We start from the raw sequence: 61,631 nt of genomic DNA, 5'->3' as shown, positions 1-61,631 counted from the left end.
TTTCATGTGTACTTGTATACGTCGGCTTGAGAAGCCTTTTGGTCAAGATGTATTTTGTATCTTATTTCCTTATTGTACTTAAGTTTTAAGACTTTGTAAAAATGTATGTCATTCCATTGGACTTATGCACGGCTCTTATGGACTACTCAGATTTTTGTATATATAATGCTTCCGTACTTGTAAGCCCCATATTTCATACTCTGATCGTGTGTGATTTTTTGTAAGTCGGCCTTCGGTAACCTCGGGTTACTGGCCATCACGGCACCAAACTACTAGGGGCGGTTTGGGGGCGTGACATAATAGGTTACAGAAAGAATCATAACTTTTTTTCAAATATCATAACAATACTACAATGAATCATGACAATGTCATTATATTCACCAAAGTGTCATAACAAAGACACTATAAATCATAACAATATAATGACAACTCATAACAAATAGGGAGCTGTTAAGATGTGCACCTCAATAAGATGTGCACATCATATACACATTTATTCTAAGCCATTAGATTTTTACAAATTAATCTCAACCACTGAATAATTTGATTAGGAATCTTGAGAACCTCTTCAACCGGTTACCTTTTTTTCAAATTTCTTCAGTTTTTTTCCCAAAAGCCCCTCTGTTTTTGAGACAGCACGCAGACAGTCTGCAAGAGTTTTTGTTTTTCAACTAATCAAAAAACCTGCCAAGAATTTCCTCAATCACGGTTGCTAATTGGTGCTAGTTTTAAGTGTGGATGAGGAATGATAATCATTACTCTGTTTTCTCTGTAGTTGTGTTCAATTAATCAGCAGCAGTGCAATATGCAGACAGTTCTTAATTCTTACCAAATGATGTTTATGGCTAAATATTATGAGGAAAGCAATCTAGAATTAGATATGATTTCTCCCATGTTTCAGAAGTGATGTTATTTGGATGGAGGGAGCTGAATTGACCTTCCAATGCAGAGCACGACTTTCTTTCTATATTTCTTTGAAGGGGGCAATCAAAATAAATTAACTATCAGCAAAACTGTTTCATTTTGCTGTAGTTTATCACCATGCAGTTATTTATGTTTGCATTACCATTTTGGTAAATCACATGGGTCTTTCACATATTACTCTTCTATCAATTTATAGCGATCCCGGGTTTACCCTTGTTGTACAGTGATCCGAACATGTGTCCGTGGATGTTGGTAGTTATTTATTATCTTGTTTGCATCCTCTTTACTTTGTATATTGAGTTATAGGATGTGTTGGGCAGGTTTGTTACAGGTTGGTTGTGTTTGGGAGCCTAGTGCTGCTGCCCAGATTTTTGGACCTTCGCTCGAGCGAGGAGTTGATCGCTCGAGCGAGAGTTGAGTTCGTGTCTGGTGGATCGAGCCAGAGTGGCTTCGCTCGAGCGAGCGATTGCGTCTGGTTCTGGACCTGAGAGTTGCATTTCTTGGCTCGAGCGAGTTTTCTTCGCTCGAGCGGTCTGGTTTGTTCTTCGCTCGAGCGAGAAGTCTGTCGCTCGAGCGTGCTTCTGGTTGCAGACCGGAGGGTTTGAGTTGTTAGCTTGAGCGAGCATTCTTTCGCTCAAGCGTACTTCTAAGTTTTCGGCTCGAGCGAGAACTTCTTGGCTCGAGCGAGAGTTTTCTGTGTCTGGTCGCTCGAGCGACAAAGTCTTCGCTCGAGCGAGCGTGTTTTATATCAGCGGACAGTAGCGTTTTTGAACATCAGTTTTTCACTTTCTTTTTCTTTCAAACCCTAGATCCGAGACTCTCTCTCTCTCTAAACCTACACTCTCTCTAAGATTTAATCTCCCTAGAGTGTGAATCTAGCCTAGGGCCTTTGTTAAAAAGATAGAGGGCGTTGAGAGCTTCGACTTAATCTGAAAAAGTTTGGATTTGGAGCACGTTGATCTTCGAGTCTTCATCTCCTTTTTGGCTCAAACTTCGAGGTAGGGATATCCTACTCCTCTCTATGGATTTTGTCTTTAAATTTTAGTATTTTGAGATGTTGGGGTTGGTTTGGTAATTTTGCGAAAGTTTGGGGCTTTTGTGTTATTTTACAAAAGTTGGGGTTTTATTTATAATAAACCTAGATGCATGTTTGGCATAGAGAAATGGAATAAATGTTGAGTCATTGATGAAAAAAGGACCTAAGGGTTGTAATGTTAATTATGGAAAATGACCTAATTACATTGGCTGATTAATTGGGAAATTAATTGTGAGAAATGAGGAAATGAAATGGAATTGTCGAGACTGGGAATGTATGGGGTTAAAGGGTGTAGTTGAATTGTTTATCACACACCGAAATGAAATGTTGATTGAATATCCATTTGTGCATTTATTTACTGTTTAGAAATAACTGCTTTGGGCTATCGGTGGAGGATAGTCGTGATTGTTGTAGACAATGCATGATGATTAGGCAAACGGAAACTAATCAATGGAATGTGTCATGGAATTTGACGATTGATAGAATACATTAACTGTATGTATTGAGTGATTGTATATAGAACCAATGTGTTTGTATACGTTATGTGTAGAGGAGGAGATGGGGGATGTACTCCGCGGTTTAGAGGATATACCTCTAAACTGGATAGTATTGGGAGAAGATAGAGGATGAACTCCGTAGATACAGCTCATATGCTTGTCTAGAGAAGTGAAGATAGAGCTCATATGCTTATCTTTGTGAATGTGGATATTGTTGTTATACATATCTGTTGAGAATGTGGATATAGCTCATATGCTTATCTTTGTGAATGTGGATATTGTTGTTATACATATCTGTTGAGAATGTGGATATAGCTTATATGCTTATCTGTGAATGTGGATATTGTTGTTATACATATCTGTTGAGAATGTGGATATAGCTTATATGCTTATCTGTGAATGTGGGATATAGTTTTTATACATATCTGTTGAGATGATGATAGAGCTAATATGCTTATCTGTTGAAAAAGGGAAAATGAAAAGTAACTTGGACTCATAAGTCGTATGACATAAATATGTGATTTATGTGAATGTATCAGTGTTGGCCATCTATCAATTGCTAATCTTTTAGTCATTGTTCATGGTTGGTTTAGTGTATTTCTACTGGGCTGTGGCTCACCCTATATGGGAATATCATTTTCAGGTACAGGTAGCATGCCACCTCCAAGGACATAGCTTGGGAGGCTAGAGGCGGACATACTTTTGTCGTTTTACTTTTTGATGTATTACATGTAAATTCAAGACAAGGGCTTAATGTGTAATGAGTTAGTACTCTTTTGTTGTAACCAAGTGTTAACTTGGAAAGTTGTAAGCCCATAGGGCATTTGCTTTTGTTGTTAACATGTAATACTTATGTAATGGAATTCTGATAAACGGAAGAATGTGGAACTTTTACATATCAATGCATGTCTTATTTGATGGGTTTAATGTTGTTATTTTGAGGGCGTTACACAATTGAACAATTAAATTATGGAAATTTTCAACCATGCATGTTATCATGAAATTACCTGAGCTGCCAATGGTTCATGAGCATTTTTATGTCTCAAATCCTGAGCCCCGCTACTGAGATGTTTGAAGTTTCAATGTGGTTGTATACTTGGAATATAGGAAACTTATAAAAATAATGATTTCCAGAGGATGTTAAAGTCTACATGAAATCTTGGTACCAATGTCCCAAAAAACGATAAAAGAATGAAACTGTATATTGAAATCCTTAATGATATTACTTAGGTTGACATAAGATATATACCGGTTAACGCCATGAAAAGAATAAAAGAAATGCATTTAGTTGTCAAAACAAAATGAAATTATTATTTTCCAATGTTGTTTCCTTAAACCTCCAAGGTGTTATTAGCATGCATATTTTAAACTTATATGCAATGCATATTTCATGTGCTTTGGTTTTCTTTTCATGCATATGCTGTTGTTTGTATCTTCTAATTCTCATTTAACTATGCTTATGTAGGCAGATTGAAATTGACAGTAAATTTTTAGAAACACAACACATTATGGATTACAGCCTTCTGTTGGGTGTTCATTATCGAGCCCCTCAACACCTGCGATCTCTTATGTCTTACAGTTGAAGTTTAAGAGCAGATGGGTTGGGAATTGTTACAGAAGAAGGTGAACTTCATTCATATCTAGCAACTGATTTTCTTCAGTACTCCAACATGATGCTGTTTGAACTTCTTGATTGTTGGTCAAATAACAAAATAACTTCATGAATGTGAAACTGTAATAAGCATGAAAGACAATAAAATTGTGAGTGTGGTACTCCAATAAGCTTGTATAATTTGCAAGGAAGTTTGCCTTTATATTGTTGCTTGTCACAAGGAGTAAAAAGAAAAAAGATAGGTGTGGAAACCTCAAGGAAATTAACACATACAAAACTTGATTGATATGTTATCCACTGTGTTATTGTGCTGTGAAGTAAACAAAAACTGAGGGCGATCAATGGTATGCTGCTAATCTATGAGGGAAATAGCTGCAAATTTCTATCGCTCAAATTTTTTATAGGTTTATAGCTTGTAGTGGAAATGCAATTATTCAAGTTTTCGGAGTTTTCCTCTGTTTTTTTTTTTTTTGTTTTTCCATTTATTATTTGTTTGTTTTTTGTGATCATGTATAGGTCACAAAAGGCCTCTAGATGACACTGGGCCAACATTTAACTGCTTGTTATTAGTATTTCGAAAGACTGAAGCCTTTCCTTGACTTTTTCTTAGTCTGTTTTTGGATCTTGGATTTGTGGAGCAATTTGTGTAGGAAAAAAGAAATGAGAAGGGAAAAGTGAATGAAGTAGACGCTATTTATGTGTTTGATTTTTTTTTTTTTTTTTACATCTCTCTTTTCATTTCCCTTCACAAATCCAAGATTCAAACACGATTCCTGATCTTGATAGCTGGTTCTTAAAGGATTTGGATCTTTCATACAATATGCTAGGTTTGATTTATGCATAAATGTTGAACGCAAATATTTTATTCTTCTTTGGATACCCAAAGCCATAATAATTGGATTGTTTCATCCAATCTGAAATCACCATTCCCCTCTTTATACAGATATAACTGCATCATCTATTGGGACATGAAACTCTTAACTAAATTTTGTTGATATGATCCAATCATAATCTATGGAGGATGAAATCTCCAACTACCCACAAGGCCTTGTTCTGGTCCCCCGTGGAGGTGGTGATAATAGCAGTGTTGTAGGCCCTCATATCAGAGGTAGCCAATTGAGGGTTGCATCTGCTACTGGTGATGACGAAGTGGATGTGGATCTCCTTCTTCCTAGTACAGCAAGGTATGATCATTAAACCAGAATTCTTTTTAACTTTTGCAAAAGCATCCGAAGAAAGCATGCATGATTGATTCTTGAATGCGAAATCCTGTTTAGATTTAGTGTGTAGGTGAATTCAAATGGAAGACTGAAATAATTTTAGTCGCCAATTACCTTTACCGACAATTCTTTGACGACGACTATTGCGACCAAATAATTTAGTTGCTAAAACCCTTCGGCGACTAAAAATTAACTTTTGGTGACTAAAAATTTAGTCGCCAAAAGTGAAAATTCTTGTAGTGTATGATTCATTAGTAAAAGTTATGACATTTTGTTAATCTTATTATGATTGTAGAGAAAAAAGTTGTGGTTATGATTCATTAATAAAAGTTATGACATTTTGTTAATCTTATCATGATTGTGGAGAAAAAAGTTGTGGTTATGATTCATTTTAGTAAAAGTTATGATTTTACTATAAAAAGTTATGATTTGTCATGGTGAATCATAATAAAAAATGTTACGATTCAAATGTTATGATAATTGATTAGAAATAACTATATTTGTTATGAGTTGTCATTATTTTGTTATGATTTATAGTGTCTTTGTTATGACACTTTGGTGAATATTATGACATTGTTATGATTCATTGTAGTATTGTTATGATATTTGAAAAAAAGTTATGATTCTTTCTGTAACCTATTACATGACCGGTTTAGCAGGTCATTTTTTATGATGTGGCACGATATGGACCATACAATAAGTGCATATCATATGCCCTTTTATAAGGTGCACACTGTAGACTTTCCCTTAAACTTGACTTATTTATATGATGAGTAAATCTCGAATAAGTTTTTTAATGAGCCAAACTTGAATAATTTGATTTTTATAATGCATATATGTTTATCGAGTTAAATATTAATTTATTTAAGCTTGGTTTTAAAAATTAAACATATTTTAAAAAGTGTTTAAGTTTGACTCATTCATATAAAAATTTGATCTCGAATAAATTTTTAATAAGTCAAACATGGATTGAATTTGAATAATTTATTTTGTTTTGCAATCCCATCTACATGTGAAATGGACAAATATTGAGTGGTGTTTTGGAAACTTGGTAAAAAGTTAGTTTTTTATGTGAATTTTTTAACTTTTTATATTAAAAAAGCTGGCTTTTATGATTTTTTTTGTGAATTTTTTTTATGTAAAAAGGTTAAAAAGTAAAAAAAAAAAATTGAGGCTCTGTTCAATAAGACTTTCTAACTACGATTTGAGAATATGAATTGTATTTTGAGTTTGTGTGTTTTGAAATTATGATTTGAGTGTAGAAAATTTGTTTGATTATGATTTTTGAATAGAGTGTTGAATTGAGTTTTAAATTGAGTGTGAAATTGAGTTTTGTTTATTTGAATTGATATGTAAAGTAAGAAAATTTGTTTGGTTATCAGTTTTGGAAAGAGTTTTCAAAACTTAATTCAAATGTTATAACTCATAACAAAACACACTGCTTTCCAAACATTACAAACAAAAGCTATTCATATCATATTTTTCTAAATTTAGAATCCAACCACTGCAAGTGAGTTCACAAACGTGAAAGGGACATTTTGAAGAATGGAAAACAAGAATCGATACAGGAAATAGGGGTTAACAAAAGGGGATTTCGAAGAAAAGAATCAAAACAACTACCAAAGCAAACAAACATAAAAAAACCTAAACCTAATATTTTCCTAATTTTACAAACCAACCTAGTGAGTTCACAAACGTGAAAGAGGCAGTTTCAAAGAAAGGGATTGCGGTCTAGGGTTTCATAGAATGGAGATGGAGAAAGGGGGAGAGAAAAAAGTTGCACACAGAGAGAAAAAGAGACATACCTTGAGGCGAAGTCGAGGGCAAGTCGTGTTCGCGGGATGGTCTTCGAGGGCGAAGAAGAGTGTCGGAGTGGGGTCTCAAAAACAAAGGGGGCTTTGGGAAAACAACGTGAAGAGCTCAGCTGAAAGAAAACAATCAGTGAAGAAATTTGTAAAAATCGTAACCGGTTGAAAAGGTACTCAAGATTTCTAATCAAATTATTCGGTGGTTGAAATTAATTTGTAAAAATCTAATGGCTTAAAATAAATATGTATATGATGTGCACATCTTATTGATAAATAAATAAATTTTGTTCCCACTGTTAGGGTATAAGGAGAAGGAAATCTCAATTTATAGGGGTTCAAAATAAAATAAGGGAGAATTGTCCGAGTTGGATCCGAGTGGAGAACAAGCAGTGGTGACTCATCAATTGCAGTCAAGTAAGTGAGTGAGTAAAGTAAAATTTGAAAAAGGAGGGAAGTGATAGAGAGAGAGAGAGAGGCCATGGCAAACCTCTCAAGCCTAGTTCACGAGCTTCGCGAACGCATAGTAGCTTCATCATTAACACCTCCCAACATACTAAATCATAACAAATTATGCTTAAATCTAAGTTTGTCCATTGGGAGTGGTTCATATAAAAGAAACTCAATGTTTTATTCAAATTTGAGTAAGGACTGCAGATGGCCTAAGGTATACACTTTTAAGTTATGGATTTTGTATATTTTGTAGAGTGACAGCACATTATGCCCCAACTAAGAAAAGAAATTCTTACAGTATATTTATATATAAACTACATAAACACTCCCCGAGTTGTTTCCAACCTTATATGTTTCCTATGTGCCCTCGCCTTGCAATTAAGGTTTCAACCTCCTCAATAAGAAAAAAGAATGAACAGATGATGCATTACACCTGAGATAGTTTTGATATCTTCCGAGCAACATTTATTACATTTTTGGCACTGTGGTTGGGTGTGTTGGCCTCTGTACATATTCTCAACAAGGAGTATTGTCATCGATTGCAGTCAAGCCAGTCTTCTCTGAAGAACTGGGTGGTAAGAACTTGGCAATAGATGGTGCATTTATTTGTGTAAAATTTTTTTCTTCTTTATTTATAGTTTTACTGTTGTGATTAATTAATTGTGTAAAAGTGTTTCATCTATTTATTTTAACAAGGAGTATTGTCATCAGTTTACATATTGTTTGCTTTTAAAACTATCATGCAAATATGATAATGTGTTATGCCTGATTCTTTTAGGTTAATGCTTTTAGAGAACGAAGAGCGCTTGCCTTGACACTCAATGATACAAAAACCGCTGTCAACAAACTTCATCATATGGTGAATGTACTAGTTGTCATCATTATAGCGGTTGTTTCTCTCTTCATACTAGGAATTGCAACCAGCAGATTTCTATTCCTCATAAGCTCTCAGATCGTCGTTGTGGCATTCATATTTGGAAACTCTTGCAAGACTGTATTTGAAGCCAGTCTTTTTGTTTGTGATGCACCCATATGATGTAGGTGATCAGTGCGAGATTGATGGAGTTCATGTATGATAATCATATTTTGTTTGAAATCGTGCTTATGCCCCTTCTTTTACATTTCCCTTTATTCAATTTCGACTTTTGATATGTACTATGCCTGGACTTTCAGATGGTAGTTGAAGAGATGAATATCTTGACTACCATTTTTCTGAGATTAGACAACCAAAAGATTATATATCCGAATAGCATTCTTTCTACAAAGCCTATCAGTAACTACTATCGTAGTTTAGACATGGGCGATTCAATTGATTTCTGTGTCCATATTGCAACTCCAATAGAGAAGATTGCTATCATTAGGCAAAGAATAATAAGGTATAGAAAGGCAATCTCCCCCCTCTCTTTCAGCATGCTCTCTTTTTCTTCTTCCTTTTAGTATTATTCTTTTTGCTAGTGCAAGTGTGGTTTTGATCACATAATATGAATAGTAAGAGTAAGATCTCTTTTGGTTGCAGCTTATAAATTTTGTATTTTTAGGCTGATTTTGATCTTTAGCAAAGTTTTTTCAATGCAACAGTTTTAGCCTAAAAGTCAAAAAGTCACTAAAAAATCAAAAAGTCTATAACTTATACCAAAAAGTCAAAGATTTCTTTTTCTCTTTACTTTTTGCACATCTTTTCATAAAAAATCAAAAATTTATTCCAAACATACTAATTTTTTTTACCTCATATTTTAGCCAAAAAGCTAAAAAGTTACTAAAATAGCCTGCTCCCAAACGAAGTTGTCCAACTATTTTACTTTTTCTCTCCGTCTAGACTAAACTTAGGCCTCGTTTGACATGCAATATTTTTAGCTTAAAAGTCAAAAAATTACTAAAAAAATCAAACAATAATGCTTGAAACCACTAATTAGAGTTACCACTAATGATGTGGCAGTCACCCACTGCCACAGTGTGTGTTGTGCCTTGTTTTTGTTTTTTGTTTTTTTCATTTCCATCTCACTAGTGGTGGATTTAGACCTCATTATTTAGAGCTCTAAATCATTACTGAAAATCAAAAAGCCTATAACCTATATAAAAAAGTCAATGATTCCCTTTTCTCTCTAATTTTTGCACATCTTTTGGTAAAAAATCAAAAAGTCATTCTAAACATACTAATTTTTTTACCTCATATTTTAGCCAAAAAATCAAAAAATTACTAAAATAGTATGTTCCCAAACGAGGCCTTAGTTTAGATGGATCTAAAAGGTAAAAATTTTGCCCCGTTGGTTTCTCAAGCTTAAAGTCAGAGTCAGGTCACTTCAATGAATTCCTGAGCCAAAATAAAATAAAGACCAAAAACTTTTGGAAATGAAGAGCAATTACTGATATTTTGAGTTTCATGAACATTTCTTCGATTGACAGCGCCATAGTCTTGGCAACTGTTAGAACGTTAATGAAATTGCAGTGACAATGCATTGAGATTGAGAATGTAATAATTATGATAAATATGAATTTGATTGATTAATCCTCGTGGCTGCTTATGCAGTTATGTTGAAAGCAAGAAGGACCACTGGTATCCTTCGCCGTTGGTGGTACCGATGGACCTGGTGGGGTTAAATGATCTGAAACTATCAATGTGGTTGAGGCATCGTATGAACCACCAAGACATGGGTGAGAAGTGGTTAAGGAGAGCCTTCGTGATAGAAGAGATGATTAAAATTTTCAAAGAACTTAATATGGAATACCGCTTGCTTCCCCTTGACATCAACATCCGCAACATGCCCCCTATAAGCTCCACTTGTTGTCCCAATCATCATGACCATTATGAAGTTGAGCATGATAGAATTTGATGATCTTGAACAAGTTTCTTCTAACTGGACAGCCTCTAATAAGTGAGCAATCACATTATGCGGGTGGGAGAGAGAATTTTCATTACCTCGCCTTATTCTTGTGTAGTTTTTTGTTTTTTTTCTCTTATCCTATCTTTATATGGCTTGTATTTTTCTTTTTGTGTTTACCATGCTCAATTTATATTTAGTACACCATGTACATGCATGAACCAGCTGTACAGCCTCCAGGAGTTTCACCTTCTCTCTGGAAGGGCTGGGCAAAATTTACTAAGGCATTGGTAATCTTTGTACAAATCTTGTGACATGAGATTGTATATTCCTTTTATGAAGTTGGCATTGAGGTCTTTTGATTTTTGTATTTGCTGATTCTTGTTCAATTTTTGAGTCCATGATAGCAAGTGGAAGGTTGTGTCGTGAAACTTTGGCATGACCATGCATAAGATAAAAGAGAATTTTGCTATGAAACTTTCTTTTTGTTTTTGTTTTAATTCATATTTGAACTAACATTTTAAGAGTGATATTTTACTAATGATGTATATATCTCATTAATTATGTTTAACAAAGTGTCACCATCATAATATTAAACAAGAACATTCTTTAACATTTGTCTTTGAATATTATAATCAGCAATGTTACAAATCCCAAAAAAACATAATTTCACAATCCCCACTTACTTGTGATTGGTTCAGTATAAAAAAATATACGAAAAACAAAAACACATGATTGGTTCACATCATTTTGGGAGTCATGGGGTCCCAAGCATTTTTGTATTGTAATAGTAGTGAATGATTGTTTTAATAGTTGGGAATTGTGTCTAAAATATGATATTTTAGGTTCATCTAAAAGCATAAATTCAAATATTAATACTCTTTTCGTCCCAAAATATTAGTTACTTATTTTATTTTTTATTATTCTAAAATATTAGTTCCTTTTCAAAAATCAAGAGCTAAAATAATATAAATTTCCTATTTTGACAATTGATATTCTTAAAAAAATATACTATCAAAGAGTAATTTTGAAAAATTAATATTTTTAAAGTGCAATAATTATAGCATCAAAAAAGTTAGATTTTTTGAGACTATTATTTTGGAATGAAGAGAGTATATTATTTTAATTGACATTATTATTCAGATTCAAAAATTAAATTTACTTTATAAACTTAGTGATATGTCAAAAATATAATTGGTTGATAATTAAATATTTTCTAAATATCAACTAATAATTTTCTTGACACATCTATAAACTGAATCTAAAATATATATATATATATATATATTTGATTTCACTACCTTTTTTAGTGCTCCAGAATGAATTTTGATTTGACTGTAACCTCTCATTTCTTCTCGGTAAAAACACGTGATTATACTCATAGAACCCTCATTTATAGAGAATTCAGGAATTGGAGCTCGGTTTCATTTGATTTAATTTTAGAATCATAATTTGATTATATAGTTATGTTTTGAATTTTAAGTTATATTTTGAGTTTTAAAAAGAAAAAATTTGTTTGATTATGAATTTTGAAAAGAATTTTGAGTTTTAAAAAAAGTTTTAAATTGTATTTTAACTTTTGAGTTGTATTTTGAAATTTTTTAGATTTATTTTTTTTTAAATATTTTAAAATGTTTGAGAAAATTTTATTTTTACTTTAAATATATAATTTTTATTTTTTATTTTATTTTTTAACTATTTTAATTTTTTAAATATTTTTATTTTTTAAAAAAATATATATTTTTTAAATTTATAAATTTTTTGAACCGCCCATATATATCTAAATCATAACAAATTATTTGGTCAATAACAAAATATTTTTTTTGAAAAACTAAAAAATAAAAAATATTTGTCTTCAAAAACAAAAATAAACAAAATATTTGTTCAAAAAAACATAAAATAAAAAATAATTTTAAAGAACAAAATTTAAAAAAAAAAGATTTTTTTTTATAAATAGAATTTTAAAGAGTTTTGAAAACTATTTATTTATGAGTTTTGAAAATAATTTTGAATTGAATTTTAAATTGTGTGTTTAATTATGAATTTTAAAAAAAAAAATTAAATTAACTTTTGAATTGCATATTTAATTATAAGTTTTTAAATTTTTTAATTAAACTCACGGTTCCAAAGTAAACCAAACACACAAAATTTGGGGTTTTGACTTTAGGGTGCCCGTTTTTCTCCATGCTCAATTTCTTTCATAACTGTTAAGACAGTTTTGTGGTCTCATCAGAATGATTTGAATACTTTATTTTATAAGTTTTAAATATATATATATATATATATATATATAAATGCTTGGTGGCCTGAAAAGGAGCGGCTCAAATAGCCCAAATGGGTGTTGGCTGGTGGTCCGCTCGAACGACTGGATGAAAGCTTGTCTACTGTGGTTGTCGCCTTCGTCAACTGCAGCTGTCAGCTTCCTCGTCGGACGATCGGTAAGATAAAATTCAAGCCATTTGAGCCAACCTCCTTTTCGGGCCACCTAACATTGCTCATATATATAAAAGAATAGTTTAATCGGACAACAATAAATTTATTAATTTATTGTATTTTATTTTATAAAATGAATTGTTTGGCATCTACAATATAAGTGCACTTATTCACGTAAGTGTACTTATTTGAATTACATCACCTCTCTATTTTTCTACACACCTTTTCATAAAAAATTAAAAAGTATACTTATTTAGATCACCCTAAATAAAATTATATTTACTATCAATTTTATAAAACAAAACAAGATTTAATTAGTGTGTCAATTGATTTTCGATCAAATTGATTTTTTTTGCACATATGTTTTTCTCTTCAAAACCTACCATATAAACCATTCAAATCACCATCATAAGGTCCCACAAGACTTACAAAATATAGTCTTGAAAATTAGGAGAAGAGGTGACTACTGTGTGGGAGGCACAACAATAACTGTTGTGGAGATATATGGACCCATTTCAGGACCCGTTTTGATAATCCAAACCGTTCATTTTTTTAAATATATTGACTAGAACATATTTGCAAACAATCATATTGATTGGATATCGTTAACTATTTCATCGAATTGCATTTGCATCTAAACAATAAATGACAAATGTGATTTGAATTATAAAACTTAATACAAATGTGAGTGGATGAAAGAGTTAATAATATCCAATTAACTTAATTTTTTACAAATATATTCTATTATTTGTATTTAAAAAAAATGATTCAAATTATTAAAACGAGTCTATAGCGACCCCGGTCTTTTCCCATTTGATTATTGTATCCGGACTTAGGTTCCGTAGATTCTGTCATTGTATAATTGTTGTTGTTGTCCCTTATTTTCTTATTTGGAGTTATAGTGTGTTGGGCAGGTTTGTTTCAGGTTGGTTGGGTTTAGAAACCAAGTGTTGCTGTCCAGAATTTTGGTTCTTCGCTCGAGCGAGGAGTTGGTCGCTCGAGCTAGCTGTTGTTTTTGGTTATTCACTCTAGCCGGGGTTTGGTCGCTCGAGCGAGAGTTTGCGTCTAGTTTAGACCTGTAGTATTGCATTCTTGGCTCGAGCGAGATTTTCTTTGCTCGAGCGAGTACTTCTTGTGTCTGGTCGCTCGAGCGACCAATTCTTCGCTCGAGCGAGCCTTTCCAGTTTTAATAAGCAGCAGCGGGTATTTGATCAGTTTTTCATCCACTTCTAGTATCCAAACCCTAGGTCCGACTTCTCTCTCTCAAAACTCATCTTTTCTCTAGGTGTTCATCTACTTCTAGTGTGAATCCATCCTTAGTTCTTTGTAAGAAAGATAGAGGGCGGCTTGGGCTTCATTCTAATCTGAACATTTGGAGATTTAGAGCACATTGGTATTTGGGTATTCATCTCTGTCTTCTCCATTTGGGTTATTTTCTTTGAGGTAGGGATTTCCTACTCTATTTTATAAGTTTTGTTCTAAGTTTTGGTATTTTGATATGTTGGGGATGTACTCCACGGTTTAGGGGAAGATAGGGGATGGACCTCTAAACCGGATTTTGTTTGGGAGGAGATAGGGGATGGACTCCATTAGCATCACTTTTATGTGTGCTTATCTATATTGAAGTGTTTTATTGATACAGCACTAAAATGTGTATCAAACTGGAAGTATGAAGTGTTTTGATTTGAGCCTGAGTCTCATTTGTTTGTTGACATTGGAAGAATGTGAATTTGATATATATAGTTCACTGTTGTAAGTCTGGCCAGGTTCTGAGCCATATTGATAATGTTGGAAAGTAATACGTATCTTAGACATTAATATCATGAAACGGAATAATGATGTAATTGATTATCTTGGTTAACCATCTATTGAATGCCATTGCTTTATTCAATGCTTATATTTGGTTTAGTATATTTCTACTGGGCTGTGGCTCACCCTTTATGGGAACATCATTTTCAGGTTCAGGTGAAAAGCTACCTCCAAGGACTTAGCTTGGGAGGGCTTGGCTTCTGGATTTTGAAGAAGACTATCTTAGTTAATTGTCTTTATTTATTAGTACATGTAAACATTCAAGCCTAGGGCTTTCCTTGTATTGAGTTAGAACTCATATTTTTGTATCCAAGTGTTGGCTTGGAAAGATGTAAGCCTGTAGGGCATTTAATTTGATGTTATATGTTATGTTTTCGTTTAGTAATACTCTGATGAATGAATTAATAAATTGTTTTCTTTGAATAATGCATGTCAATGAAATATATATAATGGGTTTATTTTGAGGACGTTACAGAGTCACAAAATAAGTTCTTATAGCTGTATAATAGTCACAAAGCATGATAGTTACTTAAGGGTGTAAATTTGGCCCGGCCCGGCCCATGTCGAGCCTCGAGGGCTCCTGCCAAAATTTGGGCCGGATCGGGCCGGGCCATGAGCCAAAAAATAAGCTCAGGCCCAGGGGTATTCGGGCCTTGGACGGGCCAATGGGGCGAGCCTCGAGCAATGTTAGGTGGCTCGAAAAGGAGGTTAGGCGGGCCTGGTCTTTTTTTTTTTTAATTTTAAATTTTTTTTTACCAAACGCTTATTATTTTCTACTAAAAAATACACTGGACCTTGGGCGGGCCGGGCTTCGGGCCAGGCCTTAAGTGGGCTGATGGGCTGGGCCACGGGCGGGGCCGGGCTTCAAAATGATGGTCCAGGCCCTAGCCTAAGGGCTCGGGGTGGGCTCAGGCCTGGTCCCAAGAGGGCCTAAACGGGCCGGGCCCATCTCGAGCCGTGGGTGGGCTTCGGGCCACCGACAGGCCACAGACCATTTTTACACCCCTATAGTCCCTATTGTAAGGAGGCACAACAGTCAATTTTTAAAAAATTATGGTGGAGACGGAGTTTTGAGGGGAATTACTCTCTTGATTTTGTGCTTTTTCTAAATAAAATAATTTATTTTGTCAAAAAAAAAAGGGAAAAAAATCATGGTAGCGTTTGATAGAATTTTCTAAATATGATTTGAGAATAGAGTTGTATTTTGAGTTTGTGAGTTTTGGAATTATAATTTGAGTGAAAAATTTATTTGGTTATGAGTTTTGAAAAGAATTTTGAACTGAGTTTGAAATGAATAATGTGATATGTGATATTTAATTGGGATTTTTGGTGAAAAGCCCCTCCCATTGGGCCTATTTTGTGTGAAGCCCACGGAATTAAACAATGACACCAAAAGCCCCTCAATTAAAAAAATGTCATGAATTAACTGAAATGTCCTTCCATATAAGTGGGGAAATATGAAACAATTAACAGTAAACATTTACTATCAATCAAAATAAAATTTTACTGACACCACAAGTCCAAAAGTCAATTTGTGTTGATAAAATTTTACTGTGGTTTAGTATAACATTGTACTATATTTTAGAGTTAATTTTTAATATTAGGTTTGCCAAAGATTGACAACTCATACAGTGTGTCACTAACACAACTTGAGACATGAATGTAAAAGTAAAATTTTACTTTGCATAAAACTAAATAAAAGTAAAATTTTACTGTGAAATAAAAATAAAATGTTACACTCTGAATCCAAGAGTAAAATGTTACACCCTGAATTTGAAAGTAAAATTTTACTCTGAATAAGAGTAAAATGTTACACTCTAAAACTAAAAGTAAAATTTTACTTTGTATAAAAGTAAAATTTTACTCTGAAAAACTAGTAAAATGATTGACTCTGCACAAAAGTAAAATTTTACTCTGTATAAAAGTAAAATTTTATTCTGAAAAACGAGTAAAATGTTAGATTCTGAATCTAAAAATAAAATGTTACTCTAAACAAAAGTAAAAAAGTGGAGGCAGTGTTTGTGGCGGCTGAAGTGTTTGGCAATGACCACCTCTTGACAGTAAAATTTTACTGTCATTTTAACACCAAAGTAAAATTTTACTCTAATTCTCTCAAACAAAAAACAGAGCAATAGAATCAGAGTAAAATTTTACTCTCATTATCTGAAACAAAAAACAGAGCAATAGAACCAGAGTAAAATTTTACTCTGGTTCTGTCAAATGAAATCAGATAAAAAACAACAAAAATAAATCCAAAAACAAAAACAAAAACAAAAACAAAAACAAAACAAATTAATCAACAAATCAACATATCTAATTGAGAAGAAAAACTTCTAAAACTCGATCAACAATCACAAATTTCAATGAAACTCTCGTTTAATTGAGAGTGTTGATCGTCGGCGGCGAGATCTATTGTTGATCAAGTGAGAGATCTTTGGCTGCGAGATCTTTAGATTTGGAGATCGTCTTCATTGATTTCGTTCATGCGAGATCTTCAGCTCAGATTTCAAATATTTCAAATGTATAATACGTATATATAGAAGGGCAATATTGTGATAAAAAAAATAGAAATTATAAAATGTCCTTATTAAGATAGGCATTTCCTACTCAGGGACTTTTTGAAAGAAAATTGATTGGGTTATCCTTTATCCTAATAAAAAGGCCCAAAAGGGGGGTTACACCAAAAATCCCATAATTAAAGTCTTTTTATTTTATTATGTTTGTCTCTAAAAAAATAGATAATTTATCTTCAAAAACATACTTGTTGTCAATTTTTTTAAAACAAATGTGATAAAATAAAAATATTAAAATTATCAAATCGACTTAACTTTTTCATACAATATTAAAAATTCAAAGATAATCTATATAATTAAAATTATAAAAACTAGACTAATACCCAAAAAAATAAAAAATAAATACATGTACTACAAGTGTAATTTGCTTAATAATGTATGTATATGGGGGTTTTCCTACCTCATGCATGACGAATTACTCGTATGTAGCAATAGTCTTCAAATTCCAAGAACATATATAATATATGGTTCCATTTTTATGTGAAAATTTTTATATATATGTAGAATTTTTTTTTTGTACATGTAACATTGCTTAAGATAGAAATTTTAAAAAATTATTATGAAAAAAGTGATGAATGATTCAAATTTAAAAACAATGAATAAAAACAATAATTTTTAAAAGGAAAAGAATGAATAAAAACAATAATTTTTAAAAGGAAAAGAATCAAGTCCACGACGTTGCTGCCGCCAATCACGATCAAGTCCGCGACGTATGAGGCTTCCTTCCATCTCAGCTTCCCGTCGTCTGGTATAGTTGAGCCATATGAAGGGAATTTTGAATATTATTTTTTTTTTTTTTATTTTCTGAGTTTTATTTCCATCTCAGCTTCCCGCATATATATATAGGGGAGGGGAGGGGAGGGAAGGCAGCAATTGAAAGCTTTTATAATAGAGGGGAGGGGGAGGGAGCTTTGATAACAGAGGGAGGGGGGAGCTTTGATAACAGAGGGGAGGGAATGGGAGGGGGAGGGAGCTTTCATAATGCCACTGCCACCACCAATACCTCCTCCAACACCACCACCAACGCCTCCTCCAACACCACCACCACCACCAACACCTCCTTCAACACCACCAACACCTCCCCCTATTCCACCACCATCACCACCACCACCACTCAGTGAGGGGAGTGGAGTGAGGGGAGGGGAGTGACGTGAGTGACGGGAGTGATGGAAGGGGAGTGACGTGAGGGAAGTGACGTGAGTGAGGGGAGTGAGGGGAGGGGAATGACGGGAGTGATGTGAGGGAAGGGGAGTGAGGGAAGTGACGTGAGTGACGTGAGGGGAGTGACGAAAGGGGAGTGACGTGAGTGACGTGAGGGGAGTGACGGGAGTGACGTGAGGGGAGCGAGGGGAGGGGAGTGACAGGTGTGACGTGAGGGGAGGGGAGTGACGTGAGTGACGGGAGTGACGTGAGCGACGGGAGGGGAGGGGGTTGTGTAACCACCCTCACTTTACTCTAGTCATGCTTGCATGTATTTACATGATCTTGTCTTGTTAAGTTGCATTTACAAACCTTGATTTGTTTCGCATAAGTGTTGCTTGCATGTTTTGTTACTTGCTTGGTGTGAGTTTAGCCGAGGTCATCTTAAGCCTAGGTTACACCTTTGAACTTCTTACACCTAGGACCATCTTGGAACCACCTTGGTTGACCTCCACCCTCACCCTGACATGTTAGCCGAGATGTCATTATCTAGGCCGTGGTGTTCATCACCAAGGCCAAGATGTGTATTATCTAGGCCGAGATGTTATACCCAAGTGATCTTATCCCTGGACTGGTACGACCGAGACCGAGGTGTGGCACATCTAGGCCAAGGTGTGGCACAGCTAGGCCAAGTGTTGTCCTTCCTAGCTGAGATCATTGAGACCTTACTTGTCGAAGCTTTGTTCTAGCCGAGATCATTACCTGTCGAAGTACCCATGTCACCTTACTTGTTGCTTACACTTTGCCATAGCCTTGTCTTTTCACTCAGTCACCTTTTTGAGGTGATCCAATCAGCCGTTGCCACGTGTCCCAGCAAAGGGTTAAGTTAGCCGGGAAAGTTAGAAATGTATCATTTTGTGTCTTATCTCTTGCATGGTAGAGAGAGAAGCTCTAGGAAGAGGAGAGGAAGTTGGAGTAAGAGATCTAGATCCCAAGCTTGATCTTTAGAGTTTGAGCCGTTTAATCCATGTTTTGAGGTTAGAGTCTTGATTTACTCTTGTTATCTTTATGTTGATCCGATTGCATTGCATGATCTAGCATGATTCATAAGCCATGCATTGATTTAAAGTTTGTTTTAAAAAGAGAAATTGATGTTCTTGTGTTCTTGAGACAAAACCATGTTTTGATCCGAAAGCTTATAATAAGATCCATGTTTTGCGTTTGTTTTCATAAGATCTTCAAGTATGGGTACCCAAGTCCATGTTTTCAAACTCATCTCATGAAAACTCAGATTTCGAATAAAGAAGTTATGATTTTAGCATTTCATGTTCTTATTCTTCATGTTCTTCAAGAGGGAAACCCAGATTTTCCCAGACTTCATTCCTTGAATGTGGTCGTCGGGAACACACCTCGGCTAAGGGGTGTGGGACTTCGGCCTAGACCTAGTTGGTACCTAGTATGTTTTTCCGAGATGAAAAGGCAGCGTTGTAACTCCCAGCATGTTTTGCTTTGTTTTGACTTGATTTTAAAAGAAATGCCGAAATCCTTTCCTATCATGTAAAGCTTGTTTTAAGGATGCATTTCATATCCATCTTTGAGCATCTCTTCTTGTCTTTTTGAAACCCATCCAATAGGATTTATTATGTGCTTATAGGCCTTGGATCCTTGCTTGTAATTCCTACACCCGAAGAACTATGTGAGTGGTATTTTTAATAAAGTTATGTTATAAAGTTTTGATAAAGTTTTGCTTTGCTTTGTTTTGGAAAAAGTATTTGTTAAGCATGAATGAATACCCCTATTTTGTGTATCAAGTATTAGTCTTGTTTTGGATGACATTCTTGGAAAGTCCGTACGTGCTGGGGACTCTAAACCTTTGTAGCACAAGTCCGTACGTACGAGGGGACTCTAAACCTTTGTAGCACAAGTCCGTACGTGCTAGGGGACTCTAAACCTTTGTAGCACAAGTCTTTACGTGCTAGAGGACTCTAAGCTTTTGTAGCACCTTTGTTTAATGTCATCCCTTGTATTATATTGATGCTAGTAAGCATCCCTTGAAGATTTGAAAGACTTGATTGATGGACTTGGTTCATCCCTTGATTTTGTATAGTATGCTATGTATTGTTTAGAAAAGAGATCTTGAATATCATTCATGCAAAACCTTTATTACTGGTATTATTCACTGAGTATCCAAGCTCACCCTCTCTTATATATATGTAGGTGATGAGTAGGAAGGCGACGACGCCTAGATGATTATTTGCAACTTGTTTTGGATCCACATTTTTGTAACATCTTGAAGATTATGCTTCTTGGCTTGTAGTTATTTCTTTTGTATATGTCGGCTTGAGAAGCCTTTTGATAAAGATGTATTTTGTACTTTATTTTATTGTATCCAAGTTGTAAGCTATATTAAGATGTATGTCATTTCATTTTTTTATATGCACAGCTCTTGTGGACTATTTAGTTTTAAATTTATTGCTTCCGCACATGTAAGCCCCATATGTATACTCTGATTGTGTGTGAACCCTTGCAAGTTGGCCTTTGGTAATCTCGGATTACTGGCCATCACGACACCATTCTACTAGGGACGGAATGGGGTCGTGACAGGTTGGGGGAGCGGGGGGGTTGAGGGAGGTGGGGGCGGGGCGGGGCGGGGGGGGGCTAGGGGGTTGGGGGGTTGAGGGGTTGGGAGGATACAATTAGCAAGGGCAATCTATGGTGATTCAGATGTTTATTTCCTTGATGATCCTTTCAGTGCTGTTGATGCACATACCGGGGCACACTTATTCAAAGGCAAGCAACACCTCTTCATAATAATTATTTTTAAATTATGTGTGATTTTATATTTTTTGCTTATACATTTAGATCAATTTAAACTTAATTTGCAGACTTGTCTACTGCATCTCTTGTCTGAGAAGACAGTTCTTTTTATAACACATCAGTTGGAATTCTTAGACGCTGCAAATCTTGCCCTAGTAAGTTACTAAGTTGTCGCAACAATTGTGGCCTGCTTCTCTTTTGTTTTTTCTTTTTCTAATCTCTTTTCTTTGCTGATAGGTAATGAAAGATGGTAGGATTGCTCAGTCAGGAAAATATGAAGATTTGATTGCAGATCCTAATGGTGACCTTGTTAGACAAATGGCTGCTTATGGTAAATCTCTAAACCAAGTGAACCCTCCTCCTGATCACAAATCTTTAACGGACAAAACCCATCAGAAAAATCAAATTGAAGTCACAGAAGAGAAATTTCAAGAACACACTAGAAATATCAATCTTTTGGAGAGAACGCACGAAGAAGAAACAGAAATTGGTCGAGTGAAATGCCATGTCTACTCAACATTTATCACTTCTGCATATAAAGGAGCTCTCGTTCCTATTATCCTTCTCTGCCAAGTTCTCTTCCAGATATTACAGATGGCAAGCAATTACTGGATTGCTTGGGCAACTGATGAAAAAACCACGGTAAGCAGAGAGAAGATGCTTAGGATATATGCTTTGATGTCTGGTGGAAGCGCCATTTTCATATTGGGGAGGGCGGTTTTTCTGTCAACCATTGCCATTGAGACTTCTCAGTGCCTTTTCCTTCGAATGATCACATCCATTTTCAGGGCACCGCTATTGTTCTCTGATACCACACCTTCAAGCCGAATTCTCAACCAGGTCGGTATTTAGTTGTATCCTACTTCATTAGCTTTTGTTTGTTATACATTTGATTTCATCGAAATTTATCGACTTGGTTGTTCTTTTAACAGTCTTCAACGGATCAAAGCGTCATGGACACTGACATTCCTTACAGATTGGCTGGATTAGCATTTGCGCTTATTCAGTTGTTGAGTATAATCATCCTTGTTTCCCAGATTGCGTGGCCGGTCTTTTTTCTTTTTCTTACCATCCTGGCTATCTCAGTGTGGTACCAGGCAAGATCCGACTTCAATTTAAATTTTATTTATTTATTTTATTTTGTGTTTTGTGTTTTCTTTTTGTTCTTATAAGTTCTGAAGAATCAAAACTTTTTGCAGTATTACTACATCACAACTGCCAGAGAATTAGCGAGGATGGTTGGGATTCGGAAAGCTCCAATCCTCCACCACTTTTCAAAATCTCTGACCAGGGCTGCAACGATTCGTTGCTTCAATCAGGAAGATTGTTTTCTCAGGAAAAATTTAGGACTGGTTGATGATTACTCTCGCGTTGCCTTCCACAATTCTACCATAATGGAGTGGCTCTGTGTCCGGATCAACTTTCTCTTCAACGTTGTCTTCTTCCTTGTTCTTGTCATCTTGGTGAACCTGCCAAGGTCAGCCATAGAACCCAGTAAACTGCTCTTCTAATTCTCTATTGACCTAGTCTTCTAGTAGGAACTATAAGTTACATTTTGGTCACGAGAGATTCCTAAAGATGCTAGTGAAAATTGTTTTTGGAGAGTGGACATAAGAGGTTTTTTGAATATAAAAGGTTTTGAAAACCTGAAAGTACACGCTTGGGCTATGTTTTCGATGGCAGGAATCCTGAGGGGAAATGGGAATGTGATTCCAAATCCTCATGATTCCAATGTTTTTGGAACATAATAGAATAGGAATGTGATTCCTCATTATCTACACCACGAGGAATCACATTCTCAAACTGAACAAGAATTCCTAACAAAACCAAACCAAACATGTGAATAGCATTGACTCTGGAGTTTTATTTCTAGCTATGTGATTCTTGCTCCCTCCGTTTGATTGTTGCCATCCAAAATAGCCTTAAAAGACTACTCTCTTCACCTCCACCATATTTGACATTAGATAGGGAATTTACTACAAAAAATAAATATATTTGTGGAGACATTAGATATGGATTCTAAACTAATAGACGACTCGTCTGATCACAGGCTTAGCAGGACTGGTGGCTACTTATGGTTTAAATCTAAATGTTCCCCAAGCTTAGGTTATATGGAACCTATGCAACGTCAAGAACAAAATGATATCAGTGGAGCGAATTCTTCAATTCACCAATATACCGAGTGAAGCTCCAGTGGTGATTGAAAATTGTAGACCAGACCAAGAATGGCCAATCAATGGAAGAATTGATCTGGAAAACCTTCATGTCCAATATAGCCCTGCTCTCCCAAGAGTTCTCAAAGGAATCAATTGCACCTTCCCGGGAAATAAGAAAATCGGTGTTGTTGGAAGAACGGGTAGTGGAAAGTCTAATCTAAGCAACAAGGTACTAAATGGATCTCATAGCATAGATGTTTTAACTTATTGTGCAAAGTACTAACTTTGTCTTTTTGATGATCTGGTTCAATTTCCTCGAAAATCGCATTAGAAAGCATGCAACAGCACTTGTTGTTTCTGGTCTGTTTGAGGAACCAATTGACCCTACAGTTGCTTCACAGGTAATATAGTTGCTCCATTTCTACCTCTCTCTTATCCGCACACACTTGCAATCTTAAAAAATGGAGAATTTACACTGTTTGGTGTGAGGAGTGGGAGAGAGCCTTGAAATGAGGGTAGTTTTGAAAGAAAATAAAAAATGGAAATTCAGGTACAACTTCTAGCACTTCCCGAATTGTTATGGCATTTTTTTAATATGGTTTAGTTTTGATTTGAGTTTGTATGCTAATCAAACAACATATCTATGCTTCTCATGGAACCTATTATTTTAGAAAAGTGTATTTGCAGTTGGCATGATCTGCTGTGAAGAAGAAGGCCGTTTGAAGAAGAAGCTTGTCTTGCTGCAAAGCAGGTAAAGACTATTGGTCTTGTCCTTTAGTTTCCCCCTAGGCGTTCATCAGGAATGTTGTGTTGCCTCCTGCATTAATTGTGTAAGCTTTACAATTTTGATTCTCATCCCACATGAGGCCAAACATGGTACTATACGTGAAGTTAACTTCTGAAATTTCATATCATGAAAAAATAACCTTAACTTCCCACTTTGAGCATGCAACCCATGTTGGGATTTGGGCAGATAGCCTCATTGCTGTATTTATTACTTGAAATCCAAAGTCATTAGTTGGAATATGCTACGTCTAATATTAGGTTAAGTTTGGTAATCTTTTTAAGCTCTTTATACTAATATTGCATTCGTCCATGTCTTTGGAATCTTAAACAGATTATTGCAGCAGGTCCTTTTACCACAACTGACAACTTGTTCTTTGAACCTCTAACTGAGCTGCTAGCATATGCACGAAGAAAGCAGCCTCAGTTGCTTTTATTGGTAAGGCCCACCATTTTTCATATCAATAATCTTGTAAATTGTAATCTGCATTGATAAATGACTCGAGAAGTTGGATTTTTTATGTTTGGCAACTGGGACCATTTATTGATTCTGAACATCCAAAGATTAAGAAAGGAGCAGTAAACAGGACCTTTGATGAAATATTTCATCTTGAAATCCTTGGAAGGGTATCTATCTATCTACACTAGATAATTTTGCCTGTTTGAGAAGATTTTATCTTTCTTTTTTTTTAAATTTTTTTCCCCCCCCAATGGTTTGCAGCTTCAAGATTATGTGGAATATATGGGTTCTGCTGCACGTGTGATTCTCGTGCCATCTATACGGGACGCAAATCATGACTTTGTCTTCCCTCAGGTAATTTTATTGCTAAATTAATTTATATAGTATCTCTATTTTCCCAGGTAGTTAACAAAAAATTGAGATCATGATTAAGTGTTAATTTCTAGATTAATGTTGTTTGGCTTTGATTCTGCAGCCTGCTTTTGATATTCAGCAAACCGATCTCAAACATCAGGTATGCATGATTCTACTAGACTAGGGGAAGCCCACCTTTGAACTGGTTGCTAGATCCAGATCATTTTTCAGTTTGCAGTCTCACAAGTCACAATTTTAAAGAAATTACATTGTCTTACCAGATAACCAATCTTACAAATCCAGGGATTTTCAGTGCAAATGAGGTAATCACTAATTGCCTTTATTCTTAAATTATGATTGTCCGTACTTCTAGACATTAATTTCATGTTTGTGTGTGCTCCTCCGAATTCTTGAAAATGCATTGCTGAGATGAAATTTTTTTGCATTATATTAATCTCATGCACCACAAAAAAGCTTGAAACCGTACTTTTGGAGTAAAAACACACTAATTAGCAGAATGCCCTAAACTTGAGGTGAATACAATTTGGAAGAGCAACATATAATTAGAAAGAATCTAGTTAAGGTTCTCCCAAGGGAATATGTTTAATCTTATTATTTTAAATTCTAAAACAATGGTTTGAAGCATTTTGAGTTAAAACACATTGTACAAGTCTCTAATTAGTTTTCAATCACATTTTGGGTTTTCAGATCAAGGTAGGTTGCTGCATTGTGGATATTCTCAAACAACTTAGCGGAGAGGAGATCTCACGAAATCCATCTGGGGGATCCAAGCAGCGCATGAATAGACTTGCAAATCATCTACTTAGCCAGCACAGGCATGTTTTTATTATTCTCTTAATGGAAATTTCTGTACTTGATATTAAAGAAGTTTAAACAATTGAAAAGACGGTAACTTTTTGAAAACAGCTTCTATCCTCTATTCCCACCAATGGAAGATACTTCCGTGGATTTTTCTCTCACTCCAAAGGCTCTTCAGATCCCTTGTAATCTAGATATCCTAATCCTATCCTCTGACTTGGCTCATTTCGTGAAGGTAAATGATAGTTCTAGTTATATCAAAGTAATGATGGATATACGAAACAGAATAGTTATATAGAATGATGTGTCAAAATGATATTCATTCATTTTAAATCAAAAGACTCATGAAAGTGACTTGTTATTTCAAAACTGCCATTGACACGCCATTCTAGTGGACTTTTTTGTACATAAATTCTGTTTGTAAATCAATTTTTTTTTCTTATCTAGTTTAGAGCTGATTGGATTGTATGAATGAAATTTAACTCTTCATCTCCTATGCGGACAGGTGTTGTCAATTGGGGATGAAAATAACGGAGAAGAGCAAGCGAAGTGCATTTGTGTTAATCCGGGAAGACTGGCTAGGACCGAAGGAGCGGGTTTCTTCGTGGAGCTTAACTACGGGGGAAGCCCTGATTCAACCAGTGCTTCAGTTATAAGCATATGGACCTTAAACTACAGCGTGTAGTGATTCAACAAGTGCTTCAAAAAAAAAGTAAACCCTAAACTTATAGAGCTTGCAGTTGCAGATGATATCAGTTTGTTTGGAAACAAACTAGAGACCTATCATAGTGGACACCAAATTCTAATGGAGGAGCTTAGCACAATGAAGACTGTTTAGGGAGTGCTGTCATGTAGTACTAGTTTCACATCACAATTAAGGTGATGTTACTAACATGATGTTCTATTAATGCATTATTATTGTCTTTTCAAGGTGGCAATGATTTCGCTCTTTACCAACCAAAAAAAGAAGGGAAAAGGAAAAGAAAAGAAAAGTCGTTTTTGGTTGTGTTTTTGTTTTCTTTTATTTTTGCTTTTCATGTTTTAAGAAATACAAGCAATGAAAAGTTTGACAATCATTTTTATTTTGCACGAAAATAATTGTTATTTTTGAAAAGGCAAATGCTAATGAATGTCTTTGTGGCAAATTGTCTTGGAAATAGTTAAAAAATGTTTAAAAAATAATATTTTGAATTCAGCTAAATAAAAAAAGTGTTTTGATTTCAATAAGCCTCTTATTTCTTGTGTCTCATTAACACTTGTTTAGAATTCTTTTTTCAAAAAATAGGTGTTTACAGAAAAAAATAATAATAATAAATAAATAAATAAATTCCTTAAAAGTAATTTTCAGGAATAGTTTGCCTAACAAATTTTTTTGTTTTTGTTTTTGTTTTTTTCTAAACTAATTATAAATAAAAACATGAAATCATAATCAAATTTGGCAGTTGTAATCTAGGTCATTATTGAGGAAGGGGTGTTTTATTTTAATTTAATTGGTGGTTAAATTTGTGGTTAGTTTAGTTGCTCCACCATCCGCCTTCCAATCCAAAAATAGGGAATATGCTGAAGAATATGATTTGTATTACAAAGCTCTTACGAAAAAACATCTCTGTAGAAATTATCCTATCGTTTAAAAAATTTATATTAATTGTGTGCTTAATGAATAGTAAAAATTAAATGAATATATGACCTTAAAAATAAAAAATAATAATGAATAAATTATAAAAGATCATTGGATAGACAATAGACACATAAATATTCCTGATTTATTAGATAATTTCTACTACATAGTGGGTCTACCAATTGAATCCTCTCTGCATATTCCAAAGCTGTCATCCTTCATACACAACCACTAGCCTTTTGTCAATTTTATTTTTTTAATAAATTGAATGCTTTTAACACTGTTATCTTTCTTTTCTTTTCCTTATTTCTTTTTTTCACAATTAATTAGTGCCGTATCATTATTTATGATGAACATTAATTATTTTCAGTCATTTTATGAAAAAAAAAATTATAATGTGAGAAAACATCTATATTATCTTTCCAAAGAGGAAGAGATAGGAACTTAAAAATCTATTATGCCTTCGCTTGGCAACTTGGGTTGGGTTGGGTTGGGTTGGGGATTATTTTAGTCACTAAAAGATAAAATATGTTTTTTAATCTGATAAAACAAAACATCACATCCAATCCATAATCATTATATTATTTCTTTCATAAAAATTAAAAAAATCAAAAAGTCTATATCCAATGAGGTTTTTTAGCCCCAGACTAAAATAATCAAGAAGTTAAAAAGTCAAAAAATCAACCCACTTCCCAAACAAACCCTTTAAGTAATTATTTGATAGTCTTGGAGTACTATTACATACTATTCATCACTTAAAACTTGTTAAATTGTTTTCCAAAATTCAAACAAAAAGTATTGGGTTTCGCTACTTTAACCAATAACAATCAAGTAGAGGCACCAAGTAAATTTGCTCTATAGCGATCCCGGGTTTACCCTTGTTGTACAGTGATCCGGACATGTGTCCGTGGATGTTGGTAGTTGTTTATTATCTTGTTTGCATCCTTTTTACTTTGTATATTGAGTTTGGGATGTGTTGGGCAGGTTTGTTACAGGTTGGTTGTGTTTGGGAGCCTAGTGTTGCTGCCCAGATTTTTGGACCTTCGCTCGAGCGAGGAGTTGGTCGCTCGAGCGAGAGTGAGGTTCGTGTCTGGTGGGTCGAGCCAGGGTGGCTTCGCTCGAGCGAGTGTTGCGTCTGGTTCTGGACCTGAGAGTTGCCTTTCTTGGCTCGAGCGAGCTTCCTTCGCTCGAGCGGTCTGGGTTTTTCTTCGCTCGATCGAGAACTTATTGGCTCGAGCGAGAGTTTTCTGTGTCTGGTCGCTCGAGCGACAAAGGCTTCGCTCGAGCGAGCGTGTTTTATATCAGCGGACAGTAGCGTTTTTGAACATCACTTTTTCACTCCCTTTTTCTTTCAAAACCTAAATCCGACACTCTCTCTCTCTAAACTTACACTCTCTCTAAGATTTGATCTCCCTAGAGTGTGAATCTAGCCTAGGGCCTTTGTTAAAAAGATAGAGGGCATTGAGAGCTTTGTTTTAATCTGAAAAAGTTTGGATTTGGAGCACATTGATCTTCGAGTCTTCATCTCCTTTTTGGCTTAAACTTCGAGGTAGGGATATCCTACTCCTCTCTATGGATTTTGTCTTTAAATTTTGGTATTTTGAGATGTTGGGCTTGGCTTGGTAATTTTGTGAAAGTTTGGGGCTTTTGTGCAATTTTACAAAAGTTGGGGTTTTATTCATAATAAACCTAGATGCATGTTTGGCATGGAAAAATGGAATAATTGTTGAATCATTGATGAAAATGGGACCTAAGGGTTGAAATGGTAATTATGGAAAATGGCCTAATTACATTGTTTGATTAATTGGGATAATTAATGGTGAGAAATGAGGAAAAGAAATGTTGACTGAATATCCATTTGTGCATTTATTTTCTGTTTAGAAATAACTGCTTTGGGCTATCGGTGGAGGATAGTCGTGATTGTTGTAGACAATGCATGATGATTAGGCAAACTGAAACTAATCAATGAAATGTGTCATGGAACTTGACGGTTGATAGAATACATTAACTGTATGTATTGGGTGATTGTATATAGAACCAATGTGTTTATATACGTTATGTGTAGAGGAGGAGATGGGGGATGTACTCCGCGGTTTAGGGGAAGATAGGGGATGTACCTCTAAACCGGATAGTGTTGGGAGAAGATAGGGGATGAACTCCGTAGACACAGCTCATATGCTTGTCTAGAGAAGTGAAGATAGAGCTTATATGCTTATCTTAGTAAAGTGTGGATACAGCTTATATGCTTATCTGTGAATGTGGGATATTGTTGTTATACATATCTGTTGAGAATGTGGATATAGCTTTTATGCTTATCTGAATGTGGGATATAGTTTTTATACATATCTGTGGAAATGATGATAGAGCTAGCATGCTTATCTGTTGAAAAAGGGAAAAATGAAAGGTAACTTAGACTCATAAGTTGTATGACATAAATGTGTAATTTATGTGAATGTATCTGTGTTAGCCATCTATCAATTGCTAATCTTTTAGTCATTGTTCATGGTTGGTTTAGTATATTTCTACTGGGCTGTGGCTCACCCTATATGGGAATATCATTTTCAGGTACAGGTAGCATGCCACCTCCAAGGACATAGCTGGGAGGCTAGAGGCGGACATACTTTTGTCGCTTAACTTTTGATGTATTACATGTAACTTCAAGCCAAGGGCTTAATGTGTAAACGAGTTAGTACTCTTTTGTTGTAACCAAGTGTTAACTTGGAAAGCTGTAAGCCCGTAGGGCATTTTGTTTTGTTGTTAACATGTAATACTTATGTAATGGAACTCTAATGAATATATGAATGTGGTTAGTTTATATATGAATGCATGTCTTATCTGATGGGTTTAATGTTGTTATTTTGAGGGCGTTACATGCTCCAAGTCCACCATATAATTTTGAGATTTTTACCAGCTAATCCCAATAATTGAATCTATTAAAAATTAGCAATACTTTGCCATGCTCTCATGTCCTTGAACATGGGAATTAGACAAATATGAAGCTTAAGCACATGCTCAAAAGCCAACAACTGTACCTGAGTTCTTGTAATATAGCATTTTGAGTACCTTTAATACTAATAGTGTGATCAAAACAAGTCAATCAGTATCGTACTGAGCATGTTAGATACCGCATTTCTATTTCTCGTATCAGAACAATTCATGTTCCTAGTACCGTAGGATTAGAGATATTCAGTTATAAGCACATATTAGGACTTGAAGTGTATCCAGAGAAATGGCGGAACCATCTTGCAATGTTAATGATTGGATGGTGCGAATCATCTGATTGGTTTGATCACACTTCACAGTATGTTCTTTGTAAGCAAATCACAGATGATGTTGCAATGATCCCAACAAAACTATGTCGGGAGTTGCAGTGCTCCATATATCCCATCTAGAAGATCTATCATTCAGTACTAGAAGTAGACATACCTTATGCAGTTTCGTCTCCATTGAAGCAGAGATAACATTTCCCCCAGTCACTGTGGTGGAGGTCCGAGAGGAATCATGGACCATTCTTTTCTTCAGTATCTTTTTCATGAGACGTATAGCAGATTTATTTGTTTCCTTGTCTGCTTTCTTTTCTCCGCTCTCGCATTTAGCGATAGAATTTTCCTCTGTCATTTTTGTCCTCTGAAACAGCTCCCCAAGTGATGTTCTATGTTCCTTCTTTGTTTCTGGCAACTCAATTGCTGACCCAAGCAGATAGCCCTGGAGTGGACACATTGTTGTTCTGTTCCCACTGGTCTCTGTGCCTTCCAATGTCTTGCCACTCAGTGTAATGGTGCTAACATGACTGTTTCTCCCCAGATGAGTCATTGCAACCATCTTCTTTACCTTCAACTCCTAGCACCTTCTCCAACTCATCATTAATCAGCTTCAAATCATGCTCTGTTACTTCTGTTTCTTTTTCAGTTATGTTCTCAACAGAGATGGAGAATGTTGGTGTTGATGATGGGTCAGCGATGACTGTGTCTGAACCAAGAGTACCAATGGTAAGGAAGCCATGGAAGAGCTGAGAAATCGCAGCTGATGAATCTTCTTCAAAGTCATCTTCTTCTATGGCAAATGATTTTCGAAGATGGTTGTATCTCTGTGATTTGCCTAAGGTCTTAGTACCATAGTTTGCCTTCATGTCGTACTGCTGCTCATCCACTGATGGCTTCTCTGAAAAGACAATTAGAAGAATTCCATGACTGAAGAAATGTTAAATAATTGGGATAAAGGTGAAGATGACTACCATTGGCATAAATATGATTAGGCGTGCACATGGGTTGCTTTGGTTCTAGTTAGCCTTAAACTCAGAACCAAACCAATCATGATCAGTCCCAGGTTTTTGGGTGCAGGACAGAACCAATCATGCACTGGAACCAAAACCAAACCAAGCCAACCCGATTTAGCATCGGGTTTGTTTGGGTTGGAACCGTAGTTCCACTATACTAAAATAAGTGAATCAATCAGCAATAAATGATTAGAATAAACAAATCTTAAACATTTTAACGTAACACAGACATAGAGCAACAAAGTACTGTTTTAAAATTTAATACTGTTTACAAAATATTGTTCGGAGACGATTGCCAAGAATAGAGAAATCACCCACAGCGGCTCAGCTTGTAGTAGTGTAGTGGATGAAGGTAGGAAATGAAAGATTAGATTAGACATTACTTTTCTCTTATTTATGAAATGATCAGGTGCAATCAAGTCCGCCTTAGTATTTGCAATAGACCAATTACATAAAGACATGTCAACAACATTAGAATTTTATGCAATATATATAGATTCGGATCTTGGATTGCTTCAGTTTAAGCGTGGCTTAAACAGCGCCCCAACCCATTCATGTCGGGTTGATGATTTTAAGACCTAAAGCCGAACCAATATATTGAAAAAGCCGAACCAACTCAACTCATAGAGGTCAGATTAGAAACATGACTTACCCCAATGGCAAAATCCTTGAGTCCTTCACTAGGCCTTAACTTGCGATGCATCCAACCAAGTAACTGCAATCAAGATATGCAAATATGAAGTCATAAAATACTGGAAACAGTTTTTGTCTTCCAAAGTTCAACAGAAATTGGGGTTACCTTCATTTTTGTGATCTTTCTTCAAAGAACTTGATTTAGATTACTCTGGCAGTGAGGAGGAAGTGAGAGAAGGTGCTCTTTTCAGAATGTGTGGTGTGACTATTTGATATGTCTTGGAAGCCTGTAGAAGTGCCTAAGATTGAGGCAGGTAGAGAGAAACATAGAGAAAATTACAAGATTTGGGTTGGCTATTTTGTGTAGACCAAATCATGTGGCCAATGGGAAGTGGGTTCAAGACCCCACAAGCTGAAGATTCTATCTGCCAGTGCACTTGCATTAATTCTTATAGTTATGCCATTGGCCTTCCCAATGTGAGATGTTTATGCACATGCATTTCTGCATGGCATTACAATGGAATTTCCATTCTCAGTATTCTAATCAGAACTACTCACATGAGCAGATGGAGTCTAGAGAATATTTTGTTGGACCCTAATCAATTCAAAGATAATATGACAAAGAAGAAGATCTTTTTTCCATTAGGGACCCAAAAAGTTCAATCCTAGTGCTTTATGGTAGGTCCACCTTTCAGAGGAAAGTTCTAACTAAAAGGAACCTCATCTCTTTTTCTTTTTTCTTTTATTTTTTTCCCTTTAATTTTTAGTGTTAAAAAGTACTGTTAGCTAACACAGTGTTGCATTTGTGTTAGTCTTTAGTTCTTCTCACAGATTTCTTTATCTTTGCAGCTAAACTATGACAGCAACAATAGTTTTGCACGTGTTTCTATTTGCAGCCAACTTATGTATTATTGGGTTTTTCACAGACCATGCTCTGATTGGATTTGGTGATATTTCAGGTTTGACCAACTCTGACATCTTAACTGAACACTTTAAGCTGTGTTGCATTCTGTGGTGCTGTCATTACAATATATTAGCTGCACGTAGCAACCCAATTCCAATAAGCAATAACCTCGTTTTCTGCTCATGATTGGTGAAAATATGTTATTAGGCATTACCATCAATATATGTTTAGTATTGCCACTTAACTGCCATATGTTTTCTTTTGGCTTGGATCGATGACCTTGCCACATGTGATCAGGTCATCTTCTTTCATTGCCTGTCAGTCATATTGTCATGAATGTAAGCTTTTTCATAAAAGAGGCCCCTTCAGGTACAGGTTTATTGCATTTTAAGGAATTGGGTGCACCCCACAAACAACTTTATTGTTGTGGGTGTGTCTCGAATTCGAACCGGATGATGCTTATAACCAGTTGATGACTTGCATGGATTATTAATGATAGGCCCGACCCAATATTTGTATTTGGATCTATTTTGACTTGGTTTGCTATTTTCAAATCCTTGTATATATTAGGTTATTTCAGGGTACTAGGATTTGTGATGATCTTGTGAGTTTTCAATAGAGGGCTGTGAGAGAGAGAGAGAGAGAGCTGGCTCATTGTAATCTCCACAGTCATACTTAAATTCTGCCATCATTCTACGCCCTTGGACGTAGGCTTATTACTGAACCCTGTAAATCCTCATGTGCTTGTGTATTTGGTTTGCTTTAGTTTTTCTCATCTTCGCCTTTGCCATAACATCTACATGTAAGAGTAGCTGAGGAAATATGCATTCACATTTTTTTGCTTAAATCTATTTTGTAAGCTCTCTAAAATCCAAACCCAGTACTTTTCAGTGTTCTGAATTTTTTGATATTGAGGCCCCATTTGGAGACCATCGTTTTTAGCCAAAAAACTACTACAAGTTGTTACATCAGTCTCTTTACTTTTCTGTACATATTTTCGTAAAAGCCAAAAATTCAACTAAAATAGCAAATTCCCAAACGGGGCCTGAATAGCTCCCAAATCCAAAATTTGACCTGTGGATGTGAATGAGCTGTTACTTGCCTCTTGACCTATAAAGACAACTCTTTCATGCTTTGACATCGTAAAAAAAGCGAGACCTAGTGCACGAGGCTCCCGCTAAAGCGGGGTCTGGGAAGGGCAAAATATACACAACTTTACTCCCATTTCTAGAGAGCTTGTTTCCATGATTTGAACCTGCACTACCTAACAGCAAGCCATGCCATTGTACCAAGCTGCCTTTTAAAAGTTACACTAGTATAGCCTCCATTAGATGAAGGTCTTGGAGAGAAAGATTGGGTACAGACCTAATCTTGTGGTATTATTTGCATAAAGTGGTTTTTCTTAGGTTCGGACTCACAACCTTTGGTTCCACTAAATAATGTCCGTTTACAATCTCGACTATCTTATTGCAAGTAGGGCCACGTTTGTTTGCTGGGATAAGGAGGTGGATTAGGGTGTGGGGCTCAGCTGCTTCCTCGTCTTCTCCTCTTGTTCCCCAATCCCTTGTTTGGTTGGCTTGGCCAAAGTAGGGTGAATTAGTAGTCATACTGGATTAATTTTCCTCCAAAATGAGGGATAACTAATCCCGCTTCAGCTTGGGATAAATGATCCCTACTACCTATGGAATATCTGCCAACCTCCATCTAATAGCCAAAAAAATATACTTGCCCAAAAAAAAAAAAGCCAAAAAAAATTTCAAACCTTACTTCCTCCTTTATCCTACCCTAATCAGTATAGTACAGTAATCCCATGATATATATTAATCCCATGGTGTATTCATTTGCCATCATCCCCTCTAATCCCATGCCATGAAACGAACATGGCCTAAAATTAACAAACATAATTGATGATGCCATGACAAGGACAATAATTAGTGCCAATAATTGATTGGTCATTGGATATGGTTAATTTTATCTCCACCAGTAGGAAATTTTATTTTTCTGGTTGATTAGGTAACCGTAAACATCATCTTTTTTAAAATTGTTTCTATTGATTAATGTCCCTTTAACAATCTATTTTATGGAATAAAGACACAAATTTCTTTCATTGATGCTATAATTGGTATCATGTTCACTATCTCTACACCACTAGGAAATCTCATGTTCCTTGTTCATTAAAAATAATCCCATAATAACAATAGGTAGATCTAAACAAGTTGACACATCCTTTGATACTCCATACATACTAACGATAATAACAGGTATTGTTTCTCTTAGGAGAACATATTAAATCAGGCTTTGGAAAAAGCCTAGATTAAGTGTTCGTACTAATGTCATTATGAATATTTATCTAGTAGGATTGAAGGCGAACTAGTGGTTGGTGGACTTAGGAGAGAAGACAAAAGAAAATAGTTAAAAGAAGATTTGAGGAAAGCATGCATAGGTGTCTTTGAGGAAGCATAGCATATTAATTTATGAATCAAAAGGTTCGCATAAATGGGTTAGATTGGAATGGGTGTTGATTAAGCCTTTCCAAAGCTAATGGACCAAGTTACTGTTAACTGAGTTGGAAAAAATCTTGATAGTTATCCTACTAGGCAATTTGTATGTAGTTCCAAATGTTACACGGTCTTGAATAGAACTCAACCTCCAAAGCTAGCTTTAGAGGTGAGGGTGCCCTCTAACAGATAGCAGATATTTTGCAGAGAGTAACAATATTTGTTTTTATTATACAGAAGGAATCAATTACAATTTACAGAAATGAGGATATTTATAACCTACACAAACTAACTCTAGTTCAAGCTAACTAATGCATAACAAACCAATTAACTCTAGTTTATGCTGTAACTACCTGACTACTCTGTTAACTATCTAACTGATCTGTAACTGTCTAACAAGATCTGTAACTATCTAACTGAAGCAATGATGTAGCTGTGATGTAGCTGTAGTCACAGCTGTTGCAGGTGCTGATGAGGAGCTGGAGCAGCTTGAGTACTAGAAGCTTCTTGATCATGGCTAGACTCTTTAACAGGCCCCCTCAAGCTGAGAGGGATGAAAGATCCCAGAAGCTTGTTCTGCAGATACAAAAACCGAGAAGAGGGAAGAGGTTTGGTGAATAAATCAGCAAGCTGATCCATGGAAGAAACATGATGAATAAGAAGTTTCTTGGCTGCAACCCTTTCGCGAACATAATGATAATCAACTTCAATATGTTTAGATCTGGCATGAAACACAGGATTGCTGGATAAGGAAATTGCAGATAGATTATCACACCAAAGCATGGGAGCTGGAACTGTGATATGAAGATCTGACAGTAGCATGCCAAGCCAGCTTAATTCAGCAGCAGTTTGAGCAAGGGCTCTATACTCAGCCTCAGTGGAAGATCTTGACACGGTAGGTTGCTTCTTAGCGGACCAAGAAATCAAATTAGGACCTAAAAACACACAATAACCAGTGGTTGAGCGGCGGTCAAGGGAACAACCTGCCCAATCTGAGTCAGAAAAGGCATGTAAGGTAAGTGGACCAGGAGTAAAATGGAGACCTTGATGCAGAGTGCCTTTTAGATATCGGAGAATTCTTTTTACCAAAGCAAAATGACTGGTAAGAGGGGATTGAAGAAATTGACATGCATGATTAACAGCAAAAGTGAGGTCAGGACGCGTAATAGTAAGATATTGTAATGCACCAACAAGACTACGATAGAGAGAAGGCTGAGAAAAGGGTAAATCATCAACTGAATCAGTATAAGTTTTGAGAGGCAAAGGGGAAGGAGAAGATTTGCAGTTTGTCATACCAGCTTTAACCAAAATGTCAGTAGCATACTTCCTTTGAGATAAAAAATATCCTGAGGAAGAAGTAGTAACTGAGATTCCTAAAAAATAATTGATCAGCCCCAATTCTTTCATAGAAAAAGTAGAATGCATCTGAGTAATGAGAGTGGAAATATAGGAAGAATCACTTCCTGTAAGTAAAATGTCATCAACATAGATTAAAAGAATAGTGATAGAGTGAGAAGTCTTTTTAACAAATAGAGAGGAATCACAATGACTAGCCTTAAAACCTTGAGTAAGAAGAAAAGAGGAAAAAGTAGAGAACCAGGCCCTAGGTGCTTGCTTGAGGCCATACAAGGCTTTATTGAGTTTGCAAACTAGGGAAGGTTTGTTTGGATCAACAAAACCAACAGGTTGATGCATATACACTTCCTCCTCTAAAATACCATGAAGAAAGGCATTGGAAATGTCCAGCTGTTTAATAGACCATTGAAAATGAAGAGCCAAACAGAGGAGAATTCTGATAGTAGGTTGTTTGGCAACGGGACTAAATGTTTCAAAGTAATCAATACCCTCAGTTTGAAGAAACCCTTTTGCAACCAATCGGGCTTTATGCCGAGCAATAGTCCCATCAGAATTTTTCTTAAGGCGAAATACCCATTTACAACCAATAGCCTTTTTGTTGGGAGGAAGATGGACCAAAGTCCAAGTACCTTGTTTGATCAAGGCAGTGTATTCCTCCTTCAATGGCAGTAGTCCATGCCATCTCTGAATCTGTCCTCCTCTGCTGTATCTTCTTCTTCATCTTCTATACCTTCAAATCTTGCACTACTCATTACAAATCTGAATGCCTTTGTCACTGTCAAACTTGATGCCACAAATTTTATTATCTGGAAGAATCAAGTGCACAATATTCTGAAAGCTACTCAGCTTCTCAGTTTTGTTGATGGTACACAGGAATGTCCATCATCCACTATTGTTGATGCACACAATCATGAGGTTCAGAATCCAGATTATACAAATTGGATTTTGATAGACTCTCATCTTCTCAGTTGCTTAACTGCAACTCTCTCACCATCTATCTTCACATCTGTGTTACATTGTTCCACAAGCCATGAAGTATGGAGTGTTCTTCTCAAACGGTTCACCTCTTTGTCACGATCACATATTCACCAGTTGAAGAATAAACTTAGTCAAATTGTAAAAAAAGGCCACACAATGGATACTTACCTGACTCAGATCAAGTCTGTTGCTGATCAATTGGCTTTAGCTGCATCACCTGTTGATGATGAGGATCTGGTTCTCCTCATTCTTAATGGATTGCCTGATGAATATAATGCATTCAAAACAGCAATCAGAACTAGAGTTGAAACTATATCCATTGGAGAGCTCTGTTCCCTATTAAATTCTGAATCCATTCATGTTGAAGCTGCATCTAAGCAAGCTCTTGCTTCAGAACTACCTTTTGCTTATCATGTTTCCAGCACTTCTTCTAGAGGTGGCTTTAGAGGTGGTTCTTACAGAGGTCGAGGAGGAGGAAGACCTGGTAGCAGATTCTTCAAAGGAAATTCTAGTCCTAGCAATGCTATATTTCGAGGAAAAGGCAGATCTTCTACTTCAGGTCATACAGGTCAAGGTCACACAGGACCTCAGTTCTATCATTCAAGTTCTACTGGTTCTACTGCACACTCTGCTACTTCTCATCCTCATTCTCATTCTTCTCAAGTGATTTGTCAGATCTGTGGAAAATTGAATCACTCAGCATTAGAGTGTTGGTACAGATTGGACACATCTTCTTTCCACTCTTCCAGGCCCCAAACTCATCAAGCCTATATTACCAATACAAATCAGGTTGCTACTAGTTCTCCTGCTAACAGTGCTTCTACCAACTGGTTTCTTGATTCTGCAGCTACTAGTCATATCACAAATGACTTGAACAATCTATCTTCCTATCAACCATATCATGGACATGATCAGGTTACTGTTGGTGATGGAACTGCCTTACCTATTCATCACACTGGTCAAGGTCTTCTCCCCACTCCTTCTTTTCCTTTCCATCTCTCAAACATGCTTCATGTACCTTCCATATCTTCCAACTTAATTTCTGTTCATCAGCTTATTTCTGATAATCATTGCACTATTACTTTTGACAAAGATATGTTCATTATACAGGACAAGAGTACCAAGAAGGTGCTATATAAAGGTCTTCATTCCCATGGTCTTTATCATCTCCCTAGTGCTGCTCCATCTTCTGCATCTGTATCACCAGCTTGTTTCCAGTCTACTGTTAACTCTTCTCATTGGCATTTTAGATTAGGCCATCCTTCTTCAAGGAAACTTCAGCACATTATTACACATCATTTGTTACCTTCTTCATCTGTAAATGTTACATCTGGTATTGATAATAAAATGTGCTCTCATTGTTGTGTTTCCAAAAGTCATAGACTTCCTTTTAGCTTGTCCAATTCTACAGTTAATAAGCCATTAGCTCTTATTCACTCTGATGTATGGGGACCATTTACTTCCTCTGTTTCTTCCTACAAGTATTATGTGTTGTTCATTGATGACTATAGCAAGTTTACATGGTTGTTCCCTCTCCATTATAAAAGTGAAGTTTTTCATAAGTTTGTGGAATTTAAAGCATTTGTTGAAACACAATTCTCTACTCAATTACAAGTGTTAAGAAGTGACAATGGTGGTGAATATCTTAGCACCAAGTTTCATGATTTCTTAAAGCATCATGGTATCCACCATCAGTTAAGTTGTCCTCACACACCTGCTCAAAATGGAGTCGCAGAGAGGAAACATAGACATCTCATAGAGACTACTATTGCTCTTATGCATCACTCTGCCTTGCCTCTTGCTTATTGGTTTGATGCCCTTGCCACATCTGTTTATCTCATTAATAGACTTCCTACAGCTAAGATCAATTTTCTTACTCCTTTTGAAATATTGTACCACCATGCTCCTGATTATACATTGCTCAGAACTTTTGGTTGCAGATGTTATCCATGGCTTAAACCTTATGTTTCCAATAAACTTCAACCTAGGTCTGTGCCTTGTGTGTTTCTTGGTTACATTCCATCTACCAAGGGCTATAGGTGTCTTGATCCTACTACTGGACAAATTCATGTTTCCAGACATGTTGTTTTTGATGAAGATGTCTTTCCTTTTGCTTCTTCTCCATCAGTTAAGCCTGCTTCTCCATCTTTGCCCCAGCTGACCTCATTTTTCTGGTCTGCTCCATCTGCAGATTTTCCTGTTTCAGCTCAGTCACAGTCCCACACTTCTGCACAGTCACAAACACCAAGTCCTGCTTCAACTCAATCCCCACTGTCACCAAATTTACCACAGTCTCAGATCTCACCACATTCACCAAGTCCAATTGTTTTTGGTCACTTTGATTCTGTTCCAGCCACTGCTGCTCCTCTTGGCAGTCTGCCTGCTGTTTCTGCTCCAACTACTGGTTTGTCTAAGTCTGCTGCTACTCTGTCTCAATCTGCTGATTTGCTTCCTTCTTCTTCTATCTCTAAGCCTACTTCTCAGCCTCAAATTCCCATCTCTTCCTTATCTGTTCTTTTACCTCCTATTCCTTCCTCTCATTCTATCCACTCCAATTCTCCTCCTAACATTCATCCCATGATCACTAGGTCTAAATCTTTGCACCAGTGTTTTCTCACCTCTTCTGAGTTTACTGTAGTTTGTGTAGGTTATAAATATCCTCATTTCTGTAAATTGTAATTGATTCCTTCTGTATAATAAAAACAAATATTGTTACTCTCTGCAAAATATCTGCTATCTGTTACCCTCACGCTTATATGCTTAACATTATTTTAGTACTCGGGCGATGTGGGACTTTACTTCACACCTAAAAGCCTTGATGGTGATCCTACCAGTTAATTTCTTTTCATATATCGGCAAAGGCAATGCATTATAGTTAAATTGATCAGGAGGTTACCCTAATAAAAATAAATAAGCTATATATTTAATTAATCATATTTCAAGCAAACAAATGGTCGTCTGATGGGAAGCATTGGCTAGTTTATAGTAGACTCAGCTCACTATTAATAGAGCGGCATGCATTTTATTTCAATGATATAGAAATGTTGTTTCAGAATTTGAACTGATTTAAATAGGCATTGTATCTCCTTGATGCGCATCTGCATTGCTACCTGTAAGAAGATTTGTATCCCATTTTACAACTCTAGGTGATTCATTGTAGGAATACGGTGAAGGTATTTGATATTAGATCCTAAAACCTGGGATTTGGCACCATTGGTACAGATTACTGATAAAACTGCCATGATGTTTGCAGGTGACTACAGTTTTTCCTTCTGATTCTGTTGTGTTGTGCATGTGCTTTATCTTTTCGTGAAATTAGAACCCTGTCAATTTTTTTGCTCATTTTTATTATTGTGCTATGCAACACCCCATGTTAATCTAGCCTTTTGTATGGTTGCACTTGTATTCCTATCTTATTCTAGCCTCTCTCTCTTTTTTGTTTGTATTTTTTTTCATGGCCATATGCCACAATGTCATTGCATGGCTAATACAAACGAGCTTTGGAACATCAACTACATTATGGAAACTATGAGAATTCGTTTGCGAAGTTACCAAATTATGAATTGGATGGAAATGATTAATGACAAACATGGGCAGTTGAAAACTACAAAGGCCCCTGGATGCGTATGCCATCTTTTTTTTCAGAAGGCAACAATGAACTAAAGTTCAAATTGAGGACAACATCCTACTAATAACATGAGTAGACCATTCCACGATGTGCTATGCTCCCTTTATTCTCTTTGAAGTCCAAAAGGGCATCTCTCAAGGCACTAGAAATGAATTTAAAAGAGTAATTTGACAAAAGGGTTCACACCACACCATAAGTGAGAATTATCTAAAAGTTATGTACTAAAAAATTAGCTTTAGAGTAATCCTAAGATCTATCTTTTTCTTTAAATGTTCTAACATATTTAATGCTTGGTTGGTGGTATAAAGTCATGCTTTGGAGTTTGGATCTCTGTTATCAGAATCTTATGATTCGTAATTTTTTCAAAATCAATACGAATCTATTTTGGAAGTGAATCTCTAGTGAATCGCACGATTCACAATCGATTCACGATTCAATTCACTTTTTACAATTCATGTAATTTTTGAAATTATTGTGTCCGGTATATTTTTGGATTTTTTTTCATCATCTTTTTAGTAAAAATGACATAACACAACTTTTAATAGCATTTAATACCAAAATAATCAACATATATACATGATTTGTTATTATTTTGATGATCATGGAGTTTTTAATAGAATCCAATCAGATTCAGGGGTTGTTTGGGATGATCTAAATAAGTGTACTTTTTGACTTTTTATGGGTTTGAAATGATGTGATAGAGAGGTGATGTGACTTAAATAAGATGATGTGACTTAAATAGGATAGTAACTTTTTGACTTTTTAGCTTTTTAGGTTATGACAAACAAGACCTCAGTCAGACCCAACATATTTTTAACCTTTCTTCTCATTTTTTTTCCCTTTAAAAAATCAATATCTTCTAAAGATGTTTAAGATTAAAGTTACACTATGAATTATCTACTGCTATTTTATTAAATTGAATATTATATGTGTGAGATCAGTTATAACTTTTAAAATATTTTAGGCTTTAAAATAAAAGATTATAAATAATTCTTTCTTATTATTTGCTCACTGTTACTTAGAAAAGTATGTATGCTTATTGTCCAAATATCAATATCATTGTTAATTATTGTTACTTTAGAAATTAATAGTTTGTCTATTTGGTTATTATCTTTGAAAGAAAATATGCGGGTAATTATATTACTTGAAGCGGAAACGGTTTGGATCGGATGCTTGAATTACGAGTCTCGTCTGAAAAAGCCTCCCGTCAATTGAGAAGCTACCAGAGTTTCTCAATGTTGTATCCACACTCCAAATCGCTAGGTTTTACAATGGTGACCTAAGAGGGAAGAACAGAGAGAAAAATTCTGTTGAGATTTTTCGGGTAAAATCTCACAATAATAATACGTATATCTTCTCTATATCAGATATATGATATATCTCTCTGCAGATAGGAGTGGAGTTGTAGGCTCCCACAACAACTCGAATACTTCATTAGATAATTCCTTAATTATCTTATTTATTAAATAGTGTGAATTATCTACAACTCATGTGGACGCTCCATGGGTTATGGGTCGGGTCAAATCTGACTCAATTTTCAATAATCTTTATTAAGAATGGTTGATAAGAAATATCTAAAAAAGAAAAAGGTAAGATGGTGATTTTACATAAGAATCTTTGTTAACTTCTTACCTATTAAACTACGTGATTATCATTTAAAATAACATTTTTAGAGATTTAAGTCTAAATATTTTATATTCATAAGATATATTTAACATCTAAATGTGTAGATATATATTTTTAAGTAATTTAAAAAAAGTGACCGAATCTTTACGATTCACGATTTGATTCGATTCGATTCGGTGTGAGGCCATTTCAATTCACGATACGAATTTAGATTTGACAATTGTGGTTTGGACATAGAATTTTGTTGAACTAAGATGATATCCACTTCTTATAAATAAAGACCTTTGTTGAAATGTCATTGTTGTATAACATATATATAGATACTGCAAAAGGGTCTTACAATTGGTGGATGGGTCAACAACGATTATTTGACACATGGAGTGGCCATTATGGGTCATTTGTTAGTAAGTGATTGACTCAAATGCCATCTCAGCTTAAAAGTGCAGTGGTGTGAGGTTGGCCTACATGCTTCTCTTTAAGTATCACAATAAAATGATCTCTTAGAAGGCATATCAGGTGTTATCAAAAAGAGGCATATAGATGGTGTCAAACATACTCTTCATTTATTAATTTAGAATCACTTGGTTGGATTTTTGGCGATGGTGTTGATTGATTCTTGACCATTCTATATAAGGTCAACCTTGACTTACCTGCTTCTCTAGTGGATGCCAGTTAGTGATGGCTTGGCACCTCAAGATTTTATGGTGTGTAGAGATGGTGTTGACATATGGTTTAGACAGTTTACCAAATTAGACAATGACCATGGTCTATCCACTTGCTCCTGTAGGTAGGACAGAACTAGGAGAAGATTATGGGGCCATGACCCCCTTATTTCTATGAACATTATTGTTTGTTATAGAACTTTAAATATATATATATATATATATATATCATTTTATATATAAAATGCTCCCAGTATAAAAAAAATGTCATTCTTCTTCCATTTTGAATTCTCTTTCTATTTTACATAAAAAAAAAAAAACTTATTCATCTTAATAGAAATTACTTCTATGGTATTTAATTATATATATATATATATATAATTTATCTATCATATATACATACATGTGTGCTCTGTATATATGGTGAAAAAAATTATTTCTCTTTTGGTCCCTCCAGTAATAAAATTTTGGTTCCGTCTCTGCTTGTAGGCAAACTTGCTCATTAGATGATCCATGTCAAATTAGGCAATGATAGTAACTTCTGATTTGTATTTCCAGACCCGAGGCTTTGATGATCTGAACAGTTGATTCTTCCTTAGGGGAAAAAAGAACTTACATACTTCAGATTGTTTTAGAAGAGAAATGAACAAAATGAGCCATGACCAATGTCGGACAAGTTTTCTATTCTTCTTCTTCCTTTTCACAGTTCTATTTTTGTAGAAATAGAACTTTTTTTTTATTTATTTTAAAACTCAAGACAACCCCTTACAAGTTATAGATTAGACACCTATGGGATCCCCACCTAGTTAGATTAGATACCCAAACTTGGGGGTAATGAGATGCACCGCTTCTCATTACTGAGCAAAAAGAAAGAGCCTTTGTTTTGCTTAGAGACCTAGAGGTTACAACCCCAAATGTTACCAACTAAACTACACCCTTGGGTTTAGAACTTGTTTGTGTTTGTGCATTATCCAAAAGTATTCAGGATCAATTTTCGTCAGTGCAAAATGTAACTTACCTTACTGGGCTCTTTCTCTTTGTCTATTTTCTATGGAGTGTTATAATTTCACATGATCTAGGGGCCTAACCCTATGCCTGGTAGGGTTATTATACCAGGATCCTCTAGATTGTTTGCCCGGACAGTTCCAAAACCAGCCATGTGAATGCTACTGAATGGAATAAGAAAAATATCACTGTCCCGTTGTATTAGAGGGTCTAGTTGAACTACCTGGTCTAACATTGCATAATGCCCAGAGACAGGCGGAGCGAGGATTCCTCCGTTGTGGGAGCCGGAATGAAGTTATGGGAAATTTGTCGGACAAATAGTGAGTTGAGTCTGGTTTTAATAGATTAAATAATCATTGAAGTATTATTTAATATAGGCTAATTAATGTAAAAAATATATATATAGGAGATTAGAAATTTGATCTAATAATAGATTATTTAAACTTTGGCTTCAAAATTTAACAAGTTTTAAAATGTGTTCAAATTTTGTTTGTTTGAGCTAAGTATTAAATTGTTCAAGCTTGATTGCATCAAATTTGGATTAAAAAAAAAAGGGTTGACCACTAGATTGATATGAAATACAAGGCTGTTTTAGCTTTAGTTTGTTGTTTTGTCAAGCACTAAGAACTTATCATACAACCTAAGATAGCTTGCTTGATAGTCAATCTAGTAGTTGGTCCCTATTAGGACTCAGTACACTACAAGAATTTGCACATTTGGCGACCACTTTTGGCAACTAAACAAAATTTAGTCGCCAAAAAGTTGACTTTGGGCGACTAAAATATGTCTTAGTCGGCGTTGGTACAGTTTTTAGCTACTAAAATTTTTTAGTAGGGAAATATTATTTATTGGCGACTAAATTACCTTTTTGTCGGCAAAAGTGACCCTTTTAGCAACTAAAAAATTTATTAGTCGCCGTTAGTCTCAATTTTAGGCTACTAATTTTTTTTTAGTCGTTATATATGAATTTTTGCCTACAAAATAATTGGTAGTAGCCAAAAATAGGTATATTTTTTTGGTTAATCTTTAGCGACTAAAAAATTTAGTGGGCAAATACAAATTTTTTCCGACCAAATGGAGATTTAGTCGCCAAATATACATTTGGTGACTAATAAAATAGTCGTTGTTTCTTTTCCTATGGCTACCAAATAGGATAGTCGCCCATAATAACACTTTTGCCGACAAAACTTTCTTTTAGTCGCTAAATCTTCAAAAATTTTAGGGCGCGCGCGGGGACTCTTTTAATGATGCCTGCCCCTTTCTCTGTTATACACAGCAACATTCAAACCTCAGAACCAAACACCAAACCGAAGACAAACACCTCACCGTAGCCCAATGTACGGAAGACATTGCCATAACCACGACCATCACCACCACTGTAAAGCACCATCGGCACAACCACAGATCTCAGGTTCCCTTTCTCTCACTCTCCCTCGCTCGCTCTCTCGATCTTGGTGTGTTTGTCTGTCCATTTCTCTCTCCCTCGCTCGCTCTCTCGCTGTTTGTGTGTCTGTCTATTATCTCTCTCTCGCTCACAGTCTCTCTGTCCCTCTCTCTCTCTCTCTCCATCTGTTTCCCCCTTTTTTGATTGTGGCTTTAGGATTTTATATGCTTAATTTATACTTGATTCACTTGGTTTATATGCTTGATTCAGTTGGTTTATTCTCTTAATCTCGCTCTCAGTCGAACCCATTTCAATGCATCATTGTCTTGGTTTATATGCTTGATTCAGGTGCATTTACTGCTCTTTTTTGAAATGGGTTTGTCCATATGATGACTGTCCCCCAAACCAGAGTTAAGAATGTAATCTCGGTAGTGATTTTTTCATTGTAGAGGAATTAACTTAGGACCTAAACCAGAGTTCTGAAATGGGTTTGTGCATTTACTGTTCATTTTTGAAATGGGTTTGCTATTATTGTTATTATTATTATTATTATTATTATTATTATTATTATTATTATTATTATTATTATTATTATTATTATTATACACTTTCAAAGAAACACCTGATATGGCCGAAAAAAATCAAGGATCAGCATTATTACCCTACATTACCCCTGTTTACCCTGTCTAACATTTCTTTTTCTTTTTTTGTTAGTGTACACAAGCATATGTAAGGAAGAAAGAAAGAAAAGAAAAAAAAAACAAATAAAACAAACCTATGGGAAAATCAATCTCAATTTCAATTTCAAGAGTTTTCAAATTAATTCTATCTAAATACAAAATTTCAAGAGTTTTCAAATTTCAATTTCAAGAGTTTGAAAGATGAGGATCGGAATACAAAATATTTTCACCATATGGCGAATGCTCATCGCTGGGTCAATCAAATTGGGAAGTTATGGGTTAATGGTGTGTTGTTATCGTCAGAGGAGGAGGTGAGAAAGGGCATAGTGAGCTTCTATCAGCATTTGTTTCGGGGAGAGGATGAGACTTGGAGGCCAGGGTTGGATGGGGTTCAGTTTGATGCTATTTTAGAGGCGAACAGGCAGATGTTGGAACGGCCATTTTTCAAAAAGGAGGTTTTCGGGGCTCTTCAGAAAATGTCTGTATAGCGACCCCGGTCTTTTCCCATTTGATTATTGTATCTGGACTTAGGTTCCGTAGATTCCGTCATTGTATAATTGTTGTTGTCATTCATTATTTTCTTATTTGAGTCTTGGGTTGTGTTGGGAAGATTTGGAGCAGGTTGGTTGAGCTTAGGAACCAAGTCTAGTTGCCCAGATTTTGGCTTGTCCGCTCGAGCGGGGGTTTGGACGCTCGAGCGGGGAATACACCCATCTAGTATGTCCTGTGTAGTGTTGGCCGCTCAAGCGGGGGATTGGACGCTCGAGCGGGAAGTCGTGAGTGACGCTCGAGCGGGAGTTTGGCCGCTCGAGCGGGAGTCTGTGAGTGGCGCTCGAGCGGGGGTTTCCACGCTCGAGCGGGGCGACTGGTATAAAAATCCGAGATCCGACTTTCTGGATCATTTTTCATCTCCTTTTTGATTTTAAAACCCTAGAACCGTCTTCTCCCTCTCCCTACACACCTTCTCCCTTAGGTTTGATCTACTTAGAGTGTATTTCTACCCTAAGTCCTTTGTTAAAAAGATAGAGTGGGTCGAGGGCTTCCATTTAATCTGAACAATCTTGGGTTTGGAGCACTTTGGTTTTCGTCATCTTCTCCATTCGAATTCTTCGCTTCAAGGTAGGGATTTCCTACTCCATCCTATAAGTTTTGTCCTAAGTTTTGATATTTTGATATGTTGGGAGTATTTTGGTAATTTTGGGGAAAAAACCCTAGTTGTATTAATAAATTAATTTGTATAATTAATTTAAGGAAATTTGAGAAATTGGTTTATGCATGAAATTGAGGAATTCATTGATTAAATGGTGTAGTTGGATAATTAAAATCACTAGCCTATTGAATTGTTGATATATTTATTTCCAGTCTAGAAATAACTGTTTTGGGCTATCGGTAGAGGATAGTCGTGTTTGTTGTAGACATTGCATGTGGATTAGGAATAACTGAAACTAATCACATTGGTTAAGTCATTAATGTTGACTATTGCATTAATATAGAAAATACGTGTATTGATTGAGCATTGCATTTGCATATATTGTTTTGTGTGGGAGGAGATAGGGGATGTACTCCACGGTTTAGGGGAAGATAGGGGATGGACCTCTAAACCGGATTTTGTTTGGGAGGAGATAGGGGATGGACTCCATTAGCATCACTTTTATGTGTGCTTATTTATATTGAAGTGTTTTATTTGATACAGCACTAAAATGTGTATCAAACTGGAAGTATGAAGTGTTTGATTTGAGCCTGAGTCTCATCTGTTTGTTGACATTGGAAGAATGTGAATATAATATATATAGTTCACTGTTGTAAGTTTGGCCAGGTTCTGAGCCATATTGATAAAGTTGGAAAGTAAAAAGTGTCTTAGACAATATTGTCATGAGACTGTAAAATGATGTAATTGATTATCTTGGTTAACCATCTATTGAATGCTAATGCTTTATTCAATGCTTATATTTGGTTTAGTATTTTTCTACTGGGCTGTGGCTCACCCTTTATGGGAACATCATTTTCAGGTTCAGGTGATAAGCTACCACCAAGGACTTAGCTTGGAAGGATTTAGCTTTTGGATTCTGAAGACCATCTTTAGTTATTTGTTTTTATTTGATTTATAATCAAGCCTAGGGCTTTATTTGTATTTGAGTTAGAACTCATAATTTGTGTCCAAGTGTTGGCTTGGAAAAATGTAAGCCCGTAGGGCATTTAATTTGGTATTACATGTAATGTTTTTATTTAATAATACTCTGATGAATGGGATAATGAATCGTTTCCTTTTAAACATTGCATGTTGATAGTATATATATTTAATGGGTTTAATTTTGAGGGCGTTACAGTCTGGGGACAAGGCGCCAGGCCCCGATGGTTTTACTATGCTTTTCTTCCAGCGATGTTAGGAAGTGGTCAAGACAAATGTGTTAGCCTTGTTTGCATAGTTTTATCAGTCAGGATAGTTTGAAAGAAGTCTTGATGCAACTTTGTAGCGTTAATTCCTAAGAAATGAGGGGCGTAGGATATAAGGGATTTTCGACCCATCAGCCTGTTGGGGAGTGTTTACAAGCTTCTGGCGAAAGTTTTGGCTAATAGATTGCGAGATGTCTTGGAGGGGCTAGTGTCTGAGTCCCAGAATGCCTTTGTGGGTGGGCGTCAAATTTTGGATGCTGTGTTGGTGGCAAATGAGTGTGTTGACTCATGATTTCGACAGGGGGGAGATGGTCTTATTTGTAAGTTAGATATTGAGAAGGCGTATGATAATGTGAGCTGGCAGTTTTTGATGTATATGTTAAAGAGAATGGGATTTGGGGAACGGTGGAGGCAGTGGATTCAGTTTTGTATATCGACGATTAAGATGTTTGTCCTAGTGAACGGAATGCTAGCAAGATTTTTCCCAACTCATAGGGGTTTGCGGCAGGGAGACCCATTGTCTCTATAGCGATCCCGATTTTCCCCTTCATGTATTGTATTCCGAACTTGGGTTCCAGGGTTGAGTATTGTTGTATATGCCCCTTTCGTCCTTTGATTCTTTGTATTTGAGTCTTGGGGTGAGTTGGGCAAGTTTGGAACAGGTTGGTTGGGTGTTGGAACATATGGCTACTGTCCAGATTTTTGTTCCTTCGCTCGAGCGAGGCTTTTGTCGCTCGAGCGAGCCTTGGTTTTGTGTCTCTTCGCTCGAGTGAGCTCTCTTGCGCTCGAACGTGCGTCTGCGTCCAGTTTGGACCTGAAGGTTGTCATTCTTGGCTCGAGCGAGCTTTTCTTCACTCGAGCAAGCGAGCCCTATGTTTTGAGTTTCTTCGCTCGAGCGAGCGGTCCTACGCTCGAGCGTGCTTCTGGGTTGCAGACCTGAAGCTTCGTGTTGTTCCCTCGAGCGAGGCTTTGTACGCTCGAGCGAGGTTTGTCTGTTTCTGGTCGGTCGAGCGACCACTCCTTTGCTCGAACAAGCCTCTAGTATATCAGTTGCAGCAGCGTGTTTCTTCTTCACTTTTCCATCTCTTTTTACTTCCAAACCCTAGATCCGACTCCCTCTCTCTCTACACTCCCCTTCTCTCTACAAATACACTTGGTTTAGAGTGTCTCTACCCTACTCCCTTTGGTAAAAAGCTTGAGCTTTGCACGGGCTACGTTTTGATCCGAAAAAAGTGTTGATTTGGAGCATCTTGAGTTTCATCCTTCTTCTCCTTTGAGCTCCTAACTTCGAGGTAGGGATGATCTACTCCTTCTTATGATTTTTGACATAAATATTAATCATTTAGTATACATGTTGGGATTTGGTGACTTGGGAAGCTAGGGTTTGAGGTTTGTGGTATATAAGAGAGGGGTTTTGTATTTTCTTTTTAAGCTCCATATGTATATGAGGTCTTGAAATGAGGATTTGCGGGTTTGATAGGTAAGATTTGGTCTTAGGATCAATATTTGAGGAAAGGAGGAAAACGCCCTAATTGAGTTTAAATAATTAATTTGTATAATTAATTTGGTAATTGTGACGAATATGAAATTGATTTGAACATCATGAAATTGGATGGAATTGGGACTAGTTAGCGTAGTCGGTTTGATAAATCACTCACCTATGGAAAATGTGATAATTTATCTATTTGATAAATTCATTTATCTATTTAGAAATAACTGTTTTGGACTATCGGTGGAGGATAGTCTTGATTGTTGTAGAACTGCATGATGATTAGGTAAATTGAAACTAATCAATTGAAATATATTATTGAACATGATAGTGGGAAGAACACATTGAATATGTGCCTTAATTGATCATGGTATAAGATAAAGAGTTTAATGCATTGTATATGTATCTTGTTTGGGAGGAGATAGGGGATGTACTCCATATGTGCTTAGTTGCTTCAATACATTGTATATGTATCTTGCTTGGGAGGAGATAGGGGATGTACTCCGTTTGTGCTTAGTTGCTTTAATACATTGTATATGTACCTTGTTTGGGAGGAGATAGGGGATGTACTCCATACGTGTGATTATATGCCTTATTACATTGTATATGTATCTTTGTTTGGGAGGAGATAGGGGATGGACTCCATAGATAATTAAGTTGGCCAGAGTGTCCGGGGTGAAAGTCCCGAAACCTTATAAATTGAAATGCATGAATGAAGTTGGCAATTGGAGTATTAATTACAAGAGTTGTGGTCTCATTACAAATTAAGGATAACGGAAGTGTTAATAAGTCGAGTTGCAGTCTCACTTAAAATGTTTGGTTAGATAATGAACCATATTTAGGAATTGAATTGGATAAATAAGGGAAGTGGATTGAAACATGGATGTAATTGTTGTTGGGCTATGAGAAGGGTGTGAGTCAGTCTACTCGTGTTAATCATTTGTCGAATGATAATGTTTTAGTTAATTCTCATATTGGGTTTAGTATATCTCTATTGGGCTTTGGCTCACTCTACTTGGGACACCATTTTCAGGTACATGAGACGTGCCGAGTTCAAGATCTTTGCTTGGGAGGTTTTAGGAGTTGAAGACTCTGCTTTGTTATTTGTTTTGTTGATTACATGTAAATGCAAGCCGAGAGCTTTTCTTGTATAGGAGTTAGAACTCTTCTCTTGTGTAACCAAGTAACAACTTGGAAAGATGTAAGCCCGTAGGGCATTCTATTACCTTTGTAAACATTTTCGACTTATATGAAATACTTTGTAATATTAACTCTGATGTATACATGGAAATATGATTTATATATCTTGTATATAGAACTGTTAGATGTTGAGATTATATAATATTTTGAGGGCGTTACAGTCTCCATTATTGTTTATTTTGATTATGGAGGCTTTGGAGCGGCTGTTATCTAATGCAGTTCGGAAGGGTGTTTTGACGGGTTTCAAGGTGGGTATGGATCGGAATACTAGCTTAGTGATGTCTTAAGTGGTCAGTGCTGCGAGAATGGTCTGACCCTCCTCGGCGCAAGCTACGGACCAGGGCATCTGGATGACTTTTGAGGCTTGAAGACCTACATTTCTGGTTCCCCTGATTCAAAGCTTGGGATCTTTATTGTCTCCGAAGTTTTTCGTACTTTACATTTTGCAATGTCTGTGTTTTTTTCTTCGATATTTGATCTGACGACTTGTTCATTTTGTCTACAATTGAGTGTTCTTCCTTAATTTCATTGCAATCGGTATTATGTCATAAATTTTTGATACATAGCTCATGTTTATCTGTATGTAACTGTACTTGAACTGGGTATTTTTTTGTTATCATTTTTTATTGTTGTTTTTTCATTTTAGTCAAAAAAATGATATAATATTTAAGGTTAGTTTCGGAAGAACGTTTGTAGTTTAATTTTTTGGCCTTCTGTCTAAATTAGCTCTGCTCGAGAATGGTTTTTATGTTTTTTATTTTTCCCAATTTGTTTTTCCATTTTTTCAATTTTTCCACGTATACCAAAATTGTTGTTGCATTGTAGTACGCAAATGGAGCATTCCCAAATGCATTCGACGCCTTCCAAAACTTTGCACAAGCGCGGTAGTAAACAGACGCAGCAGCAGTCCGCAAACGTGCATAAAGCAGCTTAGGACTCCGACACGGTGCGGATTTTCTTGGAACTTGTTATCAAAGAGTTGGACACTAGTTTCAAGGAGAGCTTCCATACAATGACAATGCATGGATATAGAGCTGTCTGCAAGGGCTTCCAGGAGCGTACAAATAAGGTGCATGACGTCAAGCAACTGAAAAACAAGTACGCGTTGCTAAAAAAGGATTGGCAGTCGTGGTCTAAACTGATGGACAACAGGCATGGGCCAATCGGCATAAGTTACAATGAAGCGACGGGTTTGATACAAACATCTGACGACTGGTGGGCGCATAACGAAAAGGTAACATTTCCAATGACTTTTACTTACATTCAACATGATACTGATGCATATATCAGAACGGCAGTGCTAGAGGCCTTGAGTTCTAGGCCTCGAATTTGGCTTGCCCCTGCTTTTATTTTTATTTTTTTAGAAATTGTGGCTGTGTTAATTAATTTTTCTTTTTTTTTGTAGTTTTTTTTAATTTTTTTAAGAGTGGTTACGTGTTGTGCCAAAAAATTCGACATTTCGCACCAACTCATCGTACAAAATTATATGAAATTAAGAAAACGAAAACCAACAATCTAACTGATCAGTCAATTTCATCGCTCAACTTGTAACGCCCTCAAAATAATAACAATAAACCCATCAGATAAGACATGCATTTTCATTTAAACTAACCGCATTCCTTTCATTCATTAGAATTCCAAGACATAAGTATTACATGTTAACCTCATAACAAAATGCCCTACGGGCTTACAGCTTTCCAAGTTAACACTTGGTTACAACAAAGAGTTCTAACTCGTTTACACATTAAGCCCTTGGCTTGAAATTACATGTAATACATCAAAAGTAAAACGACGAAACTATGCCCGCCACTAGCCTCCCAGCTATGTCCTTGGAGGTGGCATGCTTCCTGCACCTGAAAATGATATTCCCATATAGGGTGAGCCACAGCCCAGTAGAAATACACTAAACCAACCATGGACAATGACTAAAACATTAGCAATTGATAGTTGGTCAACACTGATACAATCACATAAATTACATATTTATGTCAACGACTTACAAGTCCCAATTACTTTTCATTTTCCCTTTTCAACAGATAAGCATGCTAGCTCTATCATCATTTCCACAGATATGTATAAAAACTATATCTCACATTCAGATAAGCATAAAAGCTATATCCACATTCTCAACAGATATGTATATCAACAATATCCACAGATAAGCATACAAGCTGTATCCACACTCTACAACAGATATGTATATCAACAATATCCACAGATAAGTATACAAGCTGTATCCACACTTCACAAAGATAAGCATATGAGCTCTATCTTCACTTCTCTAGACAAGCATATGAGCTCTGTCTACGGAGTTCATCCCCTATCTCCTCCCAATACCTATCCGGTTTAGAGGTACATCCCCTATCTTCCCCTAAACCGCGGAGTACATCCCCTATCTCCTCCTCTACACATAACGTATATAAACACATTGGTTCTATATACAATCACACAATACACACAATTAATGTATTCTATCAACCGTCAAGTTCCATGACACATTACATTGATTAGTTTCCGTTTACCTAATCATCATGCATTGTCTACAACAATCTCGACTATCCTCCACCGATAGCCCAAAGCAGTTATTTCTAAAACAGAAAATAAATGCACAAATGGATATTCAATCAACATTTCATTTCCTCATTTCTCACCAATTAATTATCCCAATTAATTAAACAATGTAATTAGGCCATTTTCCATAATTACCATTGCAACCCTTAGGTTCCATTTTCATCAATGATTCAACAATCATTCCATTTTTCTATGCCAAACATGCATCTAGGTTTATTATGAATAAAACCCCAACTTTTGTATAATTGCACAAAAGCCCCAAACTTTCACAAAATTACCAAACCAAGCCCAACATCTCAAAATACCAAAATTTAAAGACAAAACCCATAGAGAGGAGTAGGTTATCCCTACCTCAAATTCGGAGTCCCAAAGGAGAAGACGACAAAACCCAACGTGCTCCAAAACCCGAGATTTTCAGATTAAAATGAAGCCCTCGACGATCAACAACTTTTTTGTAAAGGCCAAAGGTGAGTAAATCACTCCTACTAGATCAAAACCTAGAGAGAAGGTAGAGTCTAGAGTGAGAGGCTCAACAATGGTGATTTAGGAAAAGTAAGAGAGAGAAGAGAAAGTGAAAAAGTGATTTGAAAAGTCACAATTTCGGGACTTTAACCCAGGTCTCCGCTCGAGCGTAAAACACCCCGCTCGAGCGGCCACTCACAGACTTCCGCTCGAGCGGCCAACCTCCCGCTCGAGCGCAGAATGCACTCGCTCAGCACTTTTGCAGAACCAGACCTCCGCTCGAGCTCCCAACCCTACGCTCGAGCTCACAACACTGCACAACAAGATACTGGATGGATGTAATCTACGCTCGAGCGCCAACACCTCCGCTCGAGCGTACAGGCCAAAAATCTGGGCAACTAGTTTTGGTTTCTAAACTCAACCAACCTGTAACAAACCCGTTCAACACATCCTATAACTCAAATACAAAGTAAGAAAGGATGTAAACAAGATAATAAACAACTACCAACATCCACGGACACATGTCCGGATCACTATACAACAAGGGTAAACCCGGGATCGCTATACAACTAGTCCAACCTAATTGACTGATCAGTTAGGCTGCTGGTTAAAATTTGTTAATTTCATCTAATTTTATGCAATGAGTTGGTGCGAGATGTCTAATTATTTGGCACACCCCTACACATAACCACCTTAAAAAAAACAACCAAACCAACACAGGCCAACAAATAAAATTTAATTACATTAAAAAAAACAAACCAATACAGCCCAACAAATAGAAGAAAAACAAAACAACTCAGCCTATGTGGTTTAATAAGGTGAGTGAGTTGGGTTGGACTAGTTGAGTGCTAAAATTTTTTATCACCCAATCAGTCCAACCCAACTCACTCACCTTATCAAGCTATACAAGTTCAGTTAGTGCGTGATGTCTAGTTTTATACTTCTTCACAGAACCATTTTTGCCAAAAAGAAAAGAAAGGCAATTTTTTTTTTTTAGAAAAAAAAAGACCAGACTAACACAACCACAAAAAAAAAAAAAAAAAAAATTAAATGGTATTCGCGGCCTCAAGCATTATTGATATTAGAAGCATTATTCTTGTTTCCTATTACTGTTTAGGATTAGGTCTAGAATTGCTATATATATATATATATATTAGATATGTATATTAGATGTACATATTGTATTGATACACAATTGAATATACAGAGAACATTCAACGGAATGTAGCTTACGAGAATATTCAAATCAAACCTAACTAGAAAAACAAATCAGGAAGAGACAACTGAGTAAGATCAAAAACTATTTCATGATAGCATTGCTTATGCACATAAGCTTTGTTCAACCTATGATTCTACGTAAATAATGAAACATTTGTAGCAGTTCAAGGAGTTCTGATCATACCCACAGTGTTTTCAACTTTTTAAGTGCCACTAAAATACAATCCTGTGGAGAATCAAACACTGAACCCTAGAACACAACTACGTCGACCATGGTGCCCAAAGTCTGAATTATGTTTGAAGACATCAAGTTGGAGACATGTCCTTCGAGATGTTTTTTAGCATCCTGTCTTCCCACATTCACAAATTCCAAGTTTTTCTGGTGGCAACTCATCCTCTTCCTGCATTGCCGTGTTATATTTAATAGCAAGGTTTAGCATCTCGTGAACAGTCTGCTTATTGGTCTTGGAATGGTGTCAAATCGTTGTAGACTTGAACAACCTGCTGTAAATATTTTGATTGAGTTGAAATGAAAATAGTAGAATGTTGGGTTTGGATTATCATTCTAGTAGGGGGTACGCTGGGTTAGAATACTATGGTAGAACGGTTAGTATGAAGATCCTCCTTGCTGGGATTCATATGGGTCGGCTTGAATCTATCAAGTCCTTTCCCCACACATTGAAGAAAGTTTGCGAATTGAAGGAAAGCTTTGAGGGGTAAATTGTGGTGTTGGGTGTGGATGATATGGATATGTTTAAGGGTATTAGTTTGAAGTTCTTAGCAATGGGATATCTCTTAGAAGAACACCCTGAATAAAAATGACAATGACAACCTGTCAATGACAATTACATCACAAATCGAAACTATATAATCTTGAACATAATATTTGTTACTTAGAATGATGTCACTTTCATGAATTAATTAGATGACAAAAAATTTAATTTAACGCTCTTGACTTTAACTTGCACGATAGTCACTTAGGGGTGTAAATCTGGCCCGGCCCATGTCGAGCCTCGAGGGCTCCTGCCAAAATTCAGACCGGACCGGGCCGGGCCGGGCTGGGCCATGAGCCAAAAAATAAGCCCAAGCCCAGGGGTATTCGGGTCTTGGACGGGCCAATGGGCCGAGCCTCGAGCAACGTTAGGTGGCCCGAAAAGGAGGATAGGCGGGCATGGTCCTTTTTTTAAAAATTTTAATTTTTTTTTTACCAAATGCTTATTATTTTCCCTAAAAAATACACTGGACCTTAGGCGGGGCGGGCTTCTAGCCAGGCCTTAAGCGGGCCGATGGGCTGGGCCATGGGCGGGGCCGAGCTTCAAAATGATGGTCCAGGCCCTAGCCTAGGGGCTCGGGCTAAGCTCAAGCCTGGGCCCAAGAAGGCCTAAACGGGTCGGGCCCAAGAGGGCCGTGGGCGAGCTTCGGGCCGTCGACAGGCCGTAGACCATTTTTACACCCCTATAGTCACTGTTGTAAGGAGGCATAATAGTCAATTTTTTAAAAATTATGGTGGAGATGAAGTTTTGAGGGGAATTACTCTCTTGATTTTGTGCTTTTTCTAAATAAAATCATTTATTTTGTCAAAAAAAAAAAGGGGAAAAAAATCATGGCAGCGTTTGGTAGAATTTTCTAAATATGATTTGAGAATAGAGTTATATTTTGAGTTTGTGAGTTTTGGAATTATAATTTGAGTGTGAAAAATTTATTTGGTTATGAGTTTTGAAAAGAGTTTGAAATAAATAATGTGATATGTGATATTTAATTCAAAAACTTACAATTCATAACCAAACACATGACCCAAAATCCTATTCAAAGCTCATAAAAAAAATTAAAAAATTCTAGAAATATTTTTTATTTAAAATATAAAAATAATAGGTGCAAAAAAAAAATACACAAACTGAACACTGCTCCAATCAATTTGCTAGACATCCGGGTTAGCCAAATTTTCCCGCCTAGAAAGGAGTTTTCAAAAGTGGGTGTGGAATTTGTAATTTGAAAACTCAAAACAAATACCATACTGAAATCAATGGGTGAAAATGTGTTTAAAGAGCTTCTCCAGACATAGCCAATTTTTTTGTCAAATTAAGAATGAACCAAATCTTTCATTAATTGTTTGGGAAGAACTATATAAGTGCACTTTTTGACTTTTTAGATAAAAAAGTAAAGAAAAAAAATGGTTGTTTGAGATAAATTTTTGATTTTTTACGAAAAAATGTGTATTAAAATATTGTATAGAATAGCAAAATTACCTTAGTGCCCCTATGCCCTATGCGTACTGACATTGATGCTCTAAGGAACAAGTACGGATTGCTTTGAAATGAGATGGTGCCTTCAGAAGATATATATATATATATATATAGGATGAGTCTTCCCTATATATATTCATTGAACTAGAGGGTACTCACGGGTCTTGTTTCAATAATTCGAACCGATCAATGTGTAGAACTCGTCGAGTACTATATGGCTGTAAAAAATCAAGTTGATCGGATATCGATAGCTATGTGATCAAATTAGTTTTTGTAAAAAAATGGACGATAAAAAATAAACGGCTGACAAAAATCTAATTTGATCACATAGCTATCGATATCCGATCAACGTGATTTTTTACAGACATATATTACTCGACGAATTCCACACATTGAACGGTTCGGATTATCGAAACGGGACCCATGGTGGCCCCTCACGGGCCCAACAGTACCCTCAAGTTCGATAAATATATATGTCTAAGTTTTTTCATAAGATATATGAAAAGTATCCGACGGGTCCCCACACGTGAGCTTGTAGCATCACTAAAGGGTACAATTTTGGCTTGTATTTTTTTTTTTTTTTTTGATATTTTTTTAGTAATTTTTTGGCCTTTTGTTTTTTATAGACTATCCCAAACAAACATTAAATTTTCAATAAGTTTTTTCCTTTTAATTTGATTCCGTCCCAAAATAATAGTCTATTTGGAGAATTTAATTTTTTTTAGTAATAAAATTATTACATTTTAAAAAAAATAATTTTTCAAAATTACTCTTTGATAGTACAATACATTTTTTAGGAAATATCAATTATCATAATTACACTTTTATGATGTTAATAATTTTTTTAAAAAAAAAGATAAAATAAGAAATTTATATTATTTTGTTCCTTAATTTTTTTTAAAAAAAAAGACTTATATTTTGAGTGGGATGGAGAGAATAGTAAATTTAAGATGACCAAGTAATTTTTTAAAAACTTTTGATGAAATTTAATGAAAGATTGGAATAACCCATATCAAAACAAATTTTTACTCATTTAAAATCAAATAGTAAAAAATTTAATAAATTTAAAATCAAATAGTAAAAAAGTTAACTAACTCCTTAATTAAATAGTAAAAAAAACCTTAATCAAATAGTAACTAATAGTGTTTACCAAAAAAAAAATAGTGACTAATAGTAAAACATTCCTTAATTAACTAATTCTTTAATCAAATATTGACTAATTCCTTAATTTAAAATCAAATACTAAAAAATTTCGGGATTTTTGGTGAAACCCCCCTTTTGGGCCTTTTTATTAGGGTAAAGGATCACCCAATCAATTTTCTTTCAAAAAACCCCTGAGTAGGAAATGCCTACCTTAATAAGGACATTTTATAATTTTTATTTTTATTTTTTTATCACAATATTGCCCTTCTATATATACTTATCATACATTTGAAATATTTGAAATCTGAGCTGAAGATCTCGCATGAACGAAATCAGGAACGAAATCAATGAAGGCAATCTCCAAATCTAAAGATCTCGCAGCCAAAGATCTCTCACTTGGTTAACAAAAGACGATCTTGCTGCCGACGATCAACACTCTCAATTAAACGAGAGTTTCATAGAGATTTTTGATTGTTGATCGAGTTTTAGAAGTTTTTCTTCTTAATTAGATATGTTTATTTGTTGATTAATTTGTTTTGTTTTTGTTTTTTTTTTTTTTGGATTTATTTTTATTGTTTTTGATCTGGTTTCATTTGACAGAACCAGTTCTATTGCTCAGTTTTTTGTTTCAGATAATGAGAGTAAAATTCTACTCTGGTTCTATTGCTCTGTTTTTTGTTTCAGATAATGAGAGTAAAATTTTACTCTGGTTCTATTGCTCTGTTTTTTGTTTGAGAGAATTAGAATAAAATTTTACTTTGGTGTTAGAATGACAGTAAAATTTTACTGTCAAGAGGTGGTCATTGTCAAACACTTCAGCCGCCACAAACACTGCCTCTGCTTTTTTACTTTTGTGCAGAGTAACATTTTACTTTTAGATTCAGAGTCTAACATTTTACTCATTTTTCAGAGTAAAATTTTACATTTATACAGAGTAAAATTTTATTTTTGTGCAGAGTCTAACATTTTACTAGTTTTTCAGAGTAAAATTTTACTTTTATACAGAGTAAAAAAAAAATTTAGTTTCAGAGTGTAACATTTTACTCTTATTCAGAGTAAAATTTTACTTTTATACAAAGTAAAATTTTACTTTTAAATTCAGGGTGTAACATTTTACTCTTAAATTCAGAGTGTAACATTTTATTCTTATTTCAGAGTAAAATTTTACTTTTATGCAGAGTAAAATTTTACTTTTACATTCATGTCTCAAGTTATGTTGGTGACACACTGTAAGAGTTGTCAATCTTTGGCAAACCTAATAGTAAAAATTAACTCTAAAATATAGTACAATGTTAGACTAAACCACAGTAAAATTTTATCAACACAAATTGACTTTTGGACTTGTGATGTCAGTAAAATTTTACTTTGATAGTGATAGTAAAATTTTACAGTTAATTGTTTCATATTTCCCTACTTATATGGAAGGACATTTCAGTCAATTCCTGACATTTTTTAATTGAGGTGCTTTTGGTGTCATTGTTTAATTCCGTGGGCTTCACACAAAATAGGCCCAATGGGAGGGGTTTTCATCAAAAATCCCTTTTTTAATGAGTCACACTTGAATAATTTGATTTTTATAATGCATATGTGTTTATCGAGTTAAATATTAATTTATTTAAGCTTGGTTTCAAAAATTAAACATGTTTTGAAAAGTGTTTAAGTTTGACTCATTCACATAAAAATTTGATCTTGAATAAATTTTTAATAAGTCAAACATGGATTGAATTTGAATAATTTATTTCATTTTGCAATCCCATCTACATGTGAAATGAACAAATATTGAGTGGTGTTTTGGAAAGTTAGTAAAAAGTTAGCTTTTTAGTTTTTTTTGTGAATTTTTTTGACTTTTTATATTAAAAAAGCTGACTTTTATGATTTTTTTTTGTGACTTTTTTTTATGTAAAAAGGTTATAAAAAAAAAAAACTGACTTTTTAAAGAAAGTTCTCAAAACA

The 61,631-nt window shown here is 35.6% G+C and overlaps 2 protein-coding genes and 2 pseudogenes across 2 annotated transcripts; 3 read left to right on the top strand and 1 right to left on the bottom strand.

Annotated features, from left to right (window-relative positions):
• The first annotated feature begins 5,083 nt into the window (after nt 1-5,083).
• On the top strand, nt 5,084-10,378 carry LOC145800905 (mechanosensitive ion channel protein 5-like; annotated as a pseudogene).
• A 7,784-nt stretch (nt 10,379-18,162) lies between these two features.
• Nucleotides 18,163-22,649, top strand: LOC114283121 (ABC transporter C family member 3-like). Its single transcript, XM_082890657.1, has 5 exons — nt 18,163-18,312; nt 21,207-21,293; nt 21,376-21,978; nt 22,071-22,235; nt 22,338-22,649. The coding sequence occupies exons 1-5, from the start codon at nt 18,163-18,165 to the stop codon at nt 22,647-22,649; spliced, it is 1,317 nt and encodes a 438-aa protein (XP_082746783.1).
• Nucleotides 22,650-24,155: 1,506 nt separating this feature from the next.
• Nucleotides 24,156-26,395, top strand: POLA2 (DNA polymerase alpha 2). Its single transcript, XM_082890656.1, has 7 exons — nt 24,156-24,170; nt 24,412-24,516; nt 24,799-24,891; nt 25,013-25,051; nt 25,600-25,727; nt 25,819-25,945; nt 26,216-26,395. Exons 1-7 carry the CDS (start codon nt 24,156-24,158, stop codon nt 26,393-26,395), a joined length of 687 nt encoding a protein of 228 aa, XP_082746782.1.
• Nucleotides 26,396-30,649: 4,254 nt separating this feature from the next.
• Nucleotides 30,650-32,409, bottom strand: LOC114283124 (protein LAZY 1-like; annotated as a pseudogene).
• Between the last annotated feature and the right edge of the window lie 29,222 nt (nt 32,410-61,631).

Source organism: Camellia sinensis, chromosome 10, assembly GCF_055761805.1.
Source record: "Camellia sinensis isolate YWXY chromosome 10, ASM5576180v1, whole genome shotgun sequence".
Taxonomy (NCBI): domain Eukaryota; kingdom Viridiplantae; phylum Streptophyta; class Magnoliopsida; order Ericales; family Theaceae; genus Camellia; species Camellia sinensis.
Note: the sequence above shows the minus strand (reverse complement) of the source record. Positions and strands in the feature narration are given on the sequence as shown.

Coding starts and splice junctions, on each gene's coding strand:
- LOC114283121 (XM_082890657.1), top strand. CDS start 18,163: ATGCCACTGCCACCACCAATACCTCCTCCAACACCACCACCAACGCCT. Junction 21,294..21,375: donor ACGCTGCAAATCTTGCCCTA/GTAAGTTACTAA, acceptor CTTTGCTGATAG/GTAATGAAAGATGGTAGGAT. Junction 21,979..22,070: donor CAAGCCGAATTCTCAACCAG/GTCGGTATTTAG, acceptor TTCTTTTAACAG/TCTTCAACGGATCAAAGCGT.
- POLA2 (XM_082890656.1), top strand. Junction 24,517..24,798: donor AGCCTCAGTTGCTTTTATTG/GTAAGGCCCACC, acceptor AATGGTTTGCAG/CTTCAAGATTATGTGGAATA. Junction 24,892..25,012: donor ATGACTTTGTCTTCCCTCAG/GTAATTTTATTG, acceptor TTGATTCTGCAG/CCTGCTTTTGATATTCAGCA.